The 68,494-nt window shown below is 43.3% G+C and overlaps 1 protein-coding gene and 2 long non-coding RNA genes across 10 annotated transcripts in view; 2 read left to right on the forward strand and 1 right to left on the reverse strand.

Moving 5' to 3' along the window:
- Positions 1-19,187: 19,187 nt before the first annotated feature.
- LOC129862709 (D(4) dopamine receptor-like) lies at positions 19,188-42,781 on the forward strand. The gene is made up of 4 exons (XM_055934609.1): positions 19,188-19,778; positions 26,869-26,981; positions 29,241-29,890; positions 39,852-42,781. Exons 1-4 carry the CDS (start codon positions 19,506-19,508, stop codon positions 40,061-40,063), a joined length of 1,248 nt encoding a protein of 415 aa, XP_055790584.1. The 5' UTR covers positions 19,188-19,505; the 3' UTR covers positions 40,064-42,781.
- A 13,609-nt stretch (positions 42,782-56,390) lies between these two features.
- On the forward strand, positions 56,391-60,745 carry LOC129862711 (uncharacterized). Of its 8 annotated transcripts, XR_008760813.1 has the most exons (5): positions 56,391-56,549; positions 57,207-57,412; positions 57,516-57,923; positions 58,741-58,786; positions 58,982-60,745. It is a non-coding gene; the product is annotated as an uncharacterized LOC129862711 (long non-coding RNA). The 8 variants fall into 8 exon arrangements; XR_008760808.1 differs by having other exon boundaries at positions 58,741-60,745; XR_008760811.1 differs by having other exon boundaries at positions 56,392-56,549; positions 57,516-58,786.
- Positions 60,746-66,649: 5,904 nt separating this feature from the next.
- LOC129862712 (uncharacterized) overlaps positions 66,650-68,494 on the reverse strand; it is a 3,681-nt gene continuing 1,836 nt past the window's right edge. Inside the window, exon 2 of the long non-coding RNA XR_008760814.1 lies at positions 66,650-68,494. This exon is cut by the window's right edge and continues 307 nt beyond it. This is a non-coding gene — a long non-coding RNA (uncharacterized LOC129862712).

Below are 68,494 nucleotides of genomic sequence, written 5' to 3' on the forward strand. Positions count from 1 at the left end.
AGTCAGTGCAGATGTTCAGGCAATTAGATTTCTCAAGAAAAGAGGCCCAACCGACAAAATGACATCACAACCGCAGGAGAATAAATGTGCCAGCTACACTGTATGACAGATATTCCATCTGACCTCGCCCCAAAAATAGTCCTTCTAAAGCAAATGACAATCAGTCAGGGAGATGAGTGTGCTTATGCTGTAGTGGAAATTGGCTAGGCAGATTGAGATTCTAATAATTGAATGTGCAGCAGTGCCCGGCCGCAAGATGAAGAGGTGACTAGAATCCCTGAAAAATGTTGTCAACGGGACCATCTCTGCGTTCCAAATGCCACTAGTCCCTATATAGTGCACTACTTTTGACTACTTAGGGCTCTGGTCATAGGGCTCTGGTCAAAAGTAGTGAGAGCCCATAGGGCTCTGGTCAAAAGTAGTGCACTACTGCATTTAGGGAATAGGTTGCCATTTAGACCTTCTCTAATGACCCTCCACTGATGGAATGCTCGGAAGGAGCTGTGGAGTGAGTGTAGCCCTGATCTGTTTTTACTGAATGTTTAACTGGCCACTCTAACGCTGCCAGAACACCAGTACACTCCATTGTTGTCCTTCTGAACCTGGGCTGTGGAGCGGTCACATATTGTCTGCTTCTGAAGTGGTGCACTATTCCATATGTGGTGCACTACTTTTGACCAGAGGGTTGTTCCACCTCCAAAACGAACAAGAAGGAGGATTTCCAAACCACCCATATAAGATTGTTCGGAAATTGTTTCTGTAGTTAGGTACAGAGAAGATTAGCATTCCTGCATTATTTTGTTGAAATATTGTTATGGTCCTTTGTTGCTCAGTTGGTACAGTATGGCACTTGTAATGCCAGGGTTTGGGTTTGAATTACAATTGTCAACAATTCATGCCCCCATTTGCCTATTATCATGTGGTGGAAAGGTGTTTTCTGGGAAAAGACTGGGCGAGTTCGCTTCTCATGGCCCAGTGCCCCGGGCGGCCGGAGACCTCTCCTTAGGAGCACTAATGTAATGATACAAAATGAGCAAACACCGCCCACCCAGGGCACCTTGTCACGCAAAATGAACTCTCCCACGGGAACATCTTCCCCAGACAGTGGTGAGTATTTTCCCTTGCTCTGGAAATAGCTACTCTAGTGTAAATGGTTTCCATAAAGTTGTTAAACAATCTTAGGCAGATGGCCAGGATATGAATTACATCTGACTTGCTTCTAATGTACTTGGGCTGTCAGCTGTCAAACCTGAGACTGGTGTGTTGTTGGTAGGTAGCTACATTTTGTTTATAGTCATTATTTGATAGGCTATGCCATGATACTAGACTATGATGCTGTGATGTAACTAGCTAAACGCATAGCCTCTTTCTGTGTAATGTGAGAGGAATATTTGCATTGCTAACATTGCACCTGAAGACATGTTTGGTCCATAGACATTAAAACCAGTAGATGGTGATAGTGTTGATGTCATCCACGTATTCTTATGGAAAACTCCTGATGGCACATGAAGCATTTTAATTTGAAGCGGGCCATACAGTATTTCTGAATGGGGCTGAATGGCACCAAAAAATCAATGGCAGTAACTAGCGAAGAATCATGGTTGATGTAGTCGTTATCATCGTGCCTGAGAAAGTCAATCCAACGCTGCTGGGTGCATGTGCAAAGAGTGTGCGGGCCTCCTCGTAGCCTGCCGGCCCGTGATTGGTCTGTGTCAGCAAATGTAGTAGTCAGAATGGATCACTATTTAATTAAATCTCGATTTGTAGCTTTAAAATAATTCACAGTGGGGATCGAACATCATCATAATAGACACATTTTAGAGCCCAAAATGTCTGTCTGGCCAAACAATTTTTTTTATTCTGGCCATCGTAATTTACATAGGCTTTCTAGGGCCGACCAGGGCTTTTGGCACCACTAGGTTGTTACGCAGTAGCTAACCAGCAGAGCTTGTGACTTTACGCTCCATACCGGACACTAGGGGCCTGGTTTGATCTCTGATAGCTAACGTTAGCTAACCTGACGACATGTTTGATGCATGTTGCCAGCTTTCTTTCAATAATGTTTTTTTTTTACGTGAACTGGCTAGCTACTGTCCTTGTTTGTTGTGATTTGAATGGCAAAGACACACCCAAGAAACACCCATATCAAGCCACACCCCCAAGACAACTCTCATTTGCCGTCTGTCATGGCCGCTAAAATTTCCTAATAAGCATTAATATTATGTTTCAGGGAAGACCCAGATGCAGACATGGAAACAGGAGACAAAGGGCTGTGAGACATGGGTTTGATCCTAAACACATGAAAAGTGAGATGTATACGGAGGGTACAGGGCAACAGAAGACGAACAGCAAAGGTGCTAAGTATCCTGGAGATGGGTAAAGGGCCAATAAACCGGGGGGGAAGTTTGCAGGACTCCACCCGGAGGGGCAGATCTCGGGTGGACAGCCCAGCAATTTGCGAGACGATGCCTGGGAGCCGGGGTCCGGTGGCAGTCCGCTTGTTGTCGATACCTGGAGGTGGTCTTGAGAAGAACCAACTGGGCTCTCTTCCAGGTACGACAGCAACGTACAAACATATGGGCCGAGGGTACGCTGTCCTCTTGCTCCGGGAAGAGCGGGGTCTGATAACCCAGGGAACAATCAAAGGGTGAGAGACCCATGGCAGAGCAAGGAAGGGTGTTGCAGGCGTATTCGACCCACACTAGTTGCTGGCTGCAGGTGGTGGGGTTGGTGGAAACCAGGCAGCGAAGAGTTGTCTCCAGGTCTTGGTTGGCTTGCTCCGACTGGCCGTTGGACTGGGGGTGTTATTGTGGGTGACCCAGCCTATAGAGTGCCCGTCCAGCGTTCTAACGTCCATGGGAATGGAGAGGGGTTGAGTTGGGATGCCCAGCTCAGACGCCAGGGTAGTGTCCATAAAGCTATCGTCAGCCCCAGAGTTGATGAGTACCCGGAGACTTCGACTGGTTCCCCCACAGCAAGATGGCATGAAAAGGGGTGCGAGTAAAGGGAGAGGAAAAGTTATCCGTATGGCCCACCAGAGTACTCGCTCCTACCGGTGAGCCTGGTCTTTTAGTGGACAGGTGGCCACGAAATGATCATCAGTCCTGCAATACAGACAACTCTTCGTGTAAAGCCTGTATAGACATTTGGCTGGGGACAGCCTAGCTCTGCCTAGTTGCATCGGCTCGGGAAGAGATGAATTGGCATACTTTGGAGACTCTCTGGGGAACTCGGGTAGCCTCGGGTTCTCTGCAATGGAGCCAACAGGGACTTCCAGGATGTCTCGAATGGTCAAGGCGATGAGCGAGTCGAAATCCATTCGTAGTTCCTGGGCTACAAGCTCGTCCTTTACTTCCTCCGATACTCCTTGCAGGAACATGTCAAACAATGCTTCCGGGTTCCAGGCACCCTCTGCCGCCAACGCGCAAAAACCTCACTATGGAAGTTTTAACTTAGCTGTTTCAGCTTACAAGCAGTCTCTCTCCCGGATAAAGGAGACTCAAATACCTTCCGAGCTTCCTCCACGAACTCCTCCAGACTGAGGCAGACTATTGCTCCCACACCGCTGTGGCCCAGGCGAGTGCCCTCCCAGACATCAGCGTTATGATGAATGCTATCCTTGAGCTGTCCGAAGGGAATGAAGAAGGCTGCATAAATGAGGGAGCACTGAGAGAGAAAATCCCGTCAGGTTCCAGAATCAGCGTAACGCTCCAGAGGTTGTAAGTGGGGTTCTTGGAACACTGGGGTAGGCTGTGAGATTATAGGTGTGACCCGCTGCCCAGTGGGGAATCCGCTGAATTGCTCCAGTAATGTATCGAACTCCTGGTCATGGCGTCCTGCCAGGGTATGGAGTCTCTCCATAAGACATTGAAGTAATGTCCATACCCTGTCATTCATGGTAAACAAGTACACCGCTAATGTCATTCATGGTAAACAAGTACACCGCTAGGCTACAGCAGTTCTAATGGTTTCAATGTTATGGTCAAAGTCCAACAAAAACACAAACAATGGCAATGGTATTGGGTTGGTTTTAATGGTAAATATCACTTATGATACTACATATAGAGATAATTTCTAATCATTTTATTGGGAAACATAAGACTGCCATGCAATGGTTTTTAATTGTTTTATTTTATTAGGGTTGTCACAGCAGTTTAGTCACTAGCCCATTTCTCCATCAAGTTTTGGGCTTGTAGGAAAAGTCTTCATGAGAATTGCACCATAGGATAGCCCTCCGAGAGCTGCCATTTGTTAGACTATTCAAGGAGAGTTGGGTTGAAGCATTAGGTTACTAGAGATGGACAAACTGAATTGCTTTCATGGAGGACGGCCTTGACTTGTGAGGATAGCCACACAATTGATTTTCATCATGAGCTAAAGCTAATTGTAACTCCCGTAATGACACAGGAGAGGCGAAGGTCAAGAGCCATGCATCCTCCAAAACACAACCCACACTTAACCCAGAAGCCAGCCACACCTATGTGTCGGAGGAAACACTATACACCTGGTGAACGTGTCAGCATGCACTGCACCCAGCCCACCACAGGAGTCACTAGTGCACAATGGAACAAGAATATCCCTGCCGGCCAAACCCTCCCCTAACCCGGACAACGCTGGGCCAATTGTGCGCCGCCCCATGGGTCTCCCAGGCACGGCCGGCTGCGACAGAGCCTGGACTCGAACCCAGAATCTCTAGTGGCACAGCTAGCGCTGCAGTGCCTTAGACCACTGCGCACTCGAGAGGCCGTATTATGATCCATTTAATAAACACGAGACCAACAAACTGGATACAAGGATGGGTAGCAGGAGCAGCATCATCTAGTCGGAAAAATCAGGTACTTTCACATTCTATTATGGTAATTAAGGCAGGAGGTCTTTGGGGATTCCTCACATATTACTCATTGGTAAGAAGATGTTTGGTCCAAATCGAATGTTGGGTACTATACTGAACAAAAATATAAACGCAACATGCAACATTTTAAAAGATTTTACTCAGTTAAAGTTCACATAAGGAAATCAGTTATTGAAATACATTATTTGGGCCCTAATCTATGGATTTCACAGGACTGGGAATACAAATATGCATCGGTTGGTCACATATAACTTTAAAAGAAAGGTAGGGGAGTGGATCAGAAAACCAGGCAGTATCTGGTGTGATCACCATTTGCCTCATGCAGCACGACGCATCTCCTTTTTATAGAGTTGATCAGGCTGTTGATTGTGGCCTGTGGAATGTTGACCCACTCCTCTTCAATTGCTGTGCAAAGTTGCTGGATTTTGGCGGGAACTGAAACATGCTGTAATACATGTGGATCCAGAGCATCCCAAACATGCTCAGGGGGTGACATGTCTGGTTAGAATGCAGGCCATGGAAGAACTGGGCCAATTTCAGCTTCCAGGAATTGTGTACAGATCCTTGCGACATTGGGTCGTGCATTATCATGCTACAATATGAGGTGAAGGCGGCTGATGGATGGCACGACAATCAGCCTCAGGATCTCTTCACGGTATCTCTGTGCATTCAAATTGCCATACATAAAATGCAATTGTGTTTGTTGTCAGTAGCTTATGCCTGCTCATACCATAACCCCACCTCCACCATGGGGCACTCTGTTCACAACGCTGGCATCAGCAAACCGCTCGCCCACATGACGCCATACACGTGGCCTGCATTTGTGAGGCCGGTTGGAGGTACTGCCAAATTCTCTGAAAAGACATTGGAGGCGGCTTATGTTAGAGAAACGAACATTAAATTATCTGGCAACAGCTCTGTGGGACATTCCTGCAGTCAGCATGCCAATTGCCATCTGTGGCATTGTGTTGTGTGACAAAAATGTGGCCTTTGATTGTCCCCTGCACAAGGTGCGCCTTTGTAATAAACGGGCTGTTTAATCAGCTTCCTGATATGCCACATCTGTCAGATGGATAGATTATTTTGGCAACAAAGAAATGCTCACTAACAGGGATGTAAGCACATTTGTGCACACAATTTGAGAGAAATAAGCTTTTTGTGCTTTTATTTCAGCTCATGAAACATGGGACCAACACTTTACATGTTGTGTTTATATTTTTTTCCAGTGTGTATTTATTGAATGTCTGAATCTTATAAATGAAAATGGCCAACTTCGTTGCAATCAATTAGCGTAATTTTTCTGGGATTTCAACAATATAATGTTGCAGGAATGCTTATCTTATCGGAGATGATACCATGATATGACGCTATACAGTATGAACTGAGTTCTAAGGGAACACGCCTAGGATTCATAGCTTCCATTACTGTACATTACATTAGCTCATAGTGGGATGCATCCCAATGGCCACCACAGAATGCTGAGTGGATAATGTTAAGAACATTCAGCATTATTAAGGTCATTTGTAAGGCACGCTGACAAGTCTCCATGGGCTAAAAGGGCAGAGGGTAGAACTCCTGATCATGTTGATAGACTCCTCATCAAATCATCAAGTCTCAAATGTATATGAGCATGGGGTGCATCCTAAATGGAACCCTATTCCCTATATAGTGCTCTTCTTATGACCAGGGATAGGGCTCTGGTCGAATGTAGTGCACTATACACGAAATAGGGAGCTATTTCAGACAGAGCCATGCTTTTTTTCTATTATAAATGACACACGCCCATCTAGATGCTTGAAACGGAGGATGTAATTGGATGACAGCAAAGTGAAAGAAAGCGCTTGACTGAGCACTGAGAGTCTAAGTGTGAAACCGAGGAGAAAACCATGTTAATAGCACTTACACCATTTATGGCAGATATCATAATGTTATTTTCACACCATTTCCAAGCAAGGGGGAATACGTTTTGATGTAAGACAGCAACACAATGTCAAATATATTCTCTTGATAAAGAGTAATGAAATTGATTAAATTGAAAATTTAATTTAATTAGATTGAAAGTAGAATTGATGTCATTGCTGACGTCAAAACAACTCTCTTGTGGATATTGAAACCTATTTGATCAGTAGGCTTAGGCTATAGATCATGAATATCATAATGCACTTGCTATTGATCTTAATCAATAATGTTGCATTTTAGGCTATGTTCCATTCAATTTAATCATTCAAGGTTCTTGAAAAAGGTATTCTGTCACATTATTATGATGGTTGCATGCCCACTTTTAAGATCTATGTTTTAGGTTCAGTTAAACTTTGAATTCCTTGACTATTCTGTTATTGCTAATACCCCAGATTGGTCGACAGGTAGCCTCGTGGTTAGAGCGTTGGGCCAGTAACCGAAAGGTTGCTGGATTGAATCCCCAAGCTGACAAGGTACAAATCTGTCTTTCTGCCCCTGAACAAGGCAGTTCCCTGGTAGGCTGACGGGCTGTCATTGTAAATAAGAATGTATTCTTAACTGACTTTCTTAGTAAGGTAAAGAAGATGGAGAGCAGGATATGAATAGGGTATTGTACTGAATCACAGATATCATGTCAGCAACAACTCAGTCAGTTGCTATAATAAATCCAAACCCATTTGGACATTTTTGTAACTTCAAGCCCTCCTCCAGGAGCTTGGCAGCTAAATAGTAATAGGTAGGTGGTACCCTACTGAAATGTCAAAGACGCCATGGTCGATATGACTGCTTGCATGATGTCATGGACCAGATTATACTAACTAACCAAGTGAAAACATGCAGCTCGGACTGGGTCATGCACGTTGGTCATCTATCATCCAGATAGGTAGACCCTATTCGGTCCCACTTTAAATGATGTGCAGCTTATAAAGGCTTTATAAAGCCTTCATAAACACTTCATAAATGTGTCACAAATCCTCTATAACTGTATGTTATGATCTATAAAGGGTTCATAAATGTGGCATAACTGTGAAATAACCCCCAATGTCAAATGGAACATAACCCACTATGTCAAATATGACATAACCTGTGCTTTATAAAGGGTGGCATAAGCACCACTAAAGAAAGGCTTTATAAATCACATTAAATTGAGGCTTCACAAAAAAAAATTAAACCTTGTCACGCATCTTGGTAGAGCGTTGCAATGCCAGGATAGTGGGATCGATTGCCGGTTCCACCAATAAGTAAAAATGTATGCACGCATGACTGTATGTCGCTTCAGATAAAAGTGTCTACTAAATTGTGTGCTGTATATTATATAACTCTAAAACGTTTCTAGGGTGGCCCAACTTATTTCTCTCTTGGGTGCATAGCCAATATTGGACTTGACCTAAACATTCCCAAAAATGCTGGAAGGCCTTTTAAAATCAGTTAATTCCGTTTTTTTCCCCCAATTCTGTTTCCTCGGTTTTGTTTTTCCAGATTTCAATTTCCCCCAGTTTTTTTCAGATTTTCACCCAGTTTTTTCACACTTTTATAATAGAAAAACAACTAAATTTGATTTTCTGTGTTCACAACCAAGCTTAAACCAAATCAGGGGATGACTATTTAGTTCTGGGAAACATTTAAGAAACTTTTAAGTGTAGTTGCCCTTTAATTCAGTGCACATGCCCTGCTCTGCCCTGTTAGCTGTGTTTCTGTGTCACGATCGTCTTCTTGAATGACAGTGGACCAAGGCGTAGCATATGCAAAATACATCTCTTTATTTTGTAAGAGAGGGAAAAACACGAAACAAACACTATACACAAACTAACCAAAACAACAAACGACCGTGAAGCTACAAACGCAAGTGCACACACAAACTACTTACGTTCAACATAGACAATTCCCCACAAACAGCTAAAGCCTATGGTTGCCTTAAATATGGCTCCCAATCAGAGACAACAATAACCAGCTGTCTCTAATTGAGACCCAATTCAGGCAACCATAGACTTTCCTAGATACCTACACTCACCCATAGACACAGCTAGACTTCTATACTAAACATAAACCCAACTACTCTAATAAACCCCCTAAACCTTACAACCACCCTAGACACTACAAAAAACACATAAATTCCCCATGTCACACCCTGACCTAACTAAAATAATTAAGAAAACAAAGAATACTAAGGCCAGGGCGTGACATTCTGTAGCTCAGTACACGCACATGTGATGAGTTCGCAAATCAAATGCCCACTTTTGGTGCCACTGGACAGTGAAAAACAAGTAAGTTAACCTTTATTTTTTGTCATTTAAATTAATTTGTAGTAATTAAGTGTTGAGCGATTTAAATAGCTACATCAATCATTATTTCAAAGAATTTCGGTAACTTCACAGAAATTGCTAGCTAGCTAACGAAATGTAACTAGCTAGCAGGCTCAGCTAAATTAAAATCCCCCTAGAAACACGTCTCACAGTCATGTCATGAGATTTGTAAATGAAAGAGAAATATAATAATACGACTCAAATTGAGTTTTCCATCTCCCCATTTACAGTTTTTCTGGCGTGGCACAGAAATGCCATTTTCCAGATGGTGTGACAAAGGCATTTCCTAACAGACCTAACTTTCTTTGTTGTTGTGCTGGAACCAACATGCAGCACCTCCAGCAGGCAGAGAGGCATTCTACACTATTCACAGCCCTGTTCAATGTAATTGCATTGCTGGACTTTGTATTGTGTTAAAAATGTAAAATGAAAAAGAAAGTGTATGTCTTTAATGTTTATTTGCTTTAGCTGTTATTGATCATTCACTAAGTGTTAATACATTTGTGTTTGCATCATTAATCAAATCAAATTATTGGTCACATACACGTGTTTAGCAGAGGTTAATGCGGGTGTACCGAAATGCTTGTGCATGTCACGAATCCCGCCGAGGATGGTGCCTCTTCCTGTTCGGGCGGGGCTCGGCGGTCGTCGTCACCGGCCTACTAGCTGCCATCGTTTCTTTCGTTTAGGTTTCTGTTAATTTGGGCTGATTGGGTGCACCTGTTTTAGTTTAGGTTGGTTGGGTAGGCTATATAAGGTTAGGTAGCCCGCTGGCTGTTGTGCGGGCTTACTTACTGTTATGTTGGTGTAGGATCTTGTAGTGGATTTTGTTATTTTCCTCGGAACAGTTTAGTCTGGTGTTACTTGGACTTTTCTGATGTGCCCGTATGTGTTAGGGCAGGATTTCCCGTGCATTGGAAAATAAATCCACGAACCTTAACTTTGCTCTCTGCGTTTGACTCCATTCCACCCAGCACTCCTAGTAGCTCTGACAGAAGCCCGCACCACCTATGGAGTCAGCAGGAGCCACGACCACCCCTCTCCCAACTATGGAGGAGCGTGTCCAGCATCATACCGCTGTACTTCAGCGTATCGGATCAGCGATGGACATGATGATGGAGAGGATGGAACGATGGGAGAGGAGTGGTCTCCCGACGCCCCCTACAGCTCCCCTGCAGACGACACAACCCACTCCCACAGGGTCATCGGCTGGGACCAGCTCTTTGCGTCTCACCCCACCGAAGGAGTACGATGGAGCAGCGGCTGGTTGCCAGGGGTTTTTGCTCCAGCTTGAGCTATACCTGGCTACCGTGCGTCCGACTCCCTCGGAGGAAGAGAGGGTAAGCCTCCTTGTCTCCTGTTTATCGGGGAGAGCCCTGGACTGGGCCAACGCGGTATGGAACAGCCCAGACTCTGCTCGGGACCATTATGCAGAGTTCACCCGTCGGTTTCGGGCTGTGTTCGACCACCCACCAGAGGGCCGAGCGGCGGGTGAGCGTCTGTTCCACCTGAGACAGGAGACGAGGAGCGCCCAGGAGTTCGCTTTAGAGTTCCGGACTTTGGCTGCTGGAGCGGGGTGGAATGACAGGGCCTTAATAGATCATTACCGTTGTAGCCTTCGGGAGGACGTCCGTCGGGAGCTAGCTTGTCGGGACACCACACTATCTCTAGATGAACTGATCGACATGTCGATTCGACTGGATAACCTGCTAGCTGCCCGCGGGCGTTCAGAGGGGGTCCTGTCCATTCCACCTCCCAGCTCTCCCGCTCCAACTCCAATGGAGTTGGGAGGAGCTGCATCTAGGGGGACCGGAGGAGGTGGCTCTTCCTGCACCTACTGTGGCCGGAGAGGACACACTTCGGACCGGTGCTGGAGGAGTCCATCTGGGAGTCGGGATGGCAGGCGGAATACTCCTCGGCCACCTCAGGTGAGTAGGCACAAGACTCACCCAGAGCTCCCTGTTGGTCATATGTTTTTGGTTATTTTTTTCCCTGCGTTTTTCCCCTCTCTTCAGCATAAGGCGCTAGTCGACTCAGGCGCAGCTGGGAGTTTTATGGATCGCGGACTCGCCCGTAGGTTGGGTGTTCCGGTGGTGCAGATAGACCCACCTTTTCCCGTGCACTCCCTAGATAGCCGACCGTTAGGGTCAGGACTGGTCAGGGAGGCCACGATTCCGCTGGACATGGTAACCCAGGGGGATCATAGGGAGCAGATCAGTTTTTACCTTATTGATTCACCTGGTTTTCCAGTGGTATTGGGGATTCCCTGGCTAGCCATTCACAATCCCCTCATTTCCTGGCGACAGGGAGCTCTTCAGGGGTGGTCAGATGAGTGTTCAGGTAGGTGTGTGGGAGTTTCCATCGGTGCCACATCGGTGGAGAGTTCAGACCAGGTTTCCACTGTGCGCATTCCCCCAGAATATGCCGATTTGGCTATCGCTTTTAGTAAGAAGGAAGCGACTAAATTACCCCCTCATCGACGGTGGGATTGCGTGATAAACCTTCAGGAGAACGCTGCACTTCCCAGGAGTCACGTGTACCCTTTGTCACAGGAGGAGACGTTGGCTATGGAGACATATGTCACGGAAGCTCTGGGACAGGGGTTCATTCGGCCCTCCATGTCACCCGCTTCCTCGAGTTTCTTTTTTGTGAGAAAAAAGGACGGAGGACTGCGTCCGTGCATTGATTATCGAGGTCTAAATTCAATCACAGTGGGATTCAGTTATCCACTACCTCTGATCGCTACGGCGATGGAATCATTCCACGGAGCGCGTTTTTTCACAAAACTGGATCTCAGGAGCGCGTATAATCTGGTGCGTATTCGGGGAGGAGACGAGTGGAAAACAGCGTTTAGTACCACATCAGGCCACTATGAGTACCTCGTCATGCCGTATGGGTTGAAGAATGCTCCAGCCGTTTTCCAATCCTTTGTAGATGAGATTCTCAGAGACTTGCAGGGGCTGGGTGTGGTAGTATATATTGATGACATTTTGATCTATTCGGCCACACGCGCTGCTCATGTCTCCTTGGTGCGCAGGGTGCTTGGGCGACTGCTGGAGCATGACTTATACGTCAAGGCTGAGAAATGTGTGTTCTCCAAACCAGCCGTTTCCTTCCTGGGTTATCGCATTTCCACCTCGGGGGTGAGGATGGAGTGTGACCGCGTAAACGCCGTGCGTAATTGGCCGACTCCAACCACGGTAAAGGAGGTGCAGCGGTTTTTAGGGTTTGCCAATTACTACCGGAGGTTTATCCGGGGTTTTGGTCAAGTGGCGGCACCCATTACCTCACTGCTAAAGGGGGGGCCGGTGCGTTTACGGTGGTCGGCTGAGGCAGATGGAGCCTTCAACCAGTTGAAGGCAAGGTTTACTGAAGCTCCCGTGTTGGCGCATCCGGACCCTTCGTTAGCGTTCATAGTGGAGGTGGATGCGTCCGAGGCTGGTGTTGGAGCCGTGCTATCCCAGCGCTCGGGCGCTCCGCCGAAGCTCCGTCCCTGTGCTTTTTTTTCTAAGAAGCTGGAGCCGGCGGAGCGGAACTATGATGTGGGGGATCGGGAGTTACTAGCTATGGTAAAAGCCCTGAAAGTGTGGAGACACTGGCTTGAGGGGGCCAAATACCCTTTTCTCATCTGGACTGACCACCGAAATCTGGAGTATATCCGAGAGGCGAAGAGACTGAGTCCGCGTCAGGCTAGGTGGGCCATGTTTTTTACTCGTTTTAGATTTAAGATCTCTTACCGACCAGGTTCCCTTAACACCAAGGCTGACGCGCTGTCACGTCTGTATGACACGGATGACCGGTCCATCGATCCGACTCCCATCCTTCCAGCCTCGTGTCTGGTGGCCCCGGTGGTATGGGAGGTGGACGCGGACATCGAGCGGGCGTTAAGGGTAGAACCTGTGCCATCCCAGTGTCCAACTGGCCGTAAGTACGTACCGCTTGGTGTTCGTGATCGTTTGATTCGGTGGGCTCATACACTACCTTCTTCGGGTCATCCGGGGATTGAGAGAACAGTGCGGGATCTTAGGAGGAAATACTGGTGGCCCACCTTGGCTAAGGACGTGAGACTCTATGTCTCTTCCTGCTCGGTATGCGCACAGAGTAAGGCTCCTAGGCACCTACCGAGAGGGAAGTTACAACCCCTCCCGGTTCCACAACGGCCATGGTCTCATTTATCGGTAGATTTCCTGACTGATCTTCCTCCTTCTCAGGGGAACACTACCGTTTTGGTCGTTGTGGATCGGTTTTCTAAGTCCTGTCGTCTCCTTCCATTGCCTGGTCTCCCTACGGCCCTACAGACTGCGGAGGCTCTTTTTACTCACGTCTTCCGGCATTACGGGGTGCCGGAGGACATCGTATCTGATCGAGGTCCCCAGTTCACGTCCCGGGTATGGAGGGCGTTTATGGAGCGTCTGGGGGTCTCGGTCAGCCTTACCTCTGGGTATCACCCTGAAAGTAATGGGCAGGTAGAACGGGTGAACCAGGAAGTGGGTAGGTTTCTGAGGTCGTATTGCCAGGACCGGCCTGGAGAATGGGCAAGGTATGTTCCGTGGGCAGAGTTGGCCCAGAATTCACTCCGCCACTCCTCAACTAACATGTCGCCATTTGAGTGCGTATTGGGGTACCAGCCGGTCCTGGCTCCGTGGCATCAGAGCCAGACCGAAGCTCCTGCGGTGGAGGAGTGGGTCCAGCGCTCTAGAGAGACCTGGCGGGCAGTCCAGGCCTCTCTCAGGCAGGCCAGTGAGCGTCAGAAGAGGAGCGCTGACCGCCACCGCAGTGAGGCCCCTGTGTTCGCACCAGGGGACAGGGTCTGGCTCTCGACCCGAAACCTGCCCCTCCGCCTGCCCTGCCGGAAGCTGGGGCCGCAGTGTGTGGGGCCATTTAAAGTCCTGAGGAGGATAAACGAGGTGTGTTATAGATTACAACTCCCCTCTTATTATCGTATTAACCCCTCGTTTCATGTGTCTCTCCTCAGGCCGGTGGTAGCTGGTCCCCTTCAGGAAGGTGAGGTGCCGGAGGTCTCTCCGCCCCCTCTGGATATCGAGGGGTCCCCGGCGTACGCTGTACGAGCTATTCTGGACTCGAGACGCCGGGTGAGGGGCCTGCAGTACCTCGTTGACTGGGAGGGGTACGGTCCGGAGGAGAGGTGCTGGGTACCTGGGAAGGATATTTTAGATCCTTCCCTCTTGGCTGATTTCCACCGTCGCCACCCGGATTGTCCTGCGCCTCGCCCTCCGGGTCGTCCTCGAGGCCGGGGTCGGCGCGCTGCGGGAGCCGCGCGTCAGAGGGGGGGTACTGTCACGAATCCCGCCGAGGATGGTGCCTCTTCCTGTTCGGGCGGGGCTCGGCGGTCGTCGTCACCGGCCTACTAGCTGCCATCGTTTCTTTCGTTTTGGTTTCTGTTAATTTGGGCTGATTGGGTGCACCTGTTTTAGTTTAGGTTGGTTGGGTAGGCTATATAAGGTTAGGTAGCCCGCTGGCTGTTGTGCGGGCTTACTTACTGTTATGTTGGTGTAGGATCTTGTAGTGGATTTTGTTATTTTCCTCGGAACAGTTTAGTCTGGTGTTACTTGGACTTTTCTGATGTGCCCGTATGTGTTAGGGCAGGATTTCCCGTGCATTGGAAAATAAATCCACGAACCTTAACTTTGCTCTCTGCCTTTGACTCCATTCCACCCAGCACTCCTAGTAGCTCTGACAGTGCATTAAGCTTTTATGTACCGTATATGTTATGAGTGACCAAAGGGTTCTGACTTCATGGTAAGTACAGCGTCGTATGATACAAGGCATTTATGTATGTATTATAAATGACCAAAGGTGTCTCACTTCAAACTAAGTATTACAGGACACTACATAAAGTTTCAGTAAATTGGTTATTAACGTTCTGCTGATTTTTATGAAGGTTCCCTCATGATCCACAGATTACTGTAGGGTATGAGAGGTATTTAAATAGGTTAATGGACCTGCAAAGTGTGTGTGTGTGTGTCAGAGCCAAGATGATTTGGAGTAGTCCCGTGGTCCCGTGTAGCTCAGTTGGTAGAGCATGGCGCTTGCAAAGCCAGGGTTGTGGGTTCGATTCCCACGGGGGGGGCCAGTACAAAAAAAGTATGAATGTATGTACTTGTAAGTCGCTCTGGATAAGAGCGTCTGCTAAATGACTTAAATGTAAATGTAGTCCAACCTGAGACTACCACACCAGGTATTCTTCTTCTGTTCCCATGCTGTAGACCAGGGCTTGATTACAACCTACTACAATGGTGCCAACATTTTGTAGCTGATCTTTCAGCGGGGGAGTGGGTGAATGTGTCAAAGACCAGACTGGGCCCAGCACCTCACAGTATGGCTCATTATATTGTTGTGTTTTACTAAGGAACATGCAACTTGGTTCCAGAAGAAATCCACTTTCAATTTGCTTATGTTGATGACTTTTATCAAGGTAAGTCTTTCTTGGTGTAACCTTCTCCTCAGGCTATTGCTCACACAGGACATATAAGCCGGGGATATCAACCATTCAAAATTGGACTAAGTGGGAGTGACCATACAATTCTATGGGAGTGACCTTACTGAGTAAAGTATTTGTCATCAGGCTTTGTCCGTTGCTAGTAATATGTTTTTCTTTCTCCCTGGTTGTCACTAGTTAACACAGCCACAAAGTCATAATTATGGCTAAACCCTGCCCATTTACACAATTTATCTTCTTAAAATTAGATTTTAATTTCTTATGGCTGCAGGGGCAGTATTGAGTAACTTGGATGAAAGGTGCCCATTTCAAACGGCCTCGTACTCAATTATTGTTCGTACAATATGCATATTATTATTACTATTGGATAGAGAACACTCTCGTTTCCAAAACCGTTTGAATTATATCTGTGAGTAAAACAGAACTCATTTTGCAGCAAACTTCCTGTCAAAGTGAAAAATCTCAAATCGAGGCTCTGTTCCAGGGCCTACCTAATCTTTTGCTGAAATCTATTAGTATACATGCACTTCATACGCCTTCCACTAGATGTCAATAGGCTGTGAGAGGTGAAATGAGGTCTCTAGCTCTTTCTATGGTCAAAAGAGAGCGCTTGGAATGACAGGATCCCAATTTCCTTTGTTCAGGAAGACGCGGAAAGGACTTCCGGATTGGCTTCTGAAAAGCTGTTGTTATAGACGGCTAATAGCTACGGCTTTGATTTTATTTGATAAATGTGACAATATCATTGTAAAGTATGTTTTTTCAATATAGTTTAATCAGATTATTGAAATTTTTGCCGTGTTCCGTTCTCTGAGTTTGTTGACGATGGAGAGCTTCGCCCCACTTGGCAAGTTTTGCTTGCTAAATCGAGAGGGAAAAAGGCCGTTCTAAAACCAAACAACGATTGTTCTGGACGAAGGACCCCTTGTACAACATTCTGATGGAAGATAATCAAAAGTAGGACCCATTTATGATGTTATTTCATATATCTGTCGAACATGTGTACTATTAGTTTGCGCCCAGATTTGGGCGCTCTCTCGCCATAACGTAAGCTGCATGTCGTACTGAAGTTATTTTCAGAATTCTAACACGGCGATTGCATTAAGAACTAGTGTATCTATCATTTCCTATACAACATGTATTTTTTAGTAAAGTTTATGAATAGTTATTTGGTCAGAATAGGTGAGTGTCAGAAATATATCCGGACATTCTGGGAAAAAGATGCTAAGTTTTCCCAATGTATAACCACGGATTTCAGCTCTAAATATGCACATTTTCGAACAAACCATGTATGTATTGTGTAATATGATGTTATAGGACTGTCATCTGATGAATTTTGAGAAGGTTAGTGAAAAAATTAATATCTTTTGATGGTTTATTCGATATCGCTAACGTGCCTAACGAATCAATGCTGTTGTGTGGTTGGCTATTGTAGTAAGCTAATATAATGCTATATTGTGTTTTCGCTGTAAAACACTTAAAGAATCTGAAATATTGGCTGGATTCACAAGATGTTTGTCTTTAATTTGCTGTACACCATGTATTTTTCATAAATGTTTTATGATGAGTATTTAGGTATTTCAATTTGGTCTCTGTAATTGTTCTAGCTGCTTCGGTGCAATTTCTGATTGTAGCTGCAATGTAAACTATGATTTATACCTGAAATATGCACATTTTTCGAACAAAACATAGATTTATTGAATAACATGTTATAAGACTGTCATCTGATGAAGTTGTTTGTTGGTTAGTTTGGTTGGTTCTTGGTTAGTTAGTTTGGCTTTGTGCATGCTACCTGTGCTGTGAAAAATGTCTGTCCTTTTTTGTATTTGGTGGTGAGCTAACATAAATATATGTGGTGTTTTCGCTGTAAAACATTTTAAAAATCGGACATGTTGACTGGATTCACAAGATGTGTATCTTTTATTTGCTGTATTGGACTTGTTAATGTGTGAAAGTTAAATATTTCTAAAAAATATCTTTTGAATTTCTCGCTCTGCCTTTTCAGTGGAATGTGGGAGGAGTTCCGCTGGCGGAACGCCAGAGCCAGACAGGTTATTAAGGGACAACGTGGTGTAGATATTGGGGGAGCTGAACAGTAGACGAGGCTCCGGTGGGGTTCTACAAAGTTTGACATTACTTATTACGCCTCTCTTGAGAGGTATATGGAAGACTTTTTCTGAAAACAGTATAAGTGGAAGGATAAGTGGAAAAATGTGTAGTTTTATGATGCTATTCTACACACGTCGTCATGTGCCTGAGAGAACATTTTGCAGTTTTAAAGCAAATTTCCTACTACACATTTTGCCATTGTAATTAATTCTAGGTCATATTTCATAGAAATCTAGAAACACTGGACAGTTACTTTATAGGGCTTTAAAAGGTTATAGGGCTTTAAAACGTCTTCAGGATCGGTGTCCCTTCCATGGGACGGTTGAGCTAACACAGGCTAATGCGATTAGCATGAGAAATGAGTAACAAGAATATTTCCCAGGACATAGACATATCTGATATTGGCAGAAAGCTTAAATTCTTGTTAAACTGTATAAATGATCAATGCATCATTATTCAATGCACCATCATACCAGGTCATTTAACGCTTAAAACAATGGATGAATAAGATATTTGGCTACAGAAGTGCCATTTCTGACCGATCCTTACAGGAGCTGTCCAAAAACAAATCCTGTGAAAGGAGGTCAGCACATACTGGAGGAGTTATGTGGCTAGCTTAGCTAACGAACTAGCTACATCGGTGGTGGTGCATATGACCAGGATGACACATCGATGAACCACCAAAGGCACACCCCATTTCTGTTTGAAAATTGAGAAAGAGAAGCAGTTGGACCGTTTTTCGTGTACAAGGTCGGCCATTAAAGCTCATTTCCTGCAATTCTAAACATTTTGCCATTGCTTATGACATGTTTATTTTGGTTATTTTAAAGAAATTATTGGAGAGGGGGATGAAACGACATGTTCTGAATATTTGACCTGTTCTAAATATACTGTACATGTCCCCTCATCCCTGTGGCAATTTCGCCTATGTACTTTATGCATTCTGTATAATTTCATTGAAGTGTGTCAGAGTTTTAATTGCTCAATTGCATGACATTTCACACTCAGAATGTCTACTGAAACGAGCTTTCCATGGTCCATGACTCCATGAGCCTAAAGAGCAAATGTATGCAAATGATTGGCACACACTCTTTTAAGACTCAAGGGTTCCTTAATTGTGTCTAACAGTTGTTCATTTATAGTATCCAAGAAAAGCCAGTGTTTGTCATCGGTCACACAAAAACTCCCACTCCAATAGTCACTTTCCCTGTTACTGACAAGAAACAAATGCACGCTCAGAATTATTAAATTGCTTCTTGGCCTAGGATTCAAGAGCAGACCATGAAAACAACCAGTACAGGTAATCGGTTTTAAGCCCCTGGATTCGTAACGGCACACTTGATAAACTTGATAAATCAGTTCAACTGGAAATAACTGGGCTTGGGGAGGAACACACCAGTGTTGTGCCAAAGTGACTAGATTTTAAATAGATACATTAAAGGGAATGAATCCAATGGGTCAGGGTCGACTGGCAGTAATTTTGCTGCCTGTTATTGTAAGCAGGAACCCCGCGTAGAGAGCGCGCGTGAAGAGCAAGCTTGTTGCTGGAAAGCATGACGCTCTGTGGCTCTGTCCAGCGCGCACAGTGCTGAAAATATCATAAAGGACAACAACAAGGCGTCTCAACAGAGTTTTCAGTGATGAAGACTTCGAGATGGCAAAAGAAACCCATCCTGTATACCTATTTGAAGCGACGCCCAAATGAAAATCCCTTTCAAGACTGCTGCTTTCTCTCGGACCGGCCATGATTGAACTTCATCTTCTTCTATTAGTAGAAAGGGAGAGTGGATATTTTTAGGTGCAAGAGCGGCTGTCTGCAGAAATGCCAGCCAACCTCACCGTTTCAAACAATACCGTGCTAGTTCTGGGTGCCGAAATTAACACAGCACAAACCCGGGACACCGACTTTAACTTCCCTGCTCTGATATTCGGAATATTGCTAATTGTGGTCATCATTTGTGGAAATTTGCTTGTGTGCCTTAGCGTGTACAGGGAAAAAGCTTTGAAAACTACAACCAACTACTTCATAGTCAGTCTGGCTGTGGCTGATTTGATGTTGGCAGTTTTGGTTTTGCCACTGTTTATATATGTTGAGGTGAGTAATATGTCTCAAAATGGTATGGTGCCTCAGTCAAAGCCATGCATTTTATTATGATTAAAACCATGTGCCTGTATGATGATGATGATTCATATTAATAATATTAATAGCAGTGATAGTATTAATCATTATAATAATTGATAATATTCATTAGAAAGGTCCAATTAATTGTGATTGGAAGCTATTTCAAATGAGAGCACATAATGTAACATTTTATAATGTAATATAACATATATCAATCCAAATCACAGATTAGGACAAAGACCACATGTTATTAACCAATAATATCAATTGTCATTGCTATTATGCATGTATAATAGTATGCCATATTTACACAATTGGTTATTGTCTACAACCTATCATCTATTGGGGCCAGGTTTATTTACATGTGTTGCAGCTGATGCAAGGGTGAACACTGCACAGAATGGATGATGTGAATGCTGGATAAACACAGTTGGCTCATTAATCCAACGGTTTGCAAAGGCATGTGTGCCTAGCTTGCTGTTGTTGTCAAAACGTCTCATATGGTTTGCAAACACCATTGAGTATTTGAGACATGACTTCACCAGATCAATCTGAATTTTCAAATTCTCAAACATTTATACTATTTCTAAGTATTTCAGAAATTATCAGATACGCTTAGATCTACTGTCTTTCAGTCATTACCGTGGATTGACAGAATTTCCCAAACTTGTAATTCAATCTAACTCCAACAACCACACAGCTGTAACTACACTGTAGGCATGAACTGTATTTGACCCCTTGGGGGATGCGTGGGTTGCCTCTCCACTGATGGGACCAAAACCCCCTGCAGCGAGTCATTGCACGGCTGCATCCCCATCCGTTCTGCCACAGCACATGCCTCAACAATCGCAGCACAATACACACATTTGTCCCAGCAGGCAGTCAACACTGGGCCGGGGAAATGAGGCTGACTAGCGCCTCCTCTCAGCCCCCCCCCCACCCCCCCCTCCCTCAGCCAGACAGCCACTAGTGGCCAAGAGACCCAGCATAGGAACAATAGTTTTTCACTGACAGAACATTCCATTCCCAGGGTCACTGTCCCAAGCATCACACTGGACACCACTATGGCCCCTTCAAGAGAGCTTGATATAGCAACCAACTGGCCAGGCGGAAAGAGACCATGGATGAATCGATGGATGAAATTGTGGGGGGGTCCTGTTCTAATTCTTTGAGAATGCATCCATCATGCCTCGCATCCCTCCTTTCCTCCTCTCCTTGGGGGGAATGCTGATTTGACATGACTGGTGTAAAATACGATTTATGCTTGATCCGGAAATGTGGCCCGGAGGCTCCGTACGTTGGGGGTGAAGCAATTGCGGAGCCTCCGGAGTCCAAATCAAGCTCCGTACCGCATCGCAGTGCACGACCCAAATTTTTTACAATGTGGAGGGCTCCATATTGCTCTGCATTGACATGATTGGTTGACGGTAGGTGGGGGCAATACGTCCTGTATAAACACAAACTCACTTCCTTGACAACTTCCTTCACAACAGCTCTGCTCTGCTCAACGATGAGCAAGACTTTGAATGCCCTAACTTCCGCAGAGGCCACATCGCAGTACATGCTGTTTGACTAATACAGAAACCAGATTGACCATAAATCGTCTATATGATGGAATTTTCACTTTCAGTGATTACTTCAAGGACTTAAAGACGGAGACTTACAGAAAAACCACATGAATTTTGTAATCACATGTGAAGTTAATGTGAAAAAATGTGACAACATGTTAAAAGCAACATACAATAACATAAAACTACACATGTGAAAACATGATCTCGTGAAATAAGTGTGACAACATGGGGATGCAATCTTTCAACATGTGAATCCATGAAACTTTCACATGAGATCATATCTTCACATGTGTTCAAATGTTGTCATGTGTAAAGATCTCATAACATGGGGATGCAAAATTATAACATGATAAAATTAAACTACAAATGACAACATTTGAACATGTGAAAGCCCAGGTATCAAATTTAATTTAGAATGTTTTACTTTAAAAGCCAAAATTGACATTAATTCAATTTAAACAGTCATGGTCCCCTGGAGGTTTTGTCTAGTTCCCGGTTTGTTCCAGGGACGTCCCCAAGGATGTTTTTAGGACTTCCCTGAACGTTGTGTCATGGTCCCCTGGAGGAGGGGAGGGGACCATGACACAAGATCCCAATAACATCCTTGGGGACATCCCTGGAACTAGACAAAACCTCCAGGGAACCATGACACAACGTTTCGAGAAGGTAGTAGAAACGTCTTTGGGAATGTTACTGGAACAAAACGGAAACTTGACAAAAAGCTCCAGGGGACCATGACACATCATCCGAAGAACATAATTGGACGAACATGTTAGGACATTTGTAAGATGTTTTCAAGACATTTTTTTCCCCAGTCGCCAGGACATCATGTGATGGACCCAGATGGTCCTAAACCATGATAAGTAATGAAATGGTATGGAGAGGTTTAAAGTAAGTGTACGCTGTTCAGCAGAAATAATGTAACAATCTTTAATCAATGACAATATGATTACATTTGACATGATCACTTAGTACTGACTTGTCAATATGACCCCACCTGGGATTTTAACTCACAGCCTCTGCGTTTGGGGTACGCTGATTTTCCTGCTTCCCCACAAAGTCCCTTACACATTCATTAACAACAGTGCCTTCAGAAAGTATTCATACCCCGTGACTTCAAAATGCATGAAAATTAGATTTTTTTATCACCCATTTACACACAACAGCCCATGATGACAGAGTGAAAACATGTTTTTAGATTTATTGAAAATTAAATACAGAAACATCTAATACATAAGTACTCACACCTCTGAGTCGATACATGTCACAATCACTATGGCAGCGAATACAGATTTGAATCTTTCTGTGTAAGTCTCGAAGAGCTTTGCACAACTGCATTGTACAATATTTGCACATTATTCTTCAAACAACTATTTAAGCTCTGTCAATTTGGTTGTTGGTCGTTGCTAGAAAGTCATTTTCAAGTCTTAACATAGATTTTCAAGACAATTTAAGTCAAAACTGTAACTAGGCCACTCAGAAACATTTAATGTGGTCTTAGTAAGCAACTTCGTAAGCAACACCAGTGTATATTTGGCCTTGTGTTTAAGGTTATTGCCCTGCTGAAATGTGAATTTCAGTGTCTCCCAGTGTCTGTTGAAAAGAAGACAACCAGGTTTTCCTTTAGGATTTTGCCTGTGCTAGCTCTATTCCGTTTCTTTTTATCCTAAAAAAACTCCATAGTCCTTGCCAATGACAAGCATACACATAACATGATGCAGACACTACCATGCTTGAAAATATGAAGTGTCACTCAGTATTTATTTAGTTGGGTTTGGCCCAAACATAACACTTTGTATTCAGGACATAATGTACATTTCTTTGCCACATTTGTTGCAGTTTTACTTTAGTGCCTATTTGTGACGTAACTACAATGTTGTTGATCAATCCCATTTTCTCTTATTACAGCCATTAAACTGTAACTTTTTTAAAGTCACCATTGGCCTCATGGTGAAATCCCTGAGTGGTTTCCTTCCTCTTCGGCAACCGAGTTGGGAAGGACACCTTTACCTTTGTAGTAACTGGGTGTATTGATACACCATCCAAAGTGTAATTAAAAGCTTCAGCATGCTCAAAGGAATATTCAATGTCTACTTTTTGTATTTTTACCCATCTACCAATAGGTACCCTTCTTTGTGAGGCATTGAAAAACCTCCCTGGTCTTTGTGGTTGAATCTGTGTTTGAAATTCACTGCTCAACTGACCTTACATATAATTGTATGTGTGGGAGATGAGGTAGTCATTAAAACATCATGTTAAATCCTATTATTGCACACAGAGTGTGTCTATGCAACTTATTATGTGACTTGTTAAGAAAAGCTTTACTCCTGGATTTACAGTATTTGTTCGCTTGCCATATCAGAGGGGCTGAACACGTAATGACTCAAGACCTTTTAGGATTTAATTTTTAATTCATTCGTAGAAAATGTGAAAAACATAATTCCACCTTGACATTAATGGTGTATTGATTTTGCCAGTGGCAAAATCTCAATTTAATATATTTTTAATCCAGGCTGTAACACCACAAAATGTGGAAAAAGTCAAGGGGTGTGAATACTTTCTGAAGGCATTGCATAATACATCTCTGCACTTAGCAAAAGAGTTTCATCTGCATTGCTATTTTAGCCATCATTTAATCTGACTATTCTTTCATCGTTGATATCATTTACATATTTGTAGCAATTTTAGGGTTTTCTGTATTTTTAACAAAGCTAAGATTTAGTATTAAGTCCAACGTGTAGGAATACAGGTAAAATCAGTCATTGTCACAGACATGGTGGCGTAGCAGGAAGATCGGAATGCCATGAACCAAGAGTTTCAAATCCCAGGTGAGGACATGTTCAATAATAATTGCTGTGTAAATTATGGCTGGGCAGTAAACTGTATTTTACTACATAGCAGTAGGCCTATTGATGCAGATAGGACTGCACTGCGTAGCAGAGCACGAGCAAAGAGCTCCGCTTCAAAATGTTAGTGATCCAATTAGAGATAGGCTACCTAAGCCCTGCCCATACCCTAGTTATTGATGAAATAAGACCATCTACCTAGAAATCGGCACAATGCCCCGTGTGGCGAAACTATGGAGTGTCATTGAATCTATTGAAAATAAACTGAACAAAAATATAAACTCAAAATGCAACAATTTCAAATATTTTACTGAGTTGAAGTTCATATAAGGAAATCAGTCAATTTAAATAAATGCATTAGTCCCTAATCTATGGATTTCACATGACTGGGAATACAGATATGCATCTGCTGGTCACTGATACCTAAAAAAGGTAGGGGTGTGGATCAGAAAACCAGCCAGTATCTGGTGTGACTACCATTTTCCTCATGCAGTGCAACACATCTCCTTCGCATAGAGTTGATCAGGCTGTTGATTGTGGAATGTTGTCCCACTCCTCTTCAATTGCTGTGTGAAGTTGCTGGATATTGGCGGGAACTGGAACACACTGTCGTACATGTCGATCCAGAGCATCCCAAACATGCTCAATGGGTGACATGTCTGGTGAGTATGCAGTCCAAGGATGAACTGGAAAACATTCAGTTTCCAGGAATTGTGTACAGATCCTTGCAACATGGGGTTGTGCATTATGTTAAAACCTGAGGTGATGTCAGCGGATGAATGGCACAACAACGGGCCTCATGACTTGGTCATGGTTTCTCTGTGCATTCAAATTGCCATTGATAAAATGCAATTGTGTTCATTGTCCGTAGCATATGCCTGCACATACCATAACCCCACCGCCACCATGGGGCACTCTGTTCACAATGTTGACATCAGCAAACTGCCCGCCCACAAGACGCTGTGCACTCTGTCTGCCATCTGCCCGGTACAGTTGAAACCGGGATTCATCCTTGAAGGGCACATTTCTCCAGTGTGCCAGTGGCCATTGAAGGTGAGCATTTGCCCACTAAAGTTGATTATGACGTTGACGAGCACGCAGATGAGCTTCTATGAGACTGTATCTGACAGTTTTTTGCAGAAATATTCTATTGTGCCAACCCACCGTTTCATCAACTGTCCAGGTGGCTGGTCTCAGACGATTCCGCAGGTGAAGAAACTTGAGACATCTGTGGCATTGTGTTGTGTGACAAAACTGAACATTTTACAGTGGCCTTTTATTTTCCCCAGTACAAGGTGTACCCTTGTAAAAGTCATGCTGTTTAATGAGCTTTTTGATATGCCAACCCTGTTAGGTGGATTGATTATCTTGATAAAGGAGAAATGCTCACTAACAGGAATGTTAACACATTTTTGCACAACATTTTAGAGAAATAAGCTTTTTGTGCATATGGAAGACTTCTGGGATCTTTTATTTCAACTCATGAAACATGGGACCAACAATTTACGTGTTACGTTTATATTTTTGTTAAGTATACGTCATGGTCATAGAGTAGAATAATTTTTCTGATGAACAAAAAGTAACTTTTTCACAAAATGGAGGCATACAAAGACAAAAAAGTGTGTTACAGTGTGGAAATGATAACGAGTGAAGAAAATACAGAAATAGTGAAAGACCCATTTAAAACAACTTAGAATGTATTTGTTGCCAACCTATGGTCATGCACTACTTATAAATATCTCTTATTATTCAAAAACTTACTGTCAAAAATTAGAACAATATTGTGATATATTTTGGCCATATCGTCCAGCCCTAGAATAAATAATAATACACAATGTAATCATGTATGTCAAAGTGAGTCAAATATGCAATTTGAAAACACTTGATATTAAACACTGTTTGTGTGTATTCTAACTACTTTTGATGCGATGTTTGCAGAGCATCACAAATTTGCACGTGAAAGGTTAGGTTCATCAACATGTGAAAATCCACGTGAAGTTTCATGTGAATTATCATCACCTGAGAAATATTCAAAAAACGCATGCCTTTATATGATATCACATGAGAAATCATGTGATTTTCCACATGTGAAATTCATGTGGTTTTTCCATAATGGGAATGATGGAAGGAAAAATTTGTTTTACATGTTATTGGAACAGAGCCACATATATCACGTTACATGACAATGAACACATGTCCCCAACCTGGCAGCCAAATCAGAGAGAGAGAAGTTATAAAAACAAGCCAATTAAAATATGTGATTAGAATACAATTAAAATCATCTAAATTGTGTCAAGGCCAAAACTTGTCATAACTGACATGTGCTCCACGCCTGCAATTTCCAATCAGCCAGAGGGGCCTCACTCTGCTCAGCTCTATGATAGAGCTGCAGCAGCGCTAATGAGGAAATTGATTTCACACACAGCCAATCTGGTGGGTGCAGAACACTAGCCAAGGGCAAGACCTTGTGGAAGTCATCAGAGGGCAGGGAGGGGCAAAGGGTAGTCAGCAGACCATGGCTTTATCTCAATTAATCTTTACGTGATTCCTTGCATCCTATGTCCTTGCCTCGAGAAAGAGACCAAGTTCTTTTTAAGTTCAGTGATGTTGCCTGTCTGACCGTGTGTGTTTGCTGCTCTGTTTCAGTTCCAGGGTGGTCTGTGGTCACTGAACATGCATGTCTGCGACGGCCTGATGACCATGGACGTGATGCTGTGTACGGCCTCCATATTCAACCTCTGCGCCATCAGCATCGACAGGTTATCGACCTTTAACTCTCTGTTAACATCCGACCTCTCAGGTGGTGGTCAAAGCGCTGACGTCAAGTGTGACTTATGACAGAAACAGCACTGCAATACAAGCATGAGTCGATTCATTGACCCCCCCCCCCCCCCCCCATGATGTTTGAGCTAGGTCAAGTTCACAAAAATAATCTATGGATTCCAATTAACTTTCCTTCCCTGTGTCCGAATGTTTGAGCCATTGAATACCAATACTAACATGTTCTCTCCAAAAGCACTTTGCTGGGAGTTGTGCTGGCAGCGTTAGCAGTACAAGGGAGGAGAACCCTGCTGCTTTCGCTATCAGCCCAAGTCAGAGGTCATAGTGTCTCCTCCACTAGATCGGATTAGGAAAATAACCATATCTCCAGCAATGACCTGTCATCTCTCTCTTCCCCCCTTCTCCCTGAAAGCAATCAGTGTTAACGGAAAGCACAAATGAAGCAGAGAGAGGAAACATACAAAACATAAAACCTCAGGATAAAATATGTTTCCATCTTGATAGACAGGTAGCATTTGCATGGGAACATTAGCTGATATGATTATCATTTTCTTTGCTCACTGTTACACAGCCTATCACTGACATTAAGCTATATAGGGCCTGTTGAGGTATTTGTTGCCTCTGTGTTGCCTGTAGCCAAGAACCTCATTAGCATTCACACAAATGGGAATAATATAATTTAAAAAATAAATTAAAGCCTACCAAACACATGCTCTTTCCATAAAAGACTGACCAGGTGAATTCAGATGAAGCTATGATCCCTTATTGATGTCCACTTCAATCAATGTAGATGAAGAGGAGGAGACAGGTTTAAGAAGGATTTTTAAGTCTTGAGACCAATTACACATTGGTTTTGTATGTGTGCTATTAGGAGGGTGAATGGGCAAGACAAATTATTTAAGTGCCTTTGAACGGGGAATGGTAGTAGGTGCCAGGCGCACTGGTTTGAGTGTCAAGAACTGCAACCCTGCAGGGTTTTTCGCGCTCAACAGTTTCCCGTGTGCATCAAGAATGGTCCACCACCCAAAGGACATCCTGCCAACTTGACACAAATGTGGGAAGCATTAGAGTCATTGGCCATTATCCCTGTGGAACACTTTCGACACCATGTAGAGTCCATGTCCCGAGGAATTGAGGCTGTTCTGAAGGTGTTCCTAATGTTTTTTGCACTCAGTGTACATAATATTTTTGTGTCAAAAGTAATGTACTAGAACACATGTATCAAATTCATTCCACGGAAGGCCGAGTGTCTGTTTTCGGTCCTCCCTTGTACTTGATTGATGAGTTAAGATCGCTGAATAGTTAAAAACTCCCCTCACCTGGTTGTATGGGTCTTAATTGTACACAAATTGAAAGGAAAAAACAGCAGACACCCTGCCCTCCATGGAATGAGTTTGACACCCCTGTACTATACTAAACAAAAATATAAACCCACCGTGGAAAGTGTTGGTCCCAGGTTTCATGAACTGAAATAAAAGATTCCAGAAATGTTCCATATGCACAAAAAAATATTATTTATCTCAAATTGTGCGCACAAATTTGTTTTCATCCCTGTTAGTGAGCATTTCTTCTTTGCCAAACAGAATGATCATTACACAGGTACACCTTGTGGCCACTCTAAAATGTGCAGTTTTGTCACACAACACAATGCCACAGATGTTGTGAGGGAGCGTGTAATTGACATGCTGACTGTAGGAAAGTCCATCAGAGCTGTTGCCAGAGAATGTAATGTTAATTTATCTATCCGTAAGCCATCTCCGTCGTTTTAGAGAATTTAGCAGTATCTCCAACCGGCCTCACAACCGCAGACCACGTGTAACCACGCCAGCCCAGGCCCTACACAGCCTGCTTCTTCACCTGCGGGATCGTCTGAGACCAGCCAACCGGACAGCTCATGAAACTGAGGAGTATTTCTGTCTGTAATAAAGCCCTTTTGTGGGGGGAAAACTAATTCTGATTGGCTCGTCCTCCCAGGCCCCCTCATGGCTGTGCCCCTGCTCAGTTATGTCAAATCCATAGATTAGGCCCTAATGAATTCATTTCAGTTGACTGATTTCCTTCTATGAACTGAAACTCAGTAAAATCTTTGACATTTTTGCTTGTTGCGTTTATATTTTTGTTTAGTATTTAATGATAGATCTAAGGAAATCATTAATGAATGTCTCTCTTCTACAAAGCGAAAACATAGCGAATATAGCTCGTCTCAATCTTTTCTCTGATTGATATGATTCATACAGGTTCATCGCTGTCTCCATTCCACTCAACTACAACCTTAAGCATGTTGATCAGAGACAGATCTTCCTGCTCTCCGCCACGTGGATCCTGGCCTTGGCAGTGGCCTCACCCGTCATGTTTGGCATCCAAAACGTCCCCCAGCGGGACTCTACAGAGTGTAAACTGGAGGACGACAACTTCGTGGTCTACTCCTCTGTCTGCTCTTTCTTCATCCCCTGTCCCATCATGCTCCTCCTCTACTGCGGCATGTTCCGGGGATTGAGGAGGTGGGAGGAGGCGCGCAAGGCCAAGCTGAGGAGCAGCATCCTGGTCTGTAGGAAGTTCCAGGACGCAACTGCCTCCCTGCCCCCGCTGGACTCCATGCCTCCTCCTCTACCCCCCGTTATCAAGAGGGAGGAGCTCACAGACATGAAGCCAGAGCTAAAGGATATTAATCTGGAAGAGCTGGACCCTTACCCCCTAGAGTCTCCAGACGGCCCCTATAACAACTCTTTAACAACTCCAGAGTACAAGGAAGGCCCTGTGCCCACCGTGGTGGCCTACTCTAACATTAGCTACAACCTCCACCCCCAAACCGACCCTCACCAGAAGAAGAGGGCCAAGATTAATTGCCGAGAGAGGAAGGCCATGAAGGTGCTTCCTGTCGTTGTGGGTGAGTTGAATCATTTTTGTTCTCTTATCTGTTTGGTTGCACTTTGCACTTTTTCTAATATGGTAACACTGTTGGTTGGGGCACTGATGCAACTGTTAATGTAACTGTTGTAATAACTAAATGTAGTCTGAACAAACAAAGCCACACAACAACCGCAAAATATTATTTGTAAATATTTTCATGGTCAATCTTCTGTGCATTGTGCGGTCTGAGTCATCACCAAGAGAACTAGCCAGATGATTTCGACCCAACTGTTATGCTTGTTTACACTGAGCTGCACTGGGGTCGGAAGGCCATTATGGTTATATTAAGATACCACGGAGCAGGCGCGAGATATGGGTCGGAAAACGTACACTACATGACCAAAAGTATGTGGACACCTTTTTGTCGAACACCAAAATCATGGTCATTAATATGAAGTTGGTCCGCCTTTGCTGCTGTAACAGCATCCACTATTCTGGGTAGGCTTTCCACTAGATGTTTGAACATTGCTGCGGTGACTTGCTTCCATTCAGCCACAAGAGTATTAGTGAAGTCGGGCACTGATGTTGGACGATTAGGTCTGGCTCACAGACAGTATTCCAATTAATCCCAAAGGTGTACGGTGGAGTCAGGACTCTGTGCAGGCCAGTCAAGTTCTTCAACACCGATCTCGTCAAACCATTTCTGTATGGACCTCGCTTTGTGCATTGTCATACTGAAACAGGAAAGGGCCTTCCCCAAACTTTTGCCACAAAGTTGGAAGCACAGAATAGTCTAGAATGTAATTGTATGCTGGAGCATTAAGATTTCCCTTCATTGGAACTAAGCGTTCTAGCCCAAACCATAGAAAACAGTCCCAGACCATTATATATCATCCACAAAACTTTATAGTCGGCACTATGCATTTGGGCAGGTAGCGTTCTCCTGGCATCCTCCAAACCCAGATTCGACCGTTGGACTGCCAGATGGTGAAGCGTGATTCATCACTCCAGAGAACGCGTTTCCACTGAGAGTCCAATGGCTTTGAGATTCACACCACTCCAGTCGATGCTTGGCATTGTGTATGGTGATCTTACGCTTCTGTGCGGCTGTTCGGCCATGGAAACCCATTTCATGAAGCTACCCGTGAACAGTTATTGTGCTGACGTTGCTTCCAGAGGCAGTTTGGAACTCGGTAGTGAGTGTTGCAACGGAGGACTGATGATTTTTACGCGCTACACGCTTCAGCACTCGGCGGTCCCAGTGAAAAGGGTATATTTCCAGAATTTTGTTTTGTATTTCGCCCTTCTTGATGTAAGTTTGGAAAAGTTTAAATGTGGGGTACAGTGGCATATCCCATCCCGGCATTGAGGTACAGTTGAAGTCGTAAGTTTGCATACACCTTAGCCAAATACATTTAAACTCAGTTTTTCACAACTCCTGACACTTAATCCTAATAAAAATTCCCTGTCTTAGGTCAGTTAGGATCAGCACTTTATTTGAAGAATGTGAAATGTCAGAATACCAGTAGAGAGAATGATTTATTTCAGCTTTTACTTCTTTCATTACATTCTCAGTGGGTCAGAAGTTTACATACACTCAATTAGTATTTGGAGCAAAGCCTGTAAATTGTTTAACTCAGGTCAAACATTTCAGGTAGCCTTCTACAAGCTTCCCACAATAAGTTGGGGGAATCTTGGCTCATTCCTCCTGACAGAGCTGGTGTAACTGCGTCAGGTTTGTAGGCCTCCTTGCTCACACACGCTTTTTCAGTTCTGCCCACACATTTTCCATAGGATTGAGGTCAGGGCTTTGTGATGGCCACTCCAATACCTTGACTTTGTTGTCCTTAAGCCATTTTGCCACAACTTTGGAAGTATGCTTGGGGTCATTGTCCGTTTGGAAGACCCATTTGCGACCAAGCTTTAACTTCCTGACTGATGTCTTCAGATGTTATTTCAATATTTCCACATAATTTTCCTCCACATGATGCCATCTATTTTGTGAAGTGCACCAGTCGCTCCTGCAGCAAAGCACCCCCACAACATGATGCTGCCACACCCGTGCTTCACAGTTGGAATGGTGTTCTTCGGCTTGCAAGCCTCCCCCTTTTTCCTCCAAACATAACGATGGTCATTATGGCCAAACAGTTCTATTTTTGTTTCATCAGACCAGAGGACATTTCTCCAAAAAGTACGATCTTTGTCTCCATATATATTTGCAAACCGTAGTCTGGCTTTTTTATGGCGGTTTTTGAGCAGTGGCTTCTTCCTTGCTGAGCGGCCGTTCAGGTTATGTTGATATAGGACTTGTTTTACTGTGGATATAGATACTTTTGTACCTGTTTCCTCCAGGATCTTCACAGGGTCCTTTGCTTTTGTTCTGGGATTGATTTGCACTTTTCGCACCAAAGTACGTACGTTCATCTCTAGGAGACAGAATGCATCTCTTCCTGAGCAGTATGACAGCTTCATGGTCCCATGGTGTTCATACTTGCGTACTATTGTTTGTACAGATGAATGTGGTACCTTCAGGCTTTTGGAAATTGCTCCCAAATGATGTACCAGACATGTGGAGGTCTTCAATTCTTTTCTTCTGAGGTCTTGGCTGATTTCTTTTGATTTTCCCATGATGTCAAGCAAAGAGGCACTGAGTTTGAAGGTAGGCCTTGGAAAACATCCACAGGAACACCTCCAATTGACTCAAATTATGTCATTTAGCCTATCAGAAGCTTCTAAAGCCATGACAATTAGATCTTTCTTACGTCTAAATAAACAGGGTCATTATTGGGCCTAACGAGCCATTATAATACCATTTAGCGAACACTGGCTAATTAACTTAAACGTAATCCTTTATCCAATCATCATGTAAGGTTTACCTGAGCCCTTAAGACCTAGAGATGATGTTATCCCTATAGCATCACCGTTTTGTTGGTAAAGTGTTCAGCCTTCTGACTGTAAGTATGGACCTAGAATTACACCTGAGCAAAGATACTTGTACAGGATAATGTATTAGCAAAATTGAATGACAATTATCCGGAGCAAGGCCGTTTCTAGCATTTCACATATTCTTCATGCAGTTTCCTTGCCTGTGAGAACTTGTGCAACTGCTTTAAGCCTGAGAGACAATCATGTAGTCTGTCCCAGTAGACCTAACCCCCCCCCTCCCCAGCACACACACACACAAATAAATACTGAGCAAAATGAGTCTACTAGGGCAGATGGAGAACAAGGGAAAAGGGGGAGAAAGATAAGGGGGAGGAGAGGGGAGCAAGAGAGAGAAACACTCAAAGTTACCCTCGATCAGCAATGTTTCCATGTGCTATCTTTGAGTCCATCTGTCCAGGGATGGTGTGGATTAATGGAGTTGGTGTATTTATTGAAAAGGCAGAACTGAAGCATGGCCTATATACTATGGCATTTAAGGATAAAACCCAGTGTTCAAGAAAGTCTATTAAATAGATTTGACATACAGGTTGATCATATCTGAATCATGAGGCAAACAGAAGAAGCTAGACCAAGGTGTTCTCAAAGTGGGATCAGCGGCGGTACTGCATTTCATTTCATATTTTTTAACAGATTAAATTACTTTCAACCAAGGGATCCATGAAATATGTTTCAAGTGTGTCATACAATACAGTGTAATATTATTCATCTACAATTTTGATGGGAGACATTAACAGAGGTGTGTAAATGTTGTTTTTTTAGGCGGGATCATGTTGTTGAATTGTATCGTTGTACATTTTAATTCTGTAACGTATTGATTATTGCTGCCTTCTTGTAAAAGAGACTCTGGGTCTCAATGGGCTTTTCCTGGTTAAATAAATGTTAAATAAAATTTTAAAAAATGATGTTCTTAACCCTGGGCCTGGTTGGCTCACAAGGATATTGGTATCCACACTACTCAATTATTAGCTTTTCAACTCAAAACAATTACCCCAAAAATGTATATATATGTGTATATATATATATATATATATATATATATATATATATATATATATATATATATATATATATATATATATATATATATATATATATATATATATATATATATATATACATATATATATATATACATATACATATACATACAGTACCAGTCAAATGTTTGGACACACCTACTCATTCAATGATTTTCTTTATTTTTACTATTTTCTATAATATAATAATAATAATATTATTCTATTATAGAAAATAATAATATTTTCTATAATAGAATAATAGTGAAAACATCAAAACTATGAAATAACACATATGGAATCATGTAGTAACCAAACAAAAAAGTGTTAAAAACAAATCAAATTATATTTTATATTTGAGATTCTTCAAAGTAGCCACCCTTTGCCTTGATGACAGCTTTGCACACGCTTGGCATTCTCTCAACCAGCTTCATGAACTACTCACCTGGAATGAATTTCAATTAACAGGTGTGCCTTGTTAAAAGTTAATTTGTGGAATTTCTTTCCTTCTTAATGCATTTGAGCCAATCAGTTTTGTTGCGACAAGGTATAGGTGGTATACAGAAAATAGTCCTATTTGGTAAAAGACCAAATACATATTATATGAAACTGGCTGTCATGAGGACCGCCACAGGAAAGGAAGATCCAGAGTTACCTCTGCTGCAGAGGATTAGTTCCTTAGAGTTAACTGCACCTCAGATTGCAGCCCAAATAAATGCTTTACAGAGTTCAAGTAACAGACACATCTCAACATCAACTGTTCAGAGGAGACTGTGTGAATCACAATTTCATGGTCGAATTGCTGCAAAGAAACCACTACTAAAGGACACCAATAAGAAGAAGAGACTTGCTTGGGCCAAGACACACGAGCAATAGACATTAGACGGGTAGAAATCTGTCCTTTGGTATGATGAGTCCAAATTTTAGATTTTTGGTTCCAACTGCCATGTCTTTGTGAGACGCAGAGTAGGTGAACGGATGATCTCCACGTGTGGTTCCCACCGTGAAGCATGGAGGAGGAGGTGTGATGGTGTGGAGGTGCTTTGCCTGTGACACTGTCAGTGATTTATTTAGAATTCAAGGCACAGTTAACCAGCATGGCTACCACAGCATTCTGCAGCGATATACAATCCCATCTGGTTTGCGCTTGCGCTTGCGTTTGGGACTATCATTTGTTTTTTTTAACAGGACAATGACCCAAAACACACCTCTAGGCTGTGTAGGGGCTATTTGGCCAATAAGGAGAGTGATGGAGTTCTGCATCAGATGACTGGCCTCCACAATCACTTGACCTCAACCCAATTGAGATGGTTTTGGATGTGTTGGACTGCAGAGTGAAGGAAAAGCAGCCAACAAGTGCTCAGCATATGTGGGAACACCTTCAAAACTATTGGAAAAGCATTCCAGGTTTTTTATTTAATTTATTTTTTATTTAACCTTTATTTAACTAGGCATTGACATTGACCCGGATAATTATTTACAATAACCTGGACGACGCTGGGCCAATTGTGCCCCACCCTATGGGAGTCCCAATCACGGCCGGTTGTGATACAGCCTGGATTCGAACCAGGGTGTCTGTAGTGACGCCTCCAGCACTGAGATGGAGTGCTATTAACCGCTGCGGCACAGGTAAAGCTGGTTGAGAGAATGCCAAGAGTATGAAAAATTGTCAACAAGGCAAAGGGTGGCTACTTTCAAGAATCTCAAATTTAAAATCTATTTTGAATTGTGTGTGTAGCACTTTTTTGGTTACTAAATGATTCCATATGTGTTATTTCATAGTTTTGATGTCTTCACTATCATTCTACAATGTAGAAAATATTAAAATAAAGAAAGATCGAGTAGTTTTGTCCAAACTTTGGACTGCTACTGTATATATACATAAACGCAATGTAATTTAAGCTTTAAAATTGCAACGTTTTCTCTCTGCCGAACAGCAAAATGTGTATAATTGCAGGATATTAGCTTTAAAGCTGCAACAACAAAACATCTCTTTGCTCAGTGACAAAATGTGTAGAATTGCAAGATATTCACTTTAAAACGGCAATATTTTCTCTCCAATGCCAAGAGGCAGGCCTTTTACATGTTCTCTCCCAGGGCCTGAGATTTGGTTCGTCCAGTCTTGCACTGTAGACGTCATAGTAAAACTACTTGTAGACTAGTTGTATCACACTCAAGTTGTTTTCTGATTATGAGGGGGTCCCTGATGAATTTGCAATCACAAAAGGGGTCCCTGGACCCAAAAAGTTTGAGAACCCCTGGTGTAGACTGCAAAGAGTTCTGTGGGTAAAATACTTATACATGCCTCCAAGTCAGGGGGTGTCTGACAATAAGGGACTCTCCTTTGAGAGACGACACCATTCCAACCAGCCTCACTCAATCCTCATATCCCTCCCTTTATATAATAGTCAAATCAAATTGTATGTCACATGCGCCGAATACAACAGATGTAGATCTTACAGTGAAATGCTTACTTACAAGCCCTTAACCAACAATGCGGTTTTAAGAAAAATAAGTGTTGATAATTGATAAGTTAAATGTATTTATTTTTTTATAATTAAAGAGCAGCAGTAAGATAACAGTAGCGAGGCTACTGTATATACAAGGGGTACCGGCACAGAGTCAATGTGCGGGGGCACAGGTTAGTCGAGGTAATTGAGGTAATATTTATATGTAGGTAGAGTTAAAGTGACTATTCATAGATAATAAACAGAGAGTAGCAGCAGTGTAAAAGAGGGGGGGGGGGGGCAATGCAAATAGTCTGGGTAGCCATTTGATTAGCTGTTCAAGAGTCGTATGGCTTGGGGGTAGAAGCTGTTAAGATGCCTTTTGGACCTAGACCAGGTGCTCAGGTACCCTTTGACGTGCGGTATTAGAGAGAACAGTCTATGACTAGAGTGGCTGTAGTCTTTGTCATTTTTTAGGGCCTTCCTCTGACAGCGCCTGGTATAGAGGTCCTGGATGGCAGGAAACTTTGGCCCAGTACATCACTGGGGCCGTACACACTACCCTCTGTAGTGCTGTGCGGTCGGAGGCTGAGCAGTTGCCATACCAGGCAGTGATGCAACCAGTCAGGATGCTCTTGATGGTGCAGTAGGAGGTGATGATGGATCTTCAACAACTCCAAATAGCAGGAGTGATAGAGCTGTCTGGTAGGAAGGAACTCAGAAACACATTATTACATTAGATAAGGCATTCTTAATACTGGTCCTGGGGGACCCACAAGGGTACCAGGTTTCCATAAGACACCCTACATAAGATGACTTGGACACTTTATCCATAGCTTGAGTTCCTTAAAGATAGCTGAATTTTTAAAAATAAAATCTAATCCTATTTCTGCCTCACATTATGTTGTTCAGCCAAAGGCCTCCCTCCACAGTAAGTGAATGAGTTGGAGAAAGGAAATCCCAGCTTCCAAAGGGAGTTGATGCTCAGAGCAGGGGTGTGTCAAATGGCACCTTATTCCCTATATAGTGCAATACTTTTGACCGGACCTCTATGGGCCATGGTCAAAAGTAGTGCACTATAAGGAATAGGGTGACATCTGGGACCCAACCCAGACCTACCCAGCTGTCATGATCGTTTGTAGAAACGGACCAAGGTGCAGCGGATGTTGAGTTCCACATGATTTAATAGAAAGTGAAACTAAGCAAAGACAAAAACAAATAAACAATAAACTAACAACGAACCGTGACTACAGAGATGCTATGTGCACTAACTCAAAACAATATCCCATAAAACACAGGTGGGGAAAAACAGCTACTTAAATATGATCCCCAATTAGAGACAACGATTACCAGCTGCCTCTAATTGGGAATCATACAAATCACCAACATAGAAAAAAACTAGAACTCCACATAGAAATAAATAAACTAGATCACCCCCAGTCACGCCCTGACCCACTTCACCATAGAGAAACAATGGCTCTCTATGGTCAGGGGGTGACAATACCCCCCCCCCCCAAAACCTGAAACTAAATAGGCAGGGTAGGGGGGGGGGGGGGGGGGTGATTAGTGTCGGTGGCGGCTCTGGTGCGGGACGAAGTACCCGCTCATCCCGCGGATCCTCCAGCATTGGGGGCGGCTCTGGTGCGGGACGGAGAACCCGCTCAACTCGCGGATCTAGCCATGGACCCAGGCTGAACACTGTGCCTAGACTGGATCTCGATGCCGAGGAAGGCTCCTGCCATGGAGCGAGACTGGACACCGGCCCTGGCCTGGACATCGGCGCAGGGGAAGGCTCCAGCCATGGAGCAGGACTGGACGCTGTGCCTGGACTGGGCACCAACGCAGAAGAAGACTCTGGCCTTGGAGCTGGACTGGACACCGTGCTCAGACTGGGCATCGGCGCAGGGGAAGGCTCCGGCCATGGAGCTGGAGGTTCCGGACCGTGGACCATCTCAGGAGGTTCCGGACCGTGGACCGTCTCAGGAGGTTCCGGACCGTGGACCGTCTCAGGAGGTTCCGGACCGTGGACCGTCTCAGGAGGTTCCGGACCGTGGACCGTCTCAGGAGACTGTGGACCGTCTCAGGAGACTGTGGACCGTCTCAGGACAACGATTACCAGCTGCCTCTAATTGGGAATCATACAAATCACCAACATAGAAAAAAACTAGAACACCACATAGAAATAAATTAACTAGATCACCCCCAGCCACGCCCTGACCCACTTCACCATAAAGAAACAATGGCTCTCTATGGTCAGGGGGTGACACCAGCATGCAACAGTTGGTGTCTATCTATCTATCACTCATCCTAATGTTCATTCTAGATATTAATACAAATCCCATCAGCATTTCTGAATTATTCAGCCAAGCAGGGGGCTAGGCAGGGAAGCTGCCTGGCAGGTGTACTTCTTTGCATACAAACCTAATTAGATCTGGCGCAGTTCTATCAAGCTTAACTGATGGATCCGTATCTGAAGTATTCCTTGTGCGTTTTGCTCATGTATGAGCAATTGGTTCATGTATGGGCAAGTATGATTTTAAATGGCGTTTGTCAATTTACAATACAGAATGGAACTGGCTTCCCCCTACTGTCTATCTACCATTAGCACAGTTCTAATAACCCTTGCTATCACTCTGATATGGAAATGACCTGTTGTAAGTATTTCTGTAAATATCACTGCTTTACCTACAGTATATCATTGGGATATGATCACACTTCATGATGCAGATGTAATTTATGCTCAGTGGTAAAAAAAAAAAGTTATCCTATCAGCAGGGTCTCTTCAGACTACTTCAATCTGAAATACAGCCATCTGAATGGAGCCCTAAGAGGGTATACTGTATTTATAGGGCCCCATTTTTGATTGCGTTTGACTTATTCCTAGCTAGATCTATTCCCACTCGCCACTCAATGATGTCCTCAAAGTAAGACTCATGATATATTTAGCAATTCCTGTGTTATTACATTTGTTTTGCGTCCTAAATGGCACCCCCTTTCATATAAATTGCCATGAGCCCTGGTCAAAAGTGGTGCACTGTAAAGGGAATAGGGTGCCATTTGAGACAGTGTTTGATCTTATTTTGAGCCAATTTGCGCCACATCAAATAATCTGGCAGCAACTGGAAATGTTAATTGTTATGTAGATTATAATATTAATGGACATTTTTGTAGGAGAAAATCAAGTCTGAAATTTCTAAATGGAAATTACACATTTCAGAAGCATTTTTAAACCCCAAATACACTACACGTTTAAAATGTTCTGCATTGCAGGAAAGTTCTCCTGCAACAGGGTGATCAAAGTAAGATCCTACATATGTAGTAATAAAGAGTTTCAAGCCTGTGTCAGCCTGACCCATAATCATTTCTCATGTCTCAGAGGTGTCATTTTACTGCTATGCCTGTGGCTTACGAGTTCTTAAGCAGAAATCTAAAGAGCCTCAGTATAAACCTCCCTCTTTGTGGTGTGTTTGTGTGTGCCTGCCTGTGTGTGCGTACCGTGTACCTATGTTCCTACGTTTGTGTGTGTACCTCGTGTGTCTGCTTGTGTATGTGCCTGACTGCCTGTATGTGTGTGTCTATTCCATCCCAGGTGCCTTCCTGTTCTGCTGGACCCCGTTCTTCGTGGTCCACACCATGCGGGCCCTGTGTGCCACCTGTTACATCCCCCCATGGCTGATGAGCATCGTCACCTGGCTGGGCTACGTCAACAGCGCCCTCAACCCCATCATCTACACAGTTTTCAACACAGAGTTCAGGAACTACTTCAATAAATTCCTCCACAGCTGCTGTATATACCGATAGGCAAGATGAGCACAACTAGCCTGGTCCCAGATTTGTCATCATGACAAGCAACTCCTATGGTTATTGTCATTTCTATTGTCATTGTAACTCCTATGGTCATTGACAACACAGCAAAACAGTTCTGGGACCAGGCTGAGGCACCACCGCTGATGAATGGACAAAAAAAGCACAATGAACAATACCATTGTAAGATGTTACGATATCAAATGTGTGCTTTGCTGTACAGGAAATCTTCCAATTGTATATTTTTCTCCCACTTGGGATTTCATTTTTTTCTGTTGATAAATGCTTGTGATTTATCCTATTGTGACAGCAATGTTGTTTGTCAGCTTGCCATATGTTGTTTCCATGTTTTATGTGGAAAGCTTTGTGGTAAGGAATTGCATTGAATCCCTCCAACTAAAAAAGGTGCTTAGAAATACCAGCAAGGCATCAATTTCTTAGATTATTAGAGGTAATTCAATTGTATCTTCAAGATTACTTATTTTTCTCACTTAAATTAAGACTTCTGTCCCTAAACTGTGTGGACATTAAGGACCAGGGTTAGAACACTACGTCATTGACAAAAATAAAAATAAAACACTTCTCCACACAACCATGATTATACTGCAAATCCTAATCCAACTCCTGACTGAGTCTGATAAAGATCGCCACAACAAAATTAAACCTCTTTCAAAAATATCCCTCTCGCCCATACGGAAATTGAGGCTTTTGACAAACGGACAAAGTGGTAAAAAAAAGGGCTAAATAACAAATACAGTTTCCTCTCCGTTGCCTAGCAGCACAAATCATGTATCCAAGACAAGAAAAACAAAAACAACAAGAGTTTCATGGTTCAAGTCCAACGAGAAAGCTTTAAGAGGGAGGATGAAATATGATGGAGCAATTTCAGACACCATCTGCTTGCAATGTGACAAGTATTGACAGAGTCATTTACATCCGCAAACCTCTCCCCCAGGATGATTGGTGCATTAGCCACAGGTGAGGGACAGAGGTTAGCCTAGCAACAACAACAGGTGGAGAAAGAATTAAAAACATTAGACCTATTTCAAATCAGGGCAGGGAAAACTAGCTCTGCAGCATTTATGAGCTAACATAAATGTCAAATGCAATTCAGGGCATTTACAGGAGTGACTGGAAAATGGTAATCAGCCTGTGTATCTATGACTCAGATTACATAATGGGGGTGCGGGTTGGAAGATTTAATGTCAGTCCTTCCATAAACTTTGTTTTTCACAAACCCCCTTATGACAAATCTCCCTTACACTATGACCCAAACGAGCTAAGATATTCTCCTTCAGTCTCCTCCAAGATATTCAAGTCTATCTCAATTAGGAGAATGGAGATGGCCCTTCTAGAGTTGTTTCAAGGACAGGAGAGACAGCCAAGTGGAAACGTACTTTGGGTCCACTTTGGATAGTACTGCTGTAAAATGTGATTATGGAGGTGAAATTGTGAAGGTGGATGGACAGACAAGAAAGAGGTATGCATGTCTCTCCCAAGCCAATGCCTTTATGTAGATCTGAGTGTGTCATCTCTTTCTTGTGTGTGTCATCTCTTTCATTACAGTCACAAACCCACAAAGTATTGGACTGTCTGCCAATAGATGGCCCTTGACAACCCCTCTAACTCCCTCCCCATGATCCAAAGTAACTATTGGAGTGAGGGGGTGATTGTTTATGTCAGCAATGTAGAGGGAAGCTACTCTCAAAATCAACAAGGCAACAGGAAACATGTAGTCCCCCATGAATGATGCAGCACAAGGGCTTGACATAAAGGTAAATTTGCCAGTGGCACACTTAGCCAGTAACAAGTGAAAATTACTGGCCCGAATGAGACATTTCTGTCCCAGGCCAAGATCCCAGGAAAGCCAGTTATGCTAGCAGAATTTCAAATGTAGGGGATTTCATGTTTCATTTGCAGTCTGGGCAAGTACCTTATAGCCAACCATAAATCTGATATTTACACTGATTGTTTGGAAAACAAATATAAAACCATCCCCCTCTCAATGATGACGTATAGCCTATATTAAACCATTAAAATGAAATATTCCCCTTCAGAAATTAGTCCAATAACATATCGATGAAAAGCAATATTATCAGACAAGTGTGTTATTTTAGCAATAAGCATTATCACCGTCTGATGCAGAATCATGGCTACATGGTTGAAGCATGGGGTTGCTCCTCTGTATTGTTTACCACAATGGGTTAATCATTAGCTAGATCACAGACTCTAAATATGATCTTGTCGCTTGTTAAATGTCCTAAAAAAAACTTGCGCAGGCACTAATAAAATTATGTGATTTTTGCAGTGTTCATAAATGCAGTGTAATTGTGTGAATTTTACAGTGAATATAGGCCTACCGTTTATGCATTCAAATGACTGGCGCGCTTCCCGCGGTTACCTTTATGTTGTCATGCCAGACAATCAAGATTGTAAAACGCTGCCAATTGCTCCAAAAATGTAAGTTGAGAAATAAATCATACAGCACTTAAAAACTGGGATTCTGCTGTTGTATTTTCCAGAGATTGCATTTGGGAATATTGCGCAGTGACTGGGTTAATTACAACACATTTCTTTCTGCAATCTGCTGTGTGAGAAGTTGTGTGCTCTTGGCACCCTGCAGTTGATATTCAGATGATAACATAAATAAACATCATAGCTTCGGGAAGTATGGTTTCTAAACAATTATATAGGCCTAGACTACTGAATAACATTACTAAAATATTCATTTTGTATTTAACCAATAAGTGATTTGTGTAAATAATGTTAATGTCTTGACAAGCAAGCAGCTCCATAGTGTAGGCCTATGTAAAACCTTATTTTCTAATAATGACATCGCTGTGTCTGATATGAAAAAAGACTGGAAAGCAGGTGGAGGACTTTTGAATGCGCATACCGATGTTCAACTCTGAATTGATGGGGTTCCCACCTCCACTGAGACGGGTCTGGGGCAAGTAGACCTATCCAGGTCATGGCCAACTGAGGCTGGGCTCAATCGAGATGGAGAGGGAAGGGATTGACATGCTTGGTACCCGAATGCTGGTTGATAACAAGTGTGAAGCGTCAGACGTTGGGAAGAATGTGAAGGATTAAATACACTCACACACATACTGTATATACAATGCATTCGGAAAGTATTCAGACTCCTTCCCTTTTCCACATTTTGTTAAGTTACAGCCTTATTCTAAAATTGATTAAAAAAATAAAAATACTGATTAATCATCACACAATACCCCATAATGACGAACCGAAAATGGTTTTGTCGAATAAGTTTACAAATGTATTAAAAATAAAAAACAGAAATACCTCAAGTATAAGTAAGTATTCAGACCTTTTGCTATGAGACTCAAAATAGAGCTCAGGTGCATCCTGTTTTCATTGATCATCCTTGAGATGTTTCTACAACTTGAATGGAGTACACCTGTGGTAAATTCCACTGATTGGACATGATTTGGAAAGGCACACACCTGTCTATATACGGTGTAGTGTCTGGACTATCATTAAATGTGAAGACTGTTATTTTATCAAATCAACATGTAGCACCAGCTCCATATTTTCTGGTCTATTGGTCTATGGAATTGTAGCCATTCCAACGTGGGGACTCCATCCCGGCGTTCTCTGACTTAATGTACATTTTGTAGGAAGTGAAAAAGGGGCGATTCCATGACGCCTGATGTAATGTCTGGCCTCACGGGGGCGTGGCCACTGACTAGTTAAAACTTTACATCTTAACAAGTATCTCGTTTAGAAGGCCAACATCACATTAAATCTTCTCACAAACAGTTTCTTATTTACTCATTCATTTTATCCAACATATAAATGTAAATCTGATCATTGAAAAGTGTACGCAAACAAAGACACAGTAATGAGTGTTTCCTGTCCTTCATGAGATCATGATTGTTCTTTAAATACCAACAGACCAAAATATTGTTTAATTATTCAAACTTTTGATTGTTCAAGTGTCACTGTGTTCCACAGTTTACATTCCAATCTCGAACATTAAAAAGCATAGAGGCAGCGTGTTTTAAGATCGCAATAAAACAGCCGACTTCCCTCGACCCCTCTACAAGAGAGAGCACGCTGTAGAGCGGACCCACTGTAACCTGATCCTTCAGATCATCACAGGAGAGTCATGACATTCCTCCTCTACGAGAGAGAGCACGCTGTAGAGCTGACCCAATGTAACCTGATCCTTCAGAGCGTCACAGGAGAGTTATGACAGTCCCCCTCTGGTGGATGAAACTTGGAAGGATTCTGCAAGTTGCAAACCAGCAATAACTACCACGTGATGTCCTGGTTGTGGATCATCATTGCTGTTCCCTTCTGGTGGTGGACCTTGGTAGTATTTCTGAAAGTGGAGCAGTCCATCACAAGATTGGGCAGTGGATGTCCGGTTGGTGATCGCCGTTACGGTCCCCCTCTGGTGGTCTACATTGGTGGGTTTTCTGGAGCTGCAAAGTACCACAGGAATGACCAGGGGATGTCCTGGTTGGGGATCGCTGTTCTGGACCCGTCATCTGGTTGTCCAGACTGGAAGATCTGGGAAGTAACGTAGGCAGATGTTACCAACACACACACTCACAAAATATATAATTACATTTCTTCCCAAATGAGCTGCGTTGTGGCGCTAAGTGATGGTTGTATGGGGACTTTGTTTATTTTTATTTTATTTTTTTATTTCACCTTTATTTAACCAGGTAGGCTAGTTGAGAACAAGTTCTCATTTGCAACTGCGACCTGGCCAAGATAAAGCATAGCAGTGTGAACAGACAACAACACAGAGTTACACATGGAGTAAACAATAAACAAGTCAATAACATGGTAGGAAAAAGAGAATCTATATACAATGTGTGCAAAAGGCATGAGGTAGGCAATTAATCGAATAATTACAATTTAGCAGATTAACACTGGAGTGATAAATCATCAGATGATCATGTGCAAGAAGAGATACTGGTGTGCAAAAGAGCAGAAAAGTAAATAAATAAAAGCAGTATGGGGGTGAGGTAGGTTAATTGGGTGGGTAGTTTACAGGTGGACTATGTACAGCTGCAGCGATCGGTTAGCTGCTCGGATAGCAGATTTTTAAAGTTGTTGAGGGAGATAAAAGTCTCCAACTTCAGAGATTTTTGCAATTCGTTCCAGTCGCAGGCAGCAGAGAACTGGAAGGAAAGGCGTCCAAATGAGGTTTTGGCTTTAGGGATGATCAGTGAGATACACCTGCTGGAGCGCGTGCTACGGGTGGGTGTATCCATCGTGACCAGTGAACTGAGATAAGGCGGAGGTTGTATACCACCATAAGAGAGGTTGTATGTCCGGATAGGTGATTGTAGCCCAGGAGTGGCTGATGGCACTCTTCAGCTGGCTAGCTCCGGGATAATTGGTGTTTGCTCCGGAATTGATGTTAGCCGGTAGTCACTCGGATAGCAGCTAGTTAGCTGCAAGATCCAGGTGTAAATGTCCAGGGGATATGGAGAGAAAAATAGGTCTGGTATGCTCTGGTCTGAGTCGCGTTGTACAAAACTGGCAATAGTTTTCCGAGCTAAAGGATAGCTGATGAGCGCTAGCTGTGGTTAGCTGAACTATTAACGTTAGCTACTAACGTTAGCTTGTGAGCTGGCTAACTTCTGGTTAGCTTGTTAGCTTCTGTTGTAGATTTCGGATACGAGATGAATAATACTTTTGAGGAAGAAAAAAAACAGATCCGCACCACATTTGGTGAGGTGGGTTGCAGGAGAGTGTTTTGAAGTTGAGTTTTTAAGAAGAAAATAATATATATATAAAAAAGATATGCGAAGAAAAATATATACACACGGGACAAGACGAGGACAATGGACATCTGACTGCTACGCCATCTTGGGTCTATCACTTCCACTTCACAAGTGTGAAAAGAACTGAAGAAAAAAGGAATGAAAGCATAAACTAAAGATATACAAAATATATTTTATCATACCAAAATCATCTAATTGGACTGTATTCTACACACGTCAAAGGTCCTAGCAAAATGACCCGGTAATGGCATTGTCTAATGCCATATCTAGGGCGTTCTTAATTTGCGGTGTGTTGCTTAGGGCACTATCCGAAGTTGATAACTACATGATAAGTCTACAACTGTAAGGCCCCAGCTTCAGGCAGACTACAGGGATGACCTATGGACTTCTATGGAGAAACCGGTGAGTACTGTAGCGGTAGAGTCAAAGGCCTCGGGGGTACATTTTCAACTTTACTAAGGCTGATATTTTGTTCGGACCCTTAAGTAAACCGAGCATAAATCCTCATTAAATGTTCTGTTGTACGTGTGTGTTTATGCTTACATAAGCGCACATGCCAAGGGAAATAACCAAGTATCCTAGTAGGTTCGGAATGAGTCTGACGTCATCAGATAATTTCCAGGTCAATGCCTGGAGGACAGTAAGAATTGATGTTGACCTCAAGACATGTGTTAAGGGGACATGTAGTAGTTTTACTACACGTCAATGTGTCTTATATCATTGTAGTGGTGATAGGTATGAAGGAGTCTATTTCATATATATGTTATCCACGGAGGAACTAACCTTACGTCGGAAGTACTCTCTAAGCACTGAACCAGTCATATGCGGTGTGATCATGGTCCATGACTTCTAATAACGTTCCTCTTGAATGGAGGGTTCTAGTTATTAGTGGCATGTGTGTTCACCATCAGAAGAGTGTTCTGGAGATTCCCCAACACGTGTTGCAATCTGAGTGACTACTAACTCCTCTGTCGCTGTTATCAATGTGCTGGCAATGTGCTGACTGTGCTGGCATTTGTACTGGTACTCAAGGGGACCAGATGTCCTACCGATTTATTCTGAAACGTTATCCTACCAGAACACATGATTAGAGCACTTTACTAGTTGTATTGTAGTTGAAGCTACACATGGCAAGGCGTGACCATTTTTGCCATTTGTTTTGGAGATGGAGGTCCACTGGACTTCTTTCACGACGAGAGTGGGACCCCTCAGTAATATCCTAGACGTGTTCTAAGATTAACCCCATCTAGGGGCCTGTCTGCTCCTCACTGATCTTGTAGGGGAGTTTACAACTAGATTTGTTTTCTGCTCTGGTGGCCTCGTATGTTGTTGCATGTAGTCTCGACCCCCCACCGGACTCGATGAGGCTCATCATGGGTCTGGGCTACTATTCCCCCCTTAGTGTCTAGGCTATGGGAATAGCTGTAACCTTTCAACCAAATCTCCAGGTTTTTGTGCTTCAAAACGCTCAGTGGCTGTCGAGGCCTGTCAGTCACCACAGCGTCCGCGTGTAGCAACAACTTCAGTACCTGCGAACTGAGACGAGGATATATGTCTATGATATCGCAAAGTGTTTCACAAGTGGGAGTCATCGGGTCAGTTGCGGGACTGACACCCAATAGTGTCAATGTCAAGGGTGACAGTACCCCACAAAGCAGTGGGGGACTGTCAGTGATTGGGGACACTGCCCTGTGTAGGGTGCCGTCTTTCGGATGGGACGTTAAACGGGTGTCCTGACTCTCTGAGGTCATTAAAGATCCCATGGCACTTATTGTAAGAGTAGGGGTGTTAACCCCGGTGTCCTGGCTAAATTCCCAATCTGGCCCTCAAACCATCATGGTCACCTAATAATCCCCAGTTTACAATTGGCTCATTCATCCCCCTCCTCTCCCCTGTAACTACTCCCCAGGTCGTTGCTGCAAATGAGAACGTGTTCTCAGTCAACTTACCTGGTAAAATAACGATAAAATAAAAAATAAAAAATAAAAAAAGCGGAAGATGTATCATCGGAAACAGAGAACACTCTGCTTGTCAATGTTTTTCTTGCTGAGACGGCCACAGTGCTTGCGGAAGTGTCCGAAGGACAAGATAAGTTCATCTTAACTACAGTATTGCACGACTTCAAGGAGGAGGGAAGTCGCTCATTCACAGAGACAGCTGGCTTGATATCATAAAAATAATGGTCAATCAGGTTTGCCGATGGAATGTGTCGAGATATTGTAATATCTCATTGGATCGGATCTCCCTTGTGGATGGCTGCGTTGCAGCTAGCGTTAGGGGCAGACAGTATGGTCAGTGGAGAAAGCACTGTGACCTGTGCCCATACATGGTTGGTTTTCCAATCCATCAGTGGGAGTAACCGATCCATCAAGTCTGCTCCGAGTAGCAGGGGTTCAGATTCGAGGCTGGTAACATGCACAGGGTGAACGAGAGATACGTCCTGGAAGTGTAGTTTCAGCATGACCCCAGGGGATGAATGCTGCCCACTCCCCCGGCCGGTCCTGGCAATATGACCACAGTAACCTACCCACATCCTGATTTACTCTCTCCACCTGCCCGTTACTCTCGGGGTGAAAATCTGAGGAGAGGCTGACCGAGACCCGCAGACGTTCCATGAACGCTCTCCAGACCCTGGACGTGAACTGGGGACCCCGATCAGAGACTATATCCTCAGGCACCCCGTAGTGCCAGAAGACGTGAGTGAACAGGGCCTCCGCAGTCTGTAGGGACGTAGGGAGACCGGGCAAAGGGAGTAGACGGCAGGACTTAGAAAACCGATCAACAACTCGTGGTGTTGCCCTGTGATGGAGGAAGATCTGTCAGGAAGTCCACCGACAGGTGCGACCACGGCCGTTGTGGAACGGGTAGGGGTTTTAACTTCCCTCTGGGCAGGTACCTGGGAGCCTTGCACTGGGCGCACACCGAGCAGGAGGAAACATAAACCCTCATGTCCTTGGCCAAGGTGGACCACCAGTACTTCCCACTAAGGCAACGCACCGTCCGACCGATGCCAGGGTGACCAGAGGAGGGTGACGTGTGGGCCCAATAGATCAAACGGTCGCGGACAGCAGACGGAACGTACAGGCGCCCAGCTGGACACTGGGGGGGAGTGGGCGCTGTGCGTAACGCCCGCTCTATGTCCGCGTCCAACTCCCACACCGCTGGGGCCACCAGGTAAGAGGCCAGAAGTATGGGAGTGTGATCCATGGACCGCATACATCCGGGACGGTGCGTCTGTCTTAGCTTTCTGGGAACCTGGTCTGTAGGACAGAGTGAAAACAAAACGGGTAAAGAACATGGCCCACCTTGCCTGGCGAGGGTTCAGTCTCCTCGCCGCCCGGATGTACTCCAGATTGCGGTGGTCAGTCCAGATGAGAAAAGGGTGTTTAGCCCTCTCAAGCCAATGTCTCCACGCCTTCAGAGCCTTGACAACAGCCAACAGCTCCCGGTCCCTCACATCATCGTTTCACTCTGCCGTGCTGAGCTTCTTCGAAAATAAATTACAGGGGCGGAGCTTTGGTGGCGTGCCCGAGCGCTGAGAGAGCACGGCTCCTATCCCAGCCTCGGACGCGTCCACCTCAACTATGAACGCCAAAGAGGGTTCCGGATGAGCCAGCATGGGAGCCGAGGTAAACAGAGACTTCAGGTGATCAAAAGCCCTGTCCGCCTCAGCCGACCACTGCAGCCGCACTTCAGGGACCTGGGACCCCCCTTCAGCAGTGAGGTAATGGGAGCTGCTACCTGACCAAAACCCTGGATAAACCTCCGGTAGTAGTTGGCAAACCCTAGAAAACACTGCACTTGGTGGGAGTCGGCCAATTACGCACGGCTGAAATGTGGTCACTCTCCATCTCCACCCCTGAAGTGGAAATGCGCTACCCTAGGAAGGAGACGGACTGTTGGAAGAACAGACATTTCTCAGCCTTGACGTACAGGACATGCTCCAACAGTTGACCAAGCACCCTGCGCACCGGGGACACATGCTCGGCGCGTGTAGCGGAGTATATCAGAATGTCGTCGATATATACCATTACACCCTGCCCGTGCAGGTCCTGTAAAATCTCGTTAAAAAAAAGGCCTGGAAGACTGATGGAGCATTCATCAACCTGTACGGCATGACGAGGTACTCATAGTGCCCAGAGGTGGTAAATGCTGTCTTCCACTCGTCCCCCTCCCGGATACGCACCAGGTTGTAAGCGCTCCTGAGATCCAAATTTGTGAAGAAGCGCGCCCTGTGCATTGACTCGATCACACTGGCGATGAGAGGCAGCGGGTAGCTGTCCCTCACAGTGATCTGATTGATACCTCAATCGTCAATACACGGGCGCAGACCCCCATCCTTCTTCTTCACAAAAAATAAACTTGAGGAGGCAGGTGAAGTGGAGGGCCGAATGTATCCCTGCCCCAGGGATTCGGAGACATATGTTTCCATAGCCACCGTCTCCTCCTGTGACAGAGGATACACGTGACTCCTGGGAAGTGCTGCGTCTACCAGGAGATTTATCGCACAATTCCCCCATCAATGAGGTGGTAATTTAGTTGCCCTCTTCTTACAGAAGGTGAGAGCCAAATCGGCATATTCTGAGGGGATGCGCACGGTGGAGACCTGGTCTGGACTTTCCACCATAGTCGCACCGATGGAAACCCCCACACTCCGCCGAACGCCGCCCGAACAAGGAGAGGGACCGACTTCGGCAGAAGTCATGACATGCCGTTCAAAAGTTTGGGGTCACGTCGAAATGTCCTTGTTTTTTAAAGAAAATCACATCTTTTGTCAATTAAAATAACATCAAATTGATCAGAAATACAGTGTAGACATTGTTAATGTTGTAAATGACTATTGTAGCTGTAAATGGCAGATTTTTATGGAATATCTACATAGGCGTACAGAGGCCCATTATCAGCAACATCACTCCTGTGTTCCAATGGCACGTTCTGTTAGCTAATCCAAGTTTATAATTTTAAAAGGCTAATTTATCTTCAGAAAACCCTTTTGCAATTATGTTAGCACAGTTGAAAACTGTGGCGCTGATAAAAGAAGCAATAAAACTGGACTTCTTTAGACTGGTTGAGTATCTGGAGCATCAGCATTTGTGGGTTCGATTACAGGCTCAAAATGGCCAGAAACTAAGGACTTTCTTCTGAAACTCGTCAGTCTATTCTTGTTCTAGGAAATGAAGGCTATTCCATGCGAGAAATTACCAAGAAACTGAAGATCTCGTACAACGCTGTGTACTACTCCCTTCAAAGACTAGTGCAAACTGGCTCTAACCAGAACAGTAAGAGGAGTGGGAGGCTCCGGTGCTCAACTGAGCAAGAGGACACGTACATTAGAGTCTAGTTTGAGAAACAGACGCCTCATAAGTCCTCAACTGGCAGCTTCATTAAATAGTACAAGCAAAACACCAGTCTCAACGTCAACAGTGAAGAGGCGACTCCGGGATGCTGGCCTTCAGTACAATACATACAGTACAAGAGTTGCAAAGAAAAAGCCATACCTCAGACTGGCCAATAAAAAGAAAAGATTAATATGGGCAAAAGAACACAGACACTGGACAGAGGAACTCTGCCTAGAATGCCAGCATCCCGGACTCGCCTCTTCACTGTTGACACTTTTTTGGTTGCTACATGATTCCATATGTATTATTTCATAGTTTTGATGTCTGTATGTATATGTCTGTATGTATATGTATGTTTTCTGTTTTGGAGATACCGGCCATGTGATTAACTGGCCCGGTGAGCCCGGCAGATGTTGGCAGGCCAATGGGCAGCCCTGAATGTCAAGCTCTGCAGTCTCTTTAGCTAATCCAGTCCCAGTACTCCATGTCAGGTGTCAAAGAAAAAACACCACCTGCTGAGGAAGACAGATTTTGGGCCCAGTTATCCCTCTCGCTTTGCCTCTCCTCTGGTGTGACTCAAATTTCACTTAATTAATAGCTCTCGCCTTGGGCACATCAGTGTAATTTTTTTAATGCTCTATGGCAAGACACATCATTCACCGAAGTTTCTTCAAAATTGTACTTATGCTGTCTGAGATATCATGTGTGACTAACGGACAGACAGACTGATGAAGAACCTCAGTCTCCTCCCGGATTTCATGGTGGGGTCAATGATGAACACCAAATGAGTTGGGATACTCCACCCTGCATAGCCAACACAGACAAGGTGAGGTCCAAGTCCAAAGCTCTCCTTCAAAACCCTGGCTCCCGCAGACCAACGTTTAGAGGAAAGTTCCTGTCTCTTTTTAAAAAATGAACAGTGTCATTCATTTTGTAAAAAGAGAAACATGAGAAACATGGACGCTAGTATGAGAGACTGGTGGCTCAGTTATTTTCATTTCATATTGGCCTTTAAACCAGATAGGTTTCCAGCTGGGTTTATCCAGACTACAGTCACTGAGAACTGGGATAAATGCTCAGTCACTGTATATACAGTGACACATTCTGAAAAAAAGCTTAAGGCACTTTTCCTGAAAGGGATGAGCAGCAAATTCACACAGTGTCCAAACCCATAAAAACATATCTAGTCTCAGAAGAGTTAGAAGTGAGGCATCAAACTTTAATGAGAGCAGTGAAGGGTGCATCCTCCTACACACGGGGCTCTCTCCACTAAAAACAATTTTCATGAAACTCTGTCACTGAACGAGCAAAGAAACTGTACTGTCAGCAGCAGCACAGTTTGGGCTGCCTCACACTGGTAGAAGTGACCTTCTTCTCCTGGGATCAGATCTTGCCCGTGGCCTGGACCACTAATAGACCACACATCTTGCCTCAGGTGCCAGCCTTCAGGGTAATTTGAAAGCTGTGAGTTTCTCAGTACCACATAGATTCATAGCATACACACACATAGTAATCTGAAATGGCATGTCTCAACAGGTCCTATCAGAACATAGGGAATAGGGTGCCATTTAGGATGTACCCCTTGTCATCCACTGAGATAGCAAGCTGCCTACTTACCACTGACACTTCACTCCACACATCCCATGCTGGGGACCAACATATACATCTCAAATTGCAGCTGTAAAGATACTGTGATTGACTCACTGCAATGTTGTTGTTTTTAACCTGGTGTTCTGAATAGGTGTTCATCATCAGAGGCAGTGGTGGAAAAAGTACCCAATTGTCATACTTGAGTAAAAGTAAAGCTACCTTTATAGAAAATGACTCAAGTAAAAGTGAAAGTCATCTAGTAAAATACTACTTGAGTAAAAGTCTAAAAGTATTTGGTTTTAAATATACCTAAGTATCAAAATTAAATGTAATAGCTAAAATATATTTGAGTATGAAAAGTAAAAGTATAAATCATTTCAAATTCATTATATCAAGCAAAACAGATGGCACCATTTTCTTTTTTTCGGATAGCCAGGGGCACACTCCAACACTCAGACATCATTTACAAATGAAGCATGTGTTTAGTGAGTCTGCCAGATCAGAGGCAGTAGGGATGACCAGGGTTATTCTCCTGATAAGTGTGTGAATTAGAAAATGTTTCTGTCCTGCTAAGCATTCAAAATGTAACAAGTAATTTTGGGTGTCATTGAAAATGTATGGAGTAAAAAGTATATTATTTTCTTTAGAAATATAGTGAAGTAAAAGTAAAAGTTGTCAAAAATATAAATATTAGAGTAAGGTACAGATACCCAAAAAAAAGTATTTCAAAGTACTTTCAAGTATTTTTACTTAAGCACTTTACACAACTGATCAGAGGCATTGTCACGTTCCTGACCGGTTTTCTGTTATTTTGTATGTGTTTGACGGTCAGGGCGTGAGTTTGGGTGGGTAGTCTATGTTGTGTGTTTCTATGTTTGTTAAGGGTGACCTGATATGGCTCTCAATTAGAGGCAGGTGGTTTTCATTTCCTCTGATTGAGAGCCATATTAAGGTAGGTGTTTTCACACTGTTTGTTTGTGGGTGGTTGTCTCCTGTGTCAGTGTCTGTATGTTATGCCACATGGGACTGTTTCGGTATCGTTCGTTCGATTTGTATGTAGTCTGTTTCCTGTTCATGCGTTCTTCGTGTTATATGTAAGTTCGTGTCCAGGTCTGTCTACATCGTTTATTTGTTTTTATAGTTTATCAAGTATAGTTCGTTTTGTGTCTTGTTTAATAAATCATTATGTCACATAACCACGCTGCATTTTGGTTCAATCCCTGCTCCTCCTCTTCGGATGAAGAGGAGGAGGAAAGCCGTTACAGGCATACAAAGAGCAACATGACATGACACAAGGAATTCATAGGCGCTCCCAGAGCCAGACAATGGGCAGATAACCCCAACCAGAGCCTTATATTGAAAGACTGACACAAGGCTCTGATCCTAACCATTATATTTGGAATGGCTGCCCAATCTCACATCCATCTATTGAAGGAGCAAAATGGCCAAACAACCCTGTAATAGTGGTTTGTATTTAAGGGCAATTTTCTCTGGTCAGGTTTCTTATTAGCCATTTCGATTTATACTCCTGGCTTGGACGTTTTTTGAGATGTGCAACATTCCACAGACAGAAAATCAACCTTGAGAAAAGGATTAGAGGGTTACAGGGGAAGGACAGGAGAAAGTAAAACATTGCAGAGGGCTTACACATCATCCAGAGGTGAGACTGACTAGACAGACTAGGAGAGCTCTGGAGACACGCAAGGTCGGATGGACGGACAGACCGAGCCTTTGGGTGTAGATCTTCGAAAGGAAACGCATACAAATTTAGGGGTATTGCTTAGTTCATCTTTCCCCATTTCTAGGATGTTAACAATTAAATGATGGTACACCCTCAATAACAGTATCATCCATTCTGAGCATAGCATTTTACTTTTTATTTAACTAGATAGATCAGAGATGAACTAGGGGATCTATTCAATCAGGTCCGCTTTAGCTGACATCCACATAGCTTCTGTTTTGGCGGTGTCAGAGGTGGAACTGCGTTAGAGCTGTCAAATCCACAAGTGGCATCTGGCATTATACCTAAAGCGGACAATGCCATATGCTACACAAAGTCGCATTAAGAGAAATCCCATGCAGCCTTGTTTACAAGTTCGAACACTGGAATGTGAGATGTAATCTACACCTAGATTAGGCTGATAGAAATCCTCATTATTTTGTTGAATGATTTTCAATTTGAGCGTCATTATTTCTATATAGCCTACACTTTGTCTTTCTGAACTTCTAACTCAGGTAGGAGGGGTGGGGCTTCGTGACAATGATCAAGAGCAGTTGCTGACCGATTTGACAGCTCCAACATAGTTACACCTTGATCTGTTTCACCTTTCTTTGTGCTTGTCTCCACTCCCTCCAGGTGTCGCCCATCTACCCCATTATCCCCAGTACATTTATACCTGTGTTCTCTGTTTGCAGTTTTTTTTTGTCTCGTCAAGCATACCAGCGATTTTCCCATTTGCCTATATATTTTTTAAATTCTTTCTTTCTTCTCTAGTCCCTGTTTTCTAGGTTTTGACCATTCTGCCTGCCCTGACCCTGAGCCTGCCTGCTGTTCTGTACCTTTCGGACTCTGCTCTGGATTACTGACCTCTGCCTGCCCTTGACCTGTCATTTGCCTGCCACCTGTATTTGTAATAAACTTTTGTTTCTTCGAAATGCCTGCACCTGGGTTTCTCCTGAGCCGTGATACTGACACCGGCAAAACATCAGCTATGCAAGTGTCGGCTATTGCCCATTAATGCTTGATCTGATTGGATTTAGGCCTAAATCGCATGAAGTAGCAGGGATTGAGCAAGCTCCTCTAATAGACCTACACCTGCATTTCTGAGAGAAGTGCCAATCAGCCAGCCACCTCTCTAGGACTCGACAGTCTACACTAAAGAATCAATTAGAATTAAATTATGTTTAGGAAGAGAGCGGGCTCAGAGACAGAGCAGAGAATGAGCAGTGATTGGTATAGAGAGTGGCAGGGAACTGTAGCGGCAGATGGGAAACTCTTCATCTACTAAATGGGCTCTGAGAGTTCTTACAGCTAGAAGGGTTGAGGGTGTGGAAAGGGTGGTGGGGTGGAATTTTCTCACCACATGGACACACCTGCAATTTCCTCTGAATTTCTCCTCCTCCTCGTCCACTTTTCCCTTCACCGTCTACTCATCTTCTCTGCAGCTGAAGCCCTTGTCAAATATGTAAAATGGGACAAACGCGATGGAGGGGTTCGCCACTCTCCACTAAGAGACGCTGTTCATTTCCTCCCTCTCTTCATTGCTGGGCCCTCGATTCAGGCTCAGCCCAGCGGTGGTGGTGGTAGCATTGTGTGCTACGGCAGCGACATTACATGCCTGACACAGAAAGTGACGCATGAGTTTTGACAGATGCAGGGGATTATGACGCTTGAGAGGACAAGGCTGTCTGCTCAGTGTTGTAAAGCTGAGGCTGAGGTCATCGTGCAGTGCTCTCTTATATATAGAACGATGTCATTATATTGAGTACCACAATATTAGTCATAAAGCCCATAAAACCAAGCAGTAAAAACCGGAAATGGTTCTAATAGTTTTTTCACCATTCACCATTCACCATAAACCTATGTAAAATGTTTTGTTTTCTGAATTTTTATAATGAGTATTTCTGTATTTGTATTTGGCGCCCTGCAGTTTCACTGGCTGTTGAAGAGGTGGGACGCTACCGTCTCACATCACTACAGTCCCTGGTTCGATTCCAGGCTGTATCACATCTGGCCGTGTTTGGGAGTCCCATAGGGTGGTGCACAATTGGCCCTGTGTCGCCGGGGTAGGCCATCATTGTAAATAAGAATTTGTTCTTAATTGACTTGCCTAGTTAAATAAAGGTTAAATTTAAAATAATTAAGCTAGCCCGAGGCTAGTACTTTTCACACTGGGCTAGTAGACTTGACACAGCAGTGAAATGGCTAGTAGAAATTGTGCCAAACTAGCCTGACACAGCAGTGAAATTTACCAACATCACATGCCACAGATTTAGGACCTGAATGTTACTTGGGCTAGTAGAAATCGTGGTCTGCTGGCCAGTGCCCAGAATCCTTATTGTCCATCCCTGCATGTCAGTCTTTTTCAGACAACCCCCCTACCGCTGTTGGTCCTCCTCAGTGACCTCACGGCTGAGGGTTTTACATTTTCACTTGAGAATTAAAATCACAAGTACAGTCTTATAGGTTGTCACAATATTTCCACTCTTCGGACAAATAGTACCCTAGACTGTCCTGATCATCTAGTTGAGCATTCCAGATAATTGCTCCATCCCACCAGAGATCTCCCATCCACATAGAAGGATTTTAGATGTGCAGATAGACCAAAGCACAGTCTATTTTACCATTACTATAGTCACGTCTGTGGGTTATGGTATTGAAATATAGATGTTACCATTTTAGTAATCTAGCTAGCTAGTAAAAGTTACTTTTCTGTCTTTCAGATGGGTGGAACGGAAACCCAGTGACATCACTCGGGTCTGCAGTTGCCATTTTCCGTTGGGAAAGAGAAATGGCCCTGTATTTACCAGAAAAGGTAGATCATCCAACATGGCGGAAGAGGAAGATTCAGACTGTTGATTGGGAAACAAGAACAAACAATGAGGCATGAGGATTGGATGTCGAGGGACCACTTGTCACATTGTCCAAGGTGGGTTTGTGTTATGATATACAATGCATTTTCTGTCCAGATAAAGATGGTGATACAGAATTAAAAAGGACCTAAGACTGACCAAATGTCTGTTGTTTTCCAGTCCAACAGCAGTGCATCCCTCAGACCATCCTGTGCATGGACATCTTGTGCCAGTGTGATCCAAGTGCAAGCGTCCAGTTGTAGAGACTACAGCAGGTTGAGCCTGTGGATGGACAGGTCAGTAACTCATCAAATGTTATAAAACAATTAATTTGTAGATACTGTATATCTGCACAGTATGTTTGTGTAAGTTTCTCATGACTTAAGATTGGGTGTTGAGGGACCACCTGTCACATTGTCCAAGGTGGGTTTGTGTTATGATAAACAATGTGTTTTCTGTCCAGATAAAATAGGTGATACAGCATTGAAAAAGAGCTGCCACTGAGCAAATGTCTCTTTGTTTTCCAGTCCAACAGGAGTGCATCCTTCCATACATTTGTTGGAAGTCATGTACTCTCTCATTCTGGGGGTAAGTGTTAGTGGAATTAAATAATTCCTCTAATGTACTCATTAATTAAAATCAATCTGTTTATTTATAAGAATTTGTAAGATACTTATTAACATAAAATAGACAGGATACAGTCTTATTAAAATTAGATAATAGTATTTATTCTCGGAGCACGCACCCATTTGATCATAAACAACAGGTTTATATACAAGATATGACGTCATAGGTTACATAATAAGTCTCCTTGTCCTGACAAATAGAAAACAGGTTGAAAAGTTCATTCCAACTTCCCAGCGCACACACATGACACACAATATAATCTATCCTCCTGAAGGCTGACTATAATTTATTACCACTTTAGCAGACAACTCAAGATAATGGAAGACCTAAAAAGTTACCCACAGCCTTATCTAAACACCTCAGGGCTAAGTTGGGTCAGTTCAACCATAGTTTAACGACCCTTTCTGCTTATTTTATAACCCACAACACAAATCTCTTGTCACCAGGCGTGCAGAGTTCAATTAGTTATAGTTTTATCTAAAGCTAGAATTTGTTTTAATTATTTATTAACAAAATTCCTAACAGTAAGACATCATTTAAACATCACAGATATAAATTCCCACTGTGCCCATGATAAAATGCAATGTGGATTGTGTTGTATTACTGAATGAAAATGAGGAGATGGACTCAGACCAGCCTTTGTAATTGAACTTAAAGGAACTACATGACTTTAGTTGGTTGCTTTGAGCAAAACTTGAATGCAATATAACTTATTTTAGGAGCCTATTGTTTGTGTATGATCTTTATTCATTGTTCACTTGTTTTTCAACAATGTCAGATACAGGCAGGGTTGACTGGGTCCTTCAGCAAGTAAGACACAGGGGGTAAGAAATAATTTCAACATCACAGATATATATTCCCACTGCCCATGATAAAGTTAACTACATTACTTTAGTTGGCTGCTTTGAGCAAAACTTGTATGTACTATAATATAACCTATTCTGGGAGCCTAGTGTGTGTGTGTGAACTATGTGGAATATTTTTGGACCATTGGCTACCCTGAAAACATGTACTGATAGGAGGAGCAATATGAGTCTGTCAGAGGTCGTCACGCTGGATGGGGATGCTGATGGAGGCTTTGGTGGTCCACACAACAAAGAAACAGGTGTCCCTTCCAGTGATATGGAGCTGACCTTGGACCTGGTGCCAGTAAGCATGGTCTTCAATGAAGCTGTAAGACCCTCCCTCCTTGACATAGAAATCCTTCGACTTCACTGCCTCGATGCCCTCCTATTAGTTATCTGTTCCTCACTTTAACACACCATACAACACACCATCCAACGACTGTGATCTGAGGACTCTTTTTAGCAGCGATAGAGTAATGCACTTGGCCCTAACCACTGCTCCATAATTGCTGGCCGTCAACTTCCCTCTCCTCATGGTTTGCCAGTTGCGATTGGTGCGCTGCCCAACTGTTGTCTGGCGTTTAGCCTCCTGCTACTCCACCGACAGCGCCATGCCAGCCATGAGGCCTGCATGCCCCATGTGCCCTTGTTTTTGAACATTGTCCGGTACAGACATGGATGACAGGGAGGGTAGCGGTTGTTCTGGCTCAGGTTCAAGGAGACATGACATGTCGGTTCCTCTGTGGCTCCCGGGACAGAGGGTTGTAGTCTTCGGCCGGGTACAGGTCCTCCACTGACTGCACCTGGTTGGGCACGGCTGGCTTCCTCCACTCGCATTCCACATTCCACATCACGATAGCAACCAAAACCATGTAAGTCAGTTTATAACATCCTTGTTTACTCTGAGATTTCTACGTATTGACATTAGCTATGGTGCTAACCTTGGAAAAGTAATTCCAATTTCTCCTTCCTCTTTACTAATAGGGATAGACCAAATGGTGCAGTTCTATTCAATCTTATAGCCATACCAACTATATCAATATCAACCATCAGGCAGGGCCTGCAACCGCCTATTGAACGTAGTTTGTTTGAGTTGGAGACTCCATGTGAAATCGTAAAGATTACATCTTAAACTGGATTACATGAAGATCTGGGCTATGGAGATGAATCTGGACATCGTGGTATTGACGGAAACTTGGATCTCTAAGGACATTCTAGACTGATATTAATATTAAGAGTATAGATTGTAGAGTGGCCATTCATATATTTTTTTAAACGTCTCTTTACTGAAATCCATTTCACTTGCCCAAAAATGTTAGCTAAAAAATGGAAGCCATTGTCTGGGGAAAAATGTATCCATAACTCTTATAAGGGTCTACCGTCCTCCCTTGGCTAACTTTTGTGTACTCATGGAATTCACTAGTTTGTTGTCTTCTTTTACTAAATCAGAAGTTAATATCCTGGGTGACCTAAATTATGATTGAGAAATACAGGCTTCAGACAATCCAAAAGACGTGTAATGATCTAAACCTAACCCAGCTGTTGACTAAGCCTACACGGCCCAACCCCGACCCTCAAAGTCAGCTCTTATTGATGTTATTTTAACGAATACAGCAGAGAAAAATGTGACCCATTTCAAGAAACTAGGCATATGTCACACGTCACTACTTCACAGATGAGGCATTTTAATTCCTTTTTATTTAAATACATTTTTGGCAGAAATGTCTTCTGTAATGTGAACTTTGCAGGCCTTAATAACAAACTTGTATTCCATCTGTAAATACAAATAAAATGGTTAAATTACAAGCCTAGTTGGTTTAGCCACGGACAAAGGCAGGAACTGGGGGGTGGTTATAGCATTTCTTTCACATGACCCATCAATTTAGACAAGTGTGTCTGGTAAGGGTCATCTAATAATAAAATAATATTTATAAAACATTTTTATCTGGACACTTCCTGTTTTTGATATTGCTACTATACAAGTAAACATTTCACTCTACTGTTCACACCTTCTGTATCCTGTGCATGTGACAAATAAACTTTTATTTGATATAGTGTGTGTTTACCAGAGACGGTAATGTAAAGAATATGACCTGCACCAAAGTCAGATTGGGATATAGGCCAAGGACTAGATAAAGTGTATTTTTACCTGTAGTTTTTCCTTATTGTAGGCTACTACTTTTAGCACTTTCAGTCTTGAAATCTTAGGTTGTTTACTACACTATTCACTCTGTTTAGCAAATGGCTTCATGTGAATCATTAAAGAGATTGGTGGGGCTAAGGCTTAACAGGGTGTGAACAATGCTGAAATGGTGTAGACAAAGAGAGCTCTCCAGTAGGTGTACCAGAATATTCAATGGTCATTTACAAGTTTATCAACTTTCAAAGCAGAATTACTTTCCCATTGTTCTTCAACTGCAGTGTATGCTATATAATTTTCTAGCTCTGAGTCTACTTTTATTCAATGTGAACATCACCGTTTGAAATGTTGCTACAAAAGACCGAATCCAGATGGTGGGTAACATACAGAAGCATTCGGAAGTATTCATATTTACATTTAAGTCATTTAGCAGACGCTCTTATCCAGAGCGACTTACAAATTGGTGCATTCACCTTATGATATCCAGTGGAACAACCACTTTACAATAGTGCATCTAACTCTTTTAAGGGGGGGGAGGGGGGGGGGTTAGAAGGATTACTTTATCCTATCCTAGGTATTCCTTAAAGAGGTGGGGTTTCAGGTGTCTCCGGAAGGTGGTGATTGACTCCACTGACCTGGCGTCGTGAGGGAGTTTGTTCCACCATTGGGGTGCCAGAGCAGCGAACAGTTTTGACTGGGCTGAGCGGGAACTGTACTTCCTCAGAGGTAGGGAGGCGAGCAGGCCAGAGGTGGATGAACGCAGTGCCCTTGTTTGGGTGTAGGGCCTGATCAGAGCCTGAAGGTACGGAGGTGCCGTTCCCCTCACAGCTCCGTAGGCAAGCACCATGGTCTTGTAGCATATCTCTTCACTTTTTTCAAATTTTGTTACGTAACAGCCTTACTCTAAAATGGATGAAATAGTTGTTTCCCTCATCAATCTACACACAATACCCCATAATGACACAGCACAAAAAAAGGAAATATCACATTTATATAAGTATTCAGTACTTTGTTGAAGCACCTTTGGCAGCAATTACAGCATTGTGTCTTCTTGAGTATGTCTTCTTGGGAAATACAGGCACACCTGTATTTGGAGAGTTACTCCCATTCTTCTCTACAGATCCTCTCAAGCTCTGTCAGGTTGGATGGGGAGCGTCGCTGCACAGCTATTTTCAGGTCTCTCAAAAGATGTTTGCTCGAGTACAAGTCCGGGCTCTGGCTGGGCCACTCACGGACATTCAGAGACTTGTCCCAAAGCCACTCCTGCATTGTCTTGGCTGTGTGCTTAGGGTCATTGTCCTGTTGGAAGGCGCTCTGGAGCAGGTTTTCATCAAGGATCTCTCTGTATTTTTGCTCCATTCATCTTTGAGGATCATCTCGATCCTGACAAGTCTCCCTGTCCCTGCCTCTGAAAAACATCCCCACAGCATGATGTTGCCACCACCATGCTTCACAGTAGGGATGATGCCAGGTTTCCTCCAGATGTGACGCTTGGAATTCAGGACAATCTTGGTTTCATCAGACCAGAAGATCTTGTTTCTCATGGTCTGAAAGTCCTTTAGGTGCTTTTTGGCAAACTCCAAGCGGGCTGTCATATGCCTTTTACTGAGGAGTGACTTCCGTCTGGCCACTACGATAAAGGCCTGATTGGTGGAGTGGTGGAGGGCTACAGAGATGGTTGTCCTTCTAGAGGAACTCTGGAGCACTTTCAGAGTGTCAATTGGAATCTTGGTCACCTCCCTGACCAAGGCCCTTCTTCCACATTTGCTCAGTTTGGCAGGGCGGCCAGCTCTAGGAAGAGTCTTGGTGGTTACAAACTTCTTCCATTTAAAAACTATGGAGGCCACTGTGTTCTTGGGACCTTCAATGCTGCAGACATTTGTTGGTACCTTCCCCAGATCTGTGCCTCAACACAATCCTGTCTCGGAGCTACTGACCATTCCTTCAACCTCATGGCTTGGTTTTTGCTCTGACATGCACTGTCAACTGTGAGACCTTATATAGACAGGTGTGTGTCTTTCCAAATCATGTCCAATCAATTGAATTTCCCACAGATGGACTCCAATCAAGTTGCAGAAACATCTCAAGGATGATCAATGGAAACAGGATGTAGCTGAGATCAATTTTGAGTCTCACAGCAAAGGGTCTGAATACTTATATAAATAAGGTATTTCTGTTTTTATTTTTAATACATTTGCCCCCAAAACATTTTTAACTGTTTTTGCTTTGTCATTATGGGGTATTGTGTGTAGATTGATATAATATATATATATATATTTTCTATTTTAGAATAAGGCTATCAAGTAAAACTTTCCTGAATGCACTGTATGTTTCTACTGGTGTCTTCGCCCAAGACATTAGTGATCATTGCCCAATTGGTTGTGTTTGAGATGTGAGAATACAAATATCTAAGCCTTGTATCATCACAAAGAGGAACTTTAACTTCAGTGAACAGGCTTTTTGACACTATCTTTAATTTAGTAACCTTGATAGTATTTCAGCTATCCCTGAGCGTGATTTAGCTTTGAGCCTATTTGCATTTGTATTCAATACTATTGTGGATAATCATGCTCCATTAAAAACATTAAGGGTTAAAGGAAGATTGAATGCCTGGTACACTCCAGAATTATCCGAAGTCATTCATAAAAGAGAATTGGGAAATATTCCAAAAGAATGGAAATCTACTCTTGCGCTTCCACTCCTTGAGGGCGGGGATGGTAGTGGTCTTAATAATTATCACCCCATTTCAAGGCTTCCTTGTCTAGTTAACGTTATTGAATCCTTGGTAAATGTACAACTTTTCTTTTTTTTAGCTGAGAAATTAAATAAGAATGTAAACCAATCAGGTGTTAGGCGTGGGCATAGTACTATTACAGTAACCACTTTAGTTGTTAATGATCTTCTCAATGCTTTAGACACTAAAATGAAATGTGCTGCTTTGTTTGTGGACCTGCAACAAGCTTTTGATACTTTTGATCATGCTATTTTACTGAATATCCTCGATAGGCCTGAGCTCTGACACCTGTTCATGGTTTCCTGATCATCTTAGTGACAGAACTCAGGCCATCGTGATTGATCGGGTTAAGTCTGGATTTTTTGAAGTACATAAAAGTGTACCACAGGGGTCAATATTAGAATTTTAAACTTAATCTACAGTACCAATTGTAAGACTATTTTAAGATAATACTCAATGCGGAAGACTAGATGTCAATAGGGAATTAACTATCAATGGAAATAGTTGGGCTATTTGACCAAGAAGGAGAGTGATGGAGTGCTGCATCAGATGACCTGGCCTCCACAATCATCCAATCTCAACCCAATTGAGATGGTTTGGGATGAGTTGGACCGCAGAGTGAAGGAAAAGCATTATCATTCTACAATGTAAAAAATAGTAAAAAATAAAATAAAAGGTGTAAATAAAAACTTTTGACAGATTCAACAACTGAGACATAAACTGAACAAGTTCCACAAACATGTGACTAACATAAATTGAATAATGTGTCCCTGAACAAAGGTGGGGGTCAAAATCAAAAGTAACAGTCAGTATCTGATGTGGCATTAAGTACTGCAGTGCATATGCTCCTCATGGACTGCATCAGATTCGCCAGTTCTTGCTGTGAGATGTTACCTCACTCTTCCACCAAGGCACCTGAAAGTTCCCAGACATTTCTGGGGGGAATGGCCCTAGCCCTCACCCTCCGATCCAACAGGTTCCAGACGTGCTCAATGTGATTGAGATCCGGGCTCTTCACTGGCCATGGCAGAACACTGACATTCCTGTCTTGCAGGAAATCACGCACAGAACGAGCAGTATGGCTGGTGGCATTGTCATGCTGGAGGGTCATGTCTTCCCTGTAATGCACAGCGTTGAGATTGCCTGCAATGACAACAAACTCACTCCGATGATGCTGTGACACACCGCCCCAGACCATGACAGACCCTCCACCTCCAAATCGATCCCGTTCCAGAGTACAGGCCTCGATGTAACACTCATTCCTTCGACGATAAACGCGAATCCGACTATCACCTCTGGTGAGACAAAACCACGGCTCGTCAGTGAAGAGCACTTTTTGCAAGTCCTGTCAGGTCCAGCAACGGTGGGTTCGTGCCCATAGGTGACGTTGTTGCCGGTGATGTCTGGTGAGGACCTGCCTTACAACAGGCTTATAAGCCCTCAGTCCAGCCTCTCTCAGCCTATTGCGGACAGTCTGAGCACTGATGGGGGGATTGTGCATTCCTGGTGTAACTCAGGCAGTTGTTGTTGCCATCCTGTACCTGTCCTGCAGGTGTGATGTTCTGATGTACCGATCCTGTGCAGGTGTGATGTTACACGTGGTCTGCCACTGTGAGGACGATCAGCTGTCCGTCCTGTCTCCCTGTAGCGCTGTCTTAGGCGTCTCGCAGTACGGACATTGCAATTTATTGCCCTGGCCACATCTGCAGTCCTCATGCCTCCTTGCAGCATGCCTAAGGCACGTTGAGCAGGGAAATTAACACTAAGGACTCCAAGTCAAAGTTAAGTGAACAGATCTTTATTGATATCGCCCGAAGACAACAATCTCAATACTCAAAGTACTAGTCTGTCAGAAGCTCTGAATGGGAGCTTCCCCTTCAGCACTCTTTATACTCATGCACAAGCTAGGCGTCTCTGCTCTCAGGGTGCACTAAGCTGATAATGACCTTGCACACGTAGTTTCTAGACGTTGTGCCAAAGTAGCAATGTGTTCCCTTCTTTCTGTTCTTCTTCTAGCAGTCCCCTCCCTGAGAGCAAAGTCCCCGAACACAATAATCAGGAAACAACACGCTACATGTAGAGACACAGAGGACACAAAATGTTTCACTCCAAGACCTAGGTCGCAATAGGTGTTCCCTATTAAAATAAAGGTTAAATAAAAATAAAATCATATACTGGATGACGTCATATAAATTCATAGCCTGTTTGTAGAGCTTGCTGTGGATTACTTCATAAGGAGATCTCAGGCAATCCAATAAATCAATGTAATGGACCCTCTTTTGGACGGGTAGCTGTTGGTCAAATTGACCCTCGTTTTTCACACCAGTTCTCGAGGGAATAGTGGAGGTGTATACCAGTTGGTGTTCACAGAAAGATGTTGTACTGAACAACACATCTCCCCTCTATAACGCAGTCCACTTTAATCCAGGGTTTAATCCACATCAGTGCAGCTGTGTGGCAGTTGACAGCTATCAATGAGAAAAGCTCAGATAATCTCACTAATGTGCACTGTCGATTAAATAATAACCATGGCATTAATACACTTAACGATAAGTACACAACGATAAGTCCACAGAGACAGTGGGTGGGTGGATGGAAATTGCCTACATATCAGACAACTCTCGGCATGCATGCCTTTCTGACTCTGGACACAGTTCGTTCACTACCTCAAGTCAATTTCCTACTGGAAATGTACACATCTCAAATTTGTTGAAAATGCATTTACAATATTGATAATGTGTCGCAATGTACTCAAAACATATTCTCACCCAGTCACACACAGACCAAGCTGGTTTGAAATGAATTTTGCAGTTTGCAAGTTTGTTGCAAGTTACATTGAAAATATGTCAAATGACAAGTAGGGTCATTACTCATTACATATGAATGTGACTGCAGAATTATATAGGTCATTACATCACTCAATCTCTCACAGCATGCAATCACTGGGAACTAGCAAGAGGACAATTGACAAGGTCCTTTGGTGTTTTATTTCATTCTCATAGGTTCTTTTCAGACCTATTGTAGCATACCTGCCTTTCCTGCTCCATTTAATGCAGAACAGAGCCAACATAATACATAAATAAAAAAACATTAACACATTTACTTAAAATATATAATTTAAGTAAATCGGCACTTATAGAGCATTAGTATTTTTCAGTAACAGGCATTCTGTGGGTTTTTAAATCTGGTTCACAGGGGTAGTAGACTAAACATGACACATACGCAGTCATTCAATATCTGTAGGTTTCCATGACAAATATATAAATCGAACCAGAGACCAAAGTCTGTTGAGGGAGGCTAACACTGCTCTTCAAATAATTGTCTTTGATCATCTGAAGAGGTAAGAGTCCCCTTGGTGTAATGTAGTGTTTTTAGGGGTTTCAAATGTTTTTTCTTCAGACAGGAGACAATGTAATATCATTCAGCAACATTTCAGTTTGGTGTAAAAAAAAAGAAAAATCCCAGCTGTCATAAAATACTCTACATGTTCTAGGGGCATGACAAAGTCTAGCGACTATCGTCCATGCGTTCAAAGAGAAGCACCAGCACTTACGTTACAACTTGCTGAGGTCAGAATCAGAAGCCATGATTAAGTCGCTGCGGTATTTAAAGGAGAGCTTAGCTTTTTTTACAGAGTCTGTTTGGGTGTCTGTGAGTGTCTATGGTTGACATGGACACATCCTCCTGGACAGCCACAGCCCCACCAGCAGCCATTGTGCTGGTGATCCTTCCAGTCCTGCAATAAGAATAAGCCAGGGTAAAGAAGTAAGATAAGCAGTCAGTACTGGGAAGTAATGTTTTGCCTTGATTGTAGTCTAATAAATCCCAGACCTAGGGCAACAGTGCTAGGTCTGGGGATCATGTCAGATTTTCTTGGCCACTTTGAAAGGGGAAAGAAAAAAAGATGTTAGCTGTCAGTGGTTATAAGCTTGTAACGCTAACATTAGCTGTAAAGGCGCATGCAAACTACTCACTTGCGAAATGCACTCTTTGAAAATATCGTCTGCGAGCTCCATCAATGTTGTTTCCAGTTGACATTTTTATGGCAGGAAATTAACCGATAAGGCTCTGGACGATTTCCTGTGTGCATTCCATTTCCGCCTACTCTTCTTTGCCCAACCGACGCAGGCACTTGGGCAATCGTATATGATGAAATATTGTTAAATTGTGTGAGGCAGCATGTCTGTCTGGGGAGACTACCCTGATTGTGTCTGGTTTTTGGTTCCTAAGAGTAGACTGTCCGAATGAATCGCGCCCCCTCAAGAGTAGAGAGACAAGCGATCAGTAGTAGGGTGTGTGGTGGGCTGCGATCCAATCAGCAGATTTGATGACCTGGTCCCGTGTGGGTCAGTTGGTAGAGCATGATGCTTGCAACCCAGGGTTGTGGGTTCGATTCCCAAGGGGGACCAGTATGGAAAAAGTGTGAAAATGTCAGTGGTGGAAAAGTACCCAATTTTCATACTTGAGTAAAAGTAAAGGTACCTTTAAAAGAAAATGACTCAAGTAAAAGTGAAAGTCACCCAGTAAAATACTACTTGAGTAAAAGTCTGAAAGTATTTGGTTTAAATGTACTTAAGTATCAAAAGTAAAAGTATAAATAATTTTAAATGTCTTATGTCCTTCCTGCTATGTATTCAAAATGTAACAAGTACTTTTGGGTGTCAGGGAAAATGTAAGGAGTAAAGTACATTATTTTCTTTAAGAATGTAGTGGAGTAAAAGTTGTCAAAAATATAAATATAAACTATAGTAGTACTTAAGTATTTTCTTTGTATTTTTATTAAGTATTTTTTATTTTTGTATGCACTCACTAC

Source organism: Salvelinus fontinalis, chromosome 9, assembly GCF_029448725.1.
Source record: "Salvelinus fontinalis isolate EN_2023a chromosome 9, ASM2944872v1, whole genome shotgun sequence".
NCBI classification, from domain to species: Eukaryota; Metazoa; Chordata; class Actinopteri; order Salmoniformes; family Salmonidae; genus Salvelinus; species Salvelinus fontinalis.

Bases quoted from the DNA above. Each gene is read 5' to 3' on its own strand.
- LOC129862709 (XM_055934609.1), top strand. From the start codon at position 19,506: ATGCCAGCCAACCTCACCGTTTCAAACAATACCGTGCTAGTTCTGGGT. The intron at 26,982-29,240 runs GTTATCGACCTT...TGATTCATACAG, and splicing joins TGCGCCATCAGCATCGACAG to GTTCATCGCTGTCTCCATTC. The intron at 29,891-39,851 runs GTGAGTTGAATC...ATTCCATCCCAG, and splicing joins GGTGCTTCCTGTCGTTGTGG to GTGCCTTCCTGTTCTGCTGG.